The sequence below is a fragment of the Dufourea novaeangliae genome, unplaced genomic scaffold (genome assembly GCF_001272555.1).
Source record: "Dufourea novaeangliae isolate 0120121106 unplaced genomic scaffold, ASM127255v1 scaffold40, whole genome shotgun sequence".
Taxonomy (NCBI): Eukaryota; Metazoa; Arthropoda; class Insecta; order Hymenoptera; family Halictidae; genus Dufourea; species Dufourea novaeangliae.
Genome location: NW_015373924.1, coordinates 495,801 through 567,889, shown reverse-complemented (window position 1 = coordinate 567,889; position 72,089 = coordinate 495,801). Strand labels below are relative to the sequence as shown.

General features: G+C 36.9%; 2 protein-coding genes across 2 annotated transcripts; both read right to left on the bottom strand.

The window, feature by feature from the left end:
- Nucleotides 1–27,970: 27,970 nt before the first annotated feature.
- On the bottom strand, nucleotides 27,971–29,037 carry LOC107195037. Its single transcript, XM_015584798.1, has 2 exons — nucleotides 28,965–29,037; nucleotides 27,971–28,797 (listed from the first exon to the last, which is right to left on the bottom strand). Exons 1-2 carry the CDS (start codon nucleotides 29,035–29,037, stop codon nucleotides 27,971–27,973), a joined length of 900 nt encoding a protein of 299 aa, XP_015440284.1.
- Nucleotides 29,038–29,130: 93 nt separating this feature from the next.
- On the bottom strand, nucleotides 29,131–30,778 carry LOC107195036. Its single transcript, XM_015584796.1, has 2 exons — nucleotides 30,371–30,778; nucleotides 29,131–29,637 (listed from the first exon to the last, which is right to left on the bottom strand). Exons 1-2 carry the CDS (start codon nucleotides 30,776–30,778, stop codon nucleotides 29,131–29,133), a joined length of 915 nt encoding a protein of 304 aa, XP_015440282.1.
- Between the last annotated feature and the right edge of the window lie 41,311 nt (nucleotides 30,779–72,089).

Sequence of the window (72,089 nt, the reverse complement as noted above, 5' to 3'; positions counted from 1 at the left end):
AATAAATCTATGACTTCATGTATTTATATACAGTGTGTTTCCGAAATGGCGGTACAATCCAAAAGGATATGATTCTAAATAAGTAAAAAATGTACAACACATTTTCTCGTACGAAACTTCGTTTTCGAGAAAATCAGATTTGAAAATCTGGTGCATACGCGCGCGTAATAACGCGTTTGTTCATTACACTCTGTTTTTACTTATTGTCACTATGAGGATGTACGTGCGTGGTAGATGAATGCTGAGAATTAATTATGTTGAGAACGGAGCATCGTTCGAAAAAATGTTATTCTACACTTTTGATTTATTTTTGCTTGTAGAATCACATCCGTTCAGGTTCTCGCATCATTTCGGAAACACTCTGTACAGTAACTGGGAATAGCTATAGCTCTATCCCAAGTAAAGTTAGAAAAAAATCGTAAAGGAAAATTTTATACTGTTCAACAAGCTCTATCCTTCCACATTATTATTTCTTTTATAAGTAAATACCTGCAAACTGCAATTGCACATTTTTTTAAATCGAATACTACGATTTTTTTGTAGAAATTTCTCGTATCATTCTGCATATAACAGGTGTAAAGCAACGTGAATCAAATGTATACATATGTTTTTTATTCAAACAGCAATTCGTTGTTTCTACTCCCTTCCTTTGATAAGCGGAGAACGAAACGTCAGAAGTTATAAAGTCGTAATAGTCATTTGTTATACGGAATTAACTTAACATGTTTTTATTGTGAGGAAGCACACAACTTTTTATTGATAAACTGTCTCTGATTGGAAAACCTATTTGGTCAAATACCTTGGAAACTTCCAAAAGTAAAAAGTTCAAACTGCATTGTTGTTCATTTTTATGAACGAATTCCACTACATGAACAATTTTTTCACAAATTTATTTTTAGAACAATTTATTGAAATATACATTAAATATATATAGTAAGCCTATAATTCTGTAATAAAAGTTTTCGGTCTATTTTTAATAGGTTCCTGAGGTATTGGGTCGAATAGGATTTTCAACATTCTGAGTTTTGTGGCCTGCTTTCACTTCTTTTACTTGGCCGTTTAAGAATATTAGATAAACTGCAAGTCAGATACTTGTCACTGTTTGCCTTTATTTGGCAAATATCTTTACAATCCATCGTTGTTATTTCGGATCCATATCCGAAAAAAATATCGATTCAGTAATAAATATTTTCCTGAATTCAATTTTTTTAATATCCTTATTTCTTATGTAACTTACGTATGCATATCTACAATTTTCTTACAATAGATATAGGTATATTGCTACAGCAACTACTATACTTTTAAAACATATTTCACAACTATTACGGGTGTTAAACTCCTTTGAAATCTTCAAACACTCTATTTCTGAATTTTTTTACATATTCTGATAACTACATCTTTTCTGCGTATTTTAAGCATAACCAGACTCCGAAATTCCAAAAACTGACGAAATTCCAGCAAAAAACGTGAAAGCATGTAGAAAGAAGCGAACGCTTATTATGTACGTGTATTTACTTTAAACGCGATTACCCACAATCTATGCTTTTTGAGACTGTGACCATAAAATTTCTAAAACCGCCCCAACGATTTGGATGAAAATTTAATGACAGATGCACAAAACTATTCCCTACGTGTGTCGAGAGCAAATTTTCAAGATAAATTCTATAAAAAAAAAAAGCAGTTTTCGTGCATAAAAACGGTAAAACCATATTTTCCAACATAAAAATTATATTATTTTCTTTTTCGACATTCTGCTTCCGACACACAATAGTGACTATCTCACAAATTACGAAAACCCTTTCGCGTTGTATTTCGGAGAATTCACCTATCCAGAATGATGTTTATCATCGGACGGTGCACATACGCATTTACGTTTTTATTCCAAACTTTTATGCACCTACAAATATTTAATTTTCTTTTTCTATTTTACAGCTCATTGAAGAATGATTGAAAATATAAAAAGAATTCACTCTACCGTTATTTATCATTTCACAATTTGCGTTTGAATATTAATCAATTTAATGAAAAAAGCCCTGTTTTGAGATTATCCAAGGTGTCCTACTCCTTTAATGGAAGTAAAGTGAGGTATAGGTAGTAATTAGTTACAATACATTATAATTAGTATAGTAATATCGTGGTAGCATACACCGTATAATTCATTATCCTAAATGAATCCTCTACTTATATTTGATAATACGTGCTATCGATTATTTTTTATAAACCAAACTTATGTAAGAGGAAGTTTATTTGTTCGAAGGTAGCGGAAAGTTGTTCACAAAAGTAGAATTATAATTAGAAGTCAATATAAGATATCTTATTTGATTATTCTAACACTATATACTTTTATTGCCGTCTAGTTGATAGAATAATATTTAAAACCAATGATCCATGATATCTGAACGGATCAGTTATGCAATATATGATTCATTAAGTTATGGAATTCGCCAGATCCGACGGTATAATGTCTGGAAGTACACAGTGCAACCTTCTTTTTCCTACAGGGAAAGAAATCATCTTTCCGGACGAGGTTCGGTGGATTAATTAAGTCCCTTCTAACGGTATAGACTTCAATGTCGACTTTCTCATCTTCAACCTTCATTCTTCCTCTGAATTCATCTCTCGATTTGGCTCCATTTTGCCTCTTCCTCCCTTTTCTCCGCGATCACCCGCTGACGATTTCCTTTTTCTCGGCCCCTCCATTCCCGAGGATTCTCCATTTAGCCTTTCCACGACTGAAGCCTTTCAATTTCGCGCCACCGCTTTTCGAGCAGTTAATATTTAACTCTGGCCCCGAACGGAACGATCAAGTTTTTCAGACCGGCTGCCCAGAGCGAATCCAGGCGGGGAGCTCGACGAGCTAATCTGCATGCTGCGCACCACTTCCTAACCTCGTTCTTAACGAGCCGACGACTACCCTGACTCGCCACCTGTCTTGCCCTACCCCTTTTTCAGCCCGGTAGTAGTACGCCCGGCGTACTTTACATTCTGGGGAGATTTCGCGAGCTGCAAATATTTCGACGGCTCTAGTGATGTTAGAGAGTACCGAGAATCGATTTTGAATTCCAATAATTATCCGAAATCAGAAGAAAATAACACTAGATTGTAAGTAGATTTTTTCACAGGTAAACTGACAGTATTTTAATATCAAGGGTCCATCATTATAATTGCTATAAAAAAACGCACAGTTAATACGAAAACATTTGGTTCGATAAACATGTAAATGCGTGAAACAGCCATTCAGCGGTACTTAATAAATAATACTCATTCTCTCGTAATTCATAATTTCCCAGTTGTTGTGATTTTAATTTATTTTAACTATTAAATTTTTGTTTTAATTCCCTTAACAAATAGCAACTACAGCAATCGTATTGTATAGTGTAATTAGGAACTGCCAAGAGATTTTATTATTCATAAATGGGTATATAGGTACCTACTCTCGTATTCAAGAAATTCAATAATAATTTCAAACTACGTCACGACATTGGAGGGTTTTTAATCTTTGCCTGATAATAACTGATAATAACTGACAACATGCGATCGACAATAAAAAAAGGCCGGCCCAAGTATGAAACTACATATATAAAGTTGACGCCTCGCATGAATTGCACGATAGATTATGAGAAATCCGTACACTACTTTTATGAAACATTAGTTGGGTTAACCTTCTGACGCGCGCTTTTTTTTTAAATCCTCAAAACAGTCCCTTTTTGTAGTTGTCGAAACCATTACAATTTGGCGACATTCCCCATAAACAAAAACCATACCTACTTTGTCCGCTATTGAATAACGCATTTCGAAAATTTGAGATACACTTCGCTCGGCAGAGATTCTCATAACCGACTAATCATAGTATGAAGCGTACAGCGTGATTGAATGTTTATTTCCATTCAACGACCCATAACAAGAGATTACGAGACAGAGATGAAGTAATAATATCAACAACCAGAGATGGCAAGGAAGTGTTCGACCATTTCCTCAAAGTAAATTATTTTCCATTACAATTGGCTTAACCCAGACCACGAATGACCTTTCCAATAGGTAATTGTATTCGTCTTGAAATACTCTATCAGAATGTAAGTAAAAAAACATACCGTTCCATTGAAAAAAACAGAGATGACCTTGATATATCCTTGACACCTCCATGTATCAAAAAACTAGTAACATCGGATGATCAGCCCCTCGATACCAAATAATTTTTGCCTGATGCATTTTTTCCTATCACCAATACCAGCCAAGTTATTCAGGTGGCCGGTTTTAAGTGCCTCACCCTGTATACGTAAAGTGTAAGCACAATAACTACAATGGTTCTACGGACAACAAAAAATAAAAAATGTTACCTTATTCTGTATCAGTACCATATAGGATGAATCTGATCGTTGAAATATTAATAGTCGTAAAAAAGCAAACTTTTGAGAGGCCGTTTTCCCAATGCTTATATTTATCGATGGTTGTATCTGAATAATCAGACTATTTTAGGCTTACGAAAAGTTACAAAAATGATATATAATTAAGTGAAAGTATGTAAGTAGTAAAATAATAACTTTTCTTTTACACAATTATGACTTTCTTGAGATTATTTTTCATTGCCTGCGTTTATTGATGCATATACATTATGGTAACAAAGTTCTGCTCTGTTCGTGTTAACTCGAGCGTGCGCGTTAAGGGTTTAAGGACTATTAACCCGCCGGCGGGAGCGTACGTGTACTGAGTACACGGAGGTCAGTTTTTCGCGAAAAAAAAACATTTTACCGTGATAGAATCTATCTAGCACTCACATGTATTCCTCTGGTGGACATTTTTACATCATATGACACTTTGTTTAGATTGAAATACAGTATGGAAGTGTCTCTACATTGAACGATAGTGAAACCATGCTGCCCATTCTGCAGTGTGGCGGAGCGATGCGGTTGCCGGTTGTCCCTAACATCGGTTTATGACGGTCACGGAGCATTTACTGCTTCCCAATTTTTTCCCAGAAAAAGTTTTAACTTATTTATCAAGTATACAGGCAGTGACCGAAGCAATGAGTACAGTTATTACTGTGTATTTCGGTTTCGGGTTATCGTTCCGTCCGTTCTCCTAAATAGCGAATTATCGCACCATATAAACCTTAATGTTTCTGAACTTATATGGAAAAATAAAATTTACATATTTCGTTGTTTTGTAAAAAATTGTCTTGCATTTGATGTAGCCACGCATCGTTCCTCCCACTTCCTCTCTCTCTCTCTCTCTCTCTCTTTCTTTCTGGAGATAATATACTAACGGTACATATGAAGAGAAGATTAGGAAGGTTGCATAAAAAATCATTTTTGTAGAAAATACGAAAAATAAATTTGGGATTTTGACTAAATCATTTTGGAGTTGTCATTTAACATAGAATCGAATTTCTAGTGTACGATATTGGAGTCGAAGTCCATTATTGAGTCCTACGCAAAATCGGATACTTTTTGGAGCACCATTTCGGATTTTGTTCAAATTTGGATATGTTGTAGTCTTTAGCGATATATAAACGTATCTCGAAGGATTTTAAAAAATTTAAAAAACTGTTAATTTTACAACTGTTTGAAATTTAGGGTCAACCTTTTTTCAATAAAACATAACTATTGAACTAACAAACTGATCAAAATAAACTTTGCGGATACTTACAGTGGAGACATCAGGGTACCAAACAAAAATTATTTGAGTTAAAAGAAGATATGTTTTAACGATTTATTTTGCAATTGTTTTAAATAAATGCCCTGCTTTTATACCGGGGAACTAATTAAAAAATTAAAAAAAAATAAAAATATAGCCCTATTTGTCCTTTTTACGGACATATCGTCAAAAATATGGAGACTTTAAAATTGGCAGTATGAAAATTAATTGAAGTGAACAGTTGCAAAATAAATGGTTAACCAAGTTTTTTAACTGAAATAATTTTTATCTAGAACTCATGTCTCCACTGTAAGTACTCGCAAAACTCATTTTGATCAGTTTGTTAGTTTAATAGTTATGATTTATTGAAAAAAGGTTTACCTTATATTTCAAACAGCTGTAAAAGCAACAATTTATGAAATTTTCAAACATTCTTCGATATACGTTTATATATCGCTAAAGACTACAAAATATCCAAATTCGAACAAAATCCGAAATGGTGCTCCAAAAAGTGTCCGATTTTGCGTGGAATGACCCTATTACACGAAGAATAAAAAGAATTGAATTATTTAATAATCTAAGAGAAATGTTTATTTCAAAATATTCGAATAATACCCAACTCTTATTATTCAAAAACCAAATGTTAGACATTTTAAAGTTTTGTATGCAAGAAGTACTCTAAAGCAAACATAATGTGTATTTATAAATAATAAAACAACTGCTTCAATTTTGTTCAATCACATATGTATTATTTTTCTGTTGTAAGTGCCTGTGTTATATTTTCATATGAGTATAATTATTTCCCATTGATTGTAAAATAAAAAATATGCTGGCCTGTTTCATAATAATAATAACAGTAATAATAAAGTAGTAGTTTGCGTTATAAACTGAAACGTGTTCTCACTATACCCATCTGCGCTTGCTAAAAAATTAATTGAATTAGTTTAATAGATAAGAAATTTACATATTTAAAGTATATTTATGCTGTATAGCATGTATTTTATATATCTGAATAAATACTTTGTATTAATTTCGCCGTCAAATCAAAATATCAACATATTTATACTTTGTGTACTGAGTACACGTCCCGCTCGTGTAAGAAAAATGGGCGGGCTCTCCGGTTAATATTAGCTCGCGGGTTAATATTATTTCGGTGTACGATCTCCTTGCATGAGATGTCCTAGGGTGGACTAGAGTTCGACGGGTCTGGAGCCGATGAAAATAATCAGATACGTTTAAGGAAATGGTGAATCCGCTCATCGGCATCGACGCCTCGGGAGACTATTCAGCTGTAACGATCTTCCTAGAAGCCCGTTTCCTTTCCGTGCTCACGCGTAAAAACCATTCCTTTCCTTTCTCGTCTCGTTCATGCGCACGCCCCTTCTTTTTACTCCTTCAGTCTTTTTGCGCCGCTCTCTTCAATTCTCAGCGTCTCATGGGGAGTACTTTACGAGGGCTCAACGAAGAAGCTCAGAAAGCTCACGGCCCTTGAGCTTTAACAATCGTACTTTCATTAGCGCGCCGATGGCTGCTAGAGAATGCTGGCAAACTCTTCAAGAGGTGTCGAAACGAAAACGTTTCCTTTCATTTGAGACCCAGAAATTAGATACAACGCAGCTCGTTTCTCTGCCTGCCGATAATGGACTCGTAAACAACGACAGTGCAGAAATAAGATTGCACCTGACTTCGATGACACGGAAACTGGAAAACTTGAATAACGAGAATATTCCGTGTTCCGTCAGTTTTTATGTATTTCCAATCAAATACACCCTTCACTTTTAAGCACTCGTAATGTCACGTAAACATAACAATTAAAACAAAAAATAGAACATGTACGGTAAACAAATTTTTCAACTGTAAGGATGAAGTACTAACTTTGTAAATTGAGAATGATAAATCTTATTTGGCGATGGTACGCGATTTCGTAATAGACATTATCTACATAAACTACCATAGAATAGAACAAATATGCGAATACTGTGCGCAGTAATAATTTAAGAGAAATCGACGTAATTTCTTATAAAATATAGTGGCTGTCATGACCGAAGTGTTAAAATTCCTACATCCGGGCCAGTAGAACCAACCAGCCATAGCATGACGCCGGAAACTTCATACGTTTTCCATGGTCCGCTGATTCCCGGATTCACCGCGCATTATCACGCTGATGGCAGCTACTTTCACTCCATCTTTGTGTACCACGCTACCCCCGAATCTTTGTCTGTCTATTTCAAAATGAGACGCAGAAAGAAATTCTGAATGTTATTTAGTAGATTTTTCATTCGCATGTTGACAATTCCACTCAACATTATAAAATTGTAACAATATTTTATACACGTAATACAAATATCTATTGAGCCCATAATATTTTTCTGCTAATATGTGGTAGTTTCGTAAATCAAATGATTGATACATAAAATAAATCATACGTTATTAACAATGTTCAACACGTAAAATATCTCATAACCGCCAATAGGTGTTTTTGATAGATCATTATGAGCTGAATACGAATCTGCAAACCCTTTTTTCCCAGCACGTCCAGTTTTTGAAAAGATAAATTTAAAAACAACTGCAAATTTTCAATCTTGGAGGTGTGTTGTTCTTTTACAGTAATAGTTATTCACTTACATTTAACACGAAATATTCTCTGGACTCTCGCGAACAATATGATGAAAATTGTTCTTACATTATAGACATCTAAATATGTGTAAATAATTATCAAAGTGAAAAGAGAGCCCAAGAAGCACCAACTTTTACTGATATTTATCAGAAAAAAAGATAAGGTATCATTAAATTACGGGCAATGCACTTCAGAATATTTTTTAAAATATTCAGAAGTGCATTGCTCAAAATGCATATGTTTTTATATGACTATTTTCCTATGAGGTTAACACTGGAACTACGAGCTTTAAATGTATGCTAAATTAAATTGTGTGATTTATTAATAGGTGTAATATATAATACGATATAGCTTAGTAGGTATAGGATAATATAAAGTATATAAGGAATTAAAGGTTAACGTAAACTCCGATGAAAATATCTTTAGGATTGTGATAATCGTAAAATACAAAATCTAAAATCTATCATTTCTATAGGCTGACTTGTACCATTTATGCTGCCAATAAATCAAATAATAAATGGACCGGGTCCAAAACTTAAGAATGCTATACAGTGATATGCGAAAGTCTCAGACCGTGTACCAGAAGAACATATTTTATAACATATCATTACTTTATGAATTATTAAAAATATGTAAGCACTAGCTTATCTGTATAATTACTTGTTGGGAAGTATTTTATCTAATAATGACTAGTAACCGTGTACAAATTTTTAATGTCTTGTTCGTCCTTTAATTTAACATTATAAATTCTGCTGGTATGTCCAATAATTCTGTTCATACTAGTTCAATGATCTCATTTCTATTATGAACTTTGTCTAATTTCTTTGCTTCTTCTGATGAATATAAAACATTCAATATTGTGAATACTTCAAGCCGTGATTTTGGGCTCGTCAAGTTCTTTCTTTAACAACAAATGAATACGTTTTATAGTGAGACACAATATTGTTGCGTGGACGCGGCATGACTTCCGAATAAATAAAGGCAATATTGATAAAAAGGAAGAATTATTTATTTGGAGAGGAGGAGTACTTATCTTAACACGTCTTTTCTATTCTATAGTCGCATCACGACTCTACTCTGTCTCTGTTTTGGCGTTGTTACCAAAACGACGTCGCTAACCTGAAGTCTCTCGCTTTAACATTATACAATACGTGCTACCTATCGGGTAACACGTAACAATATGTAAATTAAGCTTCTCGTAAATGAACTTTTTTTCTCAAAGAGGAAATTTGTATTTCAAGAAGCCATGAAAATAAAACATGATCAGTTGAAAAGATACAGTAGAAAGTCTCTGGAACTTTTACTTCAGGAATTATCGCCAAACCTGTTGAAGATGTAACACTTCAATGCATTTAAAACATGTTTGCTTTATGATATGGAGTTATAATAAGATTCTTTTTTTCTTGAGTTGTAGTTTCATACTATTCCCGCTAGGGTGAAGCACATAACATGACACAATACGTTCAATTAGCCCCATATTTAGACCCTAGCTTGTATTCGGACCATCTCCTATACCATCGACGAATTATGTATACGAGATCATACAACATTGTCGAAGCTCAATATGTATTTTTATGACTATTCTCCATTACTGAAATTTATCGATATATTTATCGTTCCTGGGGTTGCCGAGTGAAAAAAAAAATGACTGTACAAACATAAAACAAGGTCGTAACAATAACGCGAACGCGTCTTTTCATTATCGACAGAATATCCGAAACTTCTTAATGTATCCCGGAGAGTTTCTGGAAAATTCAAATGAAAAAAAGTTTCATCGTACATACGAAGCGTAACCGTGCTACATAGACGAAGCGTTCCATCATCGATCTTAATTCGCTGCGAGAGAAGAGGACGGAAAGTTAGGAGAAGTGTTCGTCCGATGTAGTAATAATAAAAATGTTATCTCATAAAAAAAGAGAGAGGGCTTCGTCCAAGAACAATTTCTACAACTTCCCTCGTGCCAACTGGTGGTATGTGGGACTTCCTGAATGTCTGTATTCCGCGACAAAGTTCTCGTTGAAGTTCGAAACTGGCCGTGGTGTCGTTTTCCCAGCAGAAGAGTGCTACACTGAATAAAACTTGGTAGAAATCAAGGCGGGGACCAACCGGCCGCATCGGCGTCGCTGCGCCGGCACATCTCATTCGTAAAATCGCTTGTTGCGCCTGGCGTGACGCGAATAATTTTCCTGCCTCCCCTTCCATGTAGACTCACCCTAATCCTTCAGCTCTCTCCCTCTCCCTCTCCCTCTCCCTCTCCCTCTCCATTTCGCCCTCGCTTTCCCTCTCCCTCTCGCTCTCGTTCTCGCTCTCCCTCTCGCTCTCTCTCTCTCTCCGTGCCGTGTCCCTTCCCCCCATTCTCGCGGCGGTTCACTCGCACTCGGACCCTGTCGGTTCCTTCATCCCTTCTCTACCCAGAATCGATATTCGTAATTCATCATTTGTATGCAACACGATAGAGGGCAACCAACACGGAGGATCCTGTCGATGCATTTCGCTCGGAGAAATGATCCAACGATGTCCTCTGTGTCTCTCTATCTGCGGGGAGAAGAAAGAATGGAAAGGGGCGGACTAAAGGTCACACTTCATTGTGATATTATAATGCGGCCTGTACTGGATCGCCTATTCCACTTTTCGATAGAAGTTGATGAAGAAAAATTAATTTTATTAGCCATTCGTGGGTAGGAGGAGTGGGTGCCGCGCCTAACGCCAGCAGGATGAAAACGGTAGATACGGTTGCACTCCGACGGAGGAAGTATTATTTTTCCATAGGAAAATATAATTTCTGCCGAGCACGGGCTTCCATCCGTATTCAATACCCACTGCAGAAATGGCTTTTCGCTTTGTGCCGTGTCACTCGTGAAGCATGTATCGGGTATAAAACTTTGAAATAATAAAACCTCAAATATATAAGAGTTTATTAATATTTCTACGAGAAGTAAAATTATTCCATCCCCATTGCAAGAAGCAATTTGGAAAACCTGCTATGTATTTACAGACAAATTTAGTTATGCTTTTAACAAATATATAACAAAACCTCAAAGAATTTATTGTTTAAATTATGCCCTGACAAGTTTGAATGCATAGAATACTAATCTTACCGGTTTTTTGAAACGGCTCCAAATATCATCGGAGATGTTTAAAAACTGAAATTCTGAACTCCATTGCGTTAAGCAAAATTGTCTGCATCATTGAGCAGGTCGTCTGTAACGTGCAACATGTAACGTGTAAATCGAAATATCATAGTGGACACACGAGTATGTTTCTCGTCTCAGCGTCTCAAAGCTGAACGCTCTCGTTGCTCAATTTGTATGTTAATTCGCGAGTGTTTGCCGGGCAGCGGTCCGCTTAATAATGTCATGTTTATTCAGTGATGATCTCGCTGGGGGCGCTGAGACATGTGACACACTCGCAATCGGTGTCACAGGTTACTCACACCCCTCGCGTCGGCGGATGAAAAAAACGAGGGAGGTCACAATTATGTTTCTTTTGCGTTGGCGCGACGTTGTTGGACACTTCGTGCAAAAATTGTCTCGGCGCCGCGCCCCGCGTCACATTTACATAAACATGACGTTGTCCTGTCAGGGAATCGAATAAAATATCATGGTCTAATGGAAAAAGTAACGAAAATTGTGAAGGAAACTGAGGGAATGTAAAACCGATGACATAATTCAAGGAAAAGCCTACAAACGGTACAGTTTATTGAAAACTTCTATAAATGTTGGAACTACACATGTTCTGTAAAATAAAAGCTTCAATAAATACCAATGAGTAGGTACATAAAATATGCAAAAGCTCGAATTTTTCTATAAAAATAATCAATAATTAGAATTTATTCTTATATGTATCAAGAATTCATATCTTAAGAATATCTATGCTTCATTTGACTAAATATCGATTTCGAGAAGTCGTACAAAGCAACAAGTTTAATTCTTAATTATACCTGTTTATTATAGAAATTTGTAAATTAATTTCACACCGATAGGTTACATATGTATGTATATTATAAACTAGCGATAGGCAAGTATATCTCTTTAATTCGATTTTAATTCTGTCTCAATTTAGTTCAACGAATAATAATGCAACAGTTTTTGTACAGTGCACGACGGTTAATTACCCAATTTAAGGAGATACAAATTAATGGGCGCAACCTGTTCAGAAAACACTAAAATAAAGAGTGCTTTACTTTCATTTTCAAGACAGTAGTCCTATTTCCGCAGTGAAATCGATGGGCTGAACGCGTTCAACCAATTCTAAAGCATTCCGCTCCCTTTTTCTTATGCCTGAACGTAAACCCTCTTGATCTAGAGCTGAGCCAATGAACTCTATCTAGCGCATCAACCTCACCAATCTACTTCCCCCGCGGCTATCGAAGCAGCATCCTTTCCCTTGCAACTGTGCATGCCTACCGAGGTTTGTGTATACGAGAGTGTGGTAGGTACTCGAGCGGGTAGAATTACCCGATGGGAGCATCGGGCTTCTGGTTCCGTGGGCTTCATCCATTTGTCGTTCGGCACCCTCGAATCTCCTGGCCAAATCGTTCCCTCATCCCTTCTCCTCTTCTCCACCAATTTTCTCCCCCAATCAAATTCTTTTTAACTTTATATCTCTGATATTGCTCGTGTTACTTCATTATTTTTATACGTAAGGGAAGTAGCCGATTTCTAACGATAAATGTTCATTCGAATAGAAATATTGTCTGTTGCACTTTATACAGGCTGTTCAACGACAATAAGTATTAAAAACTTCAAGGGTTTATTCTAGAAATCAAACCGAGACGAAAATAAGGAACAACGAAATAGTGTTGGAGGCTTCGTTTTCAAGTTATTAACCATTTGACCGGTCTCTTATGTCTGCTATATGCAGTAGTAACTTTATTAGAAAATGTACCATTGTCTGGACAGACAATTCACCAATCGATGGATCGGTCGGGGTGGAGAATTTCTGCAGCCAGCACTTTTACCAAATCTAACGCCGGTAGAGTACTTTCTATAGGGTACGTTAAAATTTATGTAGGGTGTATCGTAAACCAACAACACTAGCGAATATGAATAAACGAATTCGTGAAGCATGCAGTATGCTTGCTACGAAAACAATTCGGAGTGCAGTTTCCTCATTGACTAATAGATTACATCATTGTATTAATGTGATTGAACACCATTTGGAACGCCTACGTTAGTGAATCTAAGAAGTCTTACGGAATTCGTTGCTGGTATTAAATCTCCAACTTGATATGACGCACAGACCATTTTCAAGAATTAAAATGAAATTAGTCGTTAATTATTAGGTTTACGGCTAATAAAAGTCAGTACTTTTTTACTCAAAATTTAACGCTCTTCGATATTTTGGCATAAAAAATAGAGCATTCCATTTAAAAAGACGAAGTTGTGCTCCGAATCTCCGAAACCCTTCCGCTTACAAAAAAATATATGCATTACATAATGTATCCCTCCCAATCATACACCTTTTCTACAAAAAGTTTTCTCATACAATGCATACTTTAGAAGTTATTCAAGGTGAACAAGTTGCATGGACCACTCTGTATAGTTATTACACATATGTGGTATCTGTATGCTTTGTGAAATTGTAAAAAGGGCAAGAGAGGCGCGAATCCGCGATTATATGACTTTCTGTGAACTAATCGGACATGTGTTTATAAACTTTTACAAGTCTACCTACCCTTCCATCATCGTAAGATTATTGGTCCGTAGTTACAGATATAAAATGTTGGCTAGAAAAAAAATTGTTGTAATTTAAAATTAGACTTCATTGAGTACATAGAATTTTACTGACAAGATTAATTGTATGACACGAATCACCAGTAGTTTCTAAATAAAATTGGATTGCATAATATTAGGATTTGTCTGTGTATTCAAGTTTGTAGTTAATTTTTTGGAAATATGTAGAGTTGCACATGATAATAACTCATCGTACTGTCAGCTACGTTTTTCTTAGAATTTTATAAATTACCAAGAATGGCGGTGTGGAAATTATTTGGCTTGAGCTATAAAATGAGAAGGAATGAGCACTTCTTCACGCACAATGTTATTTTTATCTTGCTTTCAGAAAATTAGTACTTATTATATATTTCTCTGATTTTAATTGGTAAATTAGTGCAAATTGTTACTCTTCTGACGAAAGTTCTGTATTTTCCATATATAAATTAATAGTAACATTCAGTACGGATTGGGATTTCAATGTGTTAAAGCACACAAAAATGGTAACTAACGATAAATTCACCGAAAAAAAAATTTGATAAAGGCGATAGATACAGAAAACAATGCGAACGACTACCTTCAAAATTACTGATTTCAGTTTGTGACCTCAGGTATTCTCTGCGCGAAATTAGTTACTACAACTATAATACAATTTTAATAATGTACCACATTCTATAACTGTCTATATTAACATTTTAGACATTTTGCAGAACGGCATCACTAAAATTTTTTCCTTGTTAACTTTTCCTGTTCGAATATGTGGCAATTCTTCGGGACATTTGTTAGATATATAACTAATTGCGAGTCGATGCATTGAATTTTAGTTAATTGTCGCGTATATCGATGGCTCGTGTTATGAAGCTTTTCATTAGACTAACCTGACCAGGATCTTCATAGGAGAAAGAGGTGCAAGCACTCGTCCTTTTTCATCCCATTCTTTCGTCTGTGCTCTCATCATCGTCACCTGAAAAGAAACGAGCTCCTGCTCTGCGACTCAAGGCGAGAAATTCTTGATTAGTTCACTAGACTCAACTCTTCGTATCTTCCTTCACCCTTTCTTTCCTTCCCCGTCCGATGTACCTTTCTTCTTGCAAGAGATACGATCTTCTCGCGAATTTCTAAAGTATCATATTTCCTTTCGTTCCGTACCCGTGAGACTTGATCCTTTGATTTACTGGAAGCCTTTCAGTATCTAACTTTGGTGTTAGTTACTACCTGCGGTGCACGAAATGAACTCCGCGACTTAATTACTTCTCCCGAGACATCAGAGGAGACAATACATTTGTCTGGAATACGAACAAGTTTCACATTTTTCTTCATTTTTATTCTTCTCATAATAATAAGGTTTGAAATCAATTTTAAATTTATATACCACAAAGACGCGAAACATATTTTTGAAGGAGGAGAAGTGAGTGAAGTATATTAAAAAAAATTAGTACTACATAACACCAAATATACTATTTCTTTTCTTGTTATATAAATACCTATATGATAATGAAACATTGCGTAATTTGATTCAGTAAAATTTTATTCACTATTGTCGGTAGTATAGTTAAATGGCTATATTTAGTTATTTTTATTATTTACAATTTGGTTGTCTGATGGCAGTTGTTTGTTACATGAATTTTAGAAAATTCGGTAACGCCAGTCATTCGTAACCGTTAGAACGCCACTGACAAAGATGGTTGTCAGTCACGGATGTTCACCATGGCAGTCAACATATTAATAGTTTTTTTATAATGCAAATGTTGTGAGCCAGGGTCGCCAGCAGCGCGAGAGGCCGGCGGAGTAGGTTTTCCAAGGAATATGGTTTATCAGTTTGTTAGTGAGGTGCGCGGAAGAATCTGACACGAAGTCAGAGATCCGCTTGGATGATTGAAAACGAGGACGAACCTGATACGAAATCAAGGAGTCACTAAGATGGTGAAATTCGTGAACGAACCCAATTATAATTATTAATAAAGTCTATATATTGAGAAGAAAACTACATTTTGAACATTCATTAAAACAATTCTCCACCCAGAATATCCACGTTTGTTTTCATATCATTCGACATTTCGAAATTTCTCTTTACAAAAATATTCTTCGTTATAACTATGTAATTATGCAGAATAAAAAAAATATTTCATGTAAATGTTATTACGTTCAATAGGAGCTTTCGAAATAAAAAAAACTAATACGCTGGATCGTGCAAGTATTTTAAATAAGGTTGCAAGACCGATTGAAAAAGTTGAATTTAAATACTTCATCTTAAAATTTCTCTTTTGATCAAAGAATGAAATAAGTTTGACGTCGATTTGATTCGAGTATACAGAAGTGAACTGCTACAGGTTGATTCCAATCCACCATTTCGTAGATCCACCCTCTCTGGCAGCGACGCCACCAACCACGAACCGTTATTCCTATCCGATGAAGATTTCAGTAGGAAGTTGTAGGATATTCACGGTGACGGGCGGCAAGAGACGGCGGTGTCGGTGAAAGTCAAACTGGTTACGTCTGCGAACCATTGTAGGCTACGCCTAGCTACCGACAGCCGAATACCCACACTCGACACTCGCAAACGCTAACATATTATGTGAATCCTGTAGGAGGATTGGATGATGAGATGTAAGGAACCGAAGGGACCAACAGCCATATCCAAGATTAGAACCCGTACCACCCACATATTTCTACATAAAGGGACGGTGGGCATTATCACAATTTAATATTGTCAATGTGGTCTTGAAGTTGCTTTCAACATTTCAACATAACTGATTTTCCAGATTCTAACTTCGCAAATCATCGTTAATTTGATTGCGTTATTAAGGTTGTTACATCATTTGCTAATCGGTACTTTTAACATTTTGCTGGCCAGATACCAATTCATTGACTTTTGGTTTTCCTTTAACCCTTAAGTATGTAGTCGCTTACAAAAAATCACACAGATGGTCGCATGGGGTCTCAAAGTATGTCAATTTAGTATTAAGTTTTTGTTCACTTTCTTTTAAATATAATGAAATAGAACTGTGGCCATTAATTGAGTATTATTACTAAAAATTGTAAGAAAATAAGTTGACATAAAATTTAAACATAAAAAATAATGAAGCAAAACAAAAAATCGCTAAAGTAATCACATTTTGGCATGTGACAAGATCAATTCGACGTGCGTTACGAAAAGTAGCACGTTTCATTTGTCTTACGAAGACTAGAACTTCGGAGTTTCTAACCACGAACAGCAGCACGTTTCGATTGTGGTCTCGAAGAGTAGCACGTTTCAATTCTAGCTACGAAAACCATCACATTAAATAGATTACCTAGCATTCTACTGCAAAAATAAAAAGGTAAACGTTTCTTTTTAATGAAATAAACGTTTTTCATCCATTGAATCTGGGCGACGTATATGCATGTTCCGTATATTTTGTTCAAAATTCTCCGGATTCAAAGGGTTAATAAAAGAAATAAAACAACCAAACATAAACAAACAATTTAATTTATTTAAGTAACAATATTATTATAAAATTGAATAAAGTCTGTTGGGATAAGACCTTCAATTATCATAGCTAATAAATCTTGCTTTTTCGTTAAAGACAATTCCATTTTTGTATTATAGGCATTTTGTAACTGTTTTTAATTAATTAATTAAGTGTGATCCTGCCACGGCGATTACAGGTTGTGATTAAAGCCAAAGGCTACCCTACAAAATATTAATATTTATTCCTCTATGTATTATAATTCTTAAATATCAAGCGTGTGCTCAATTTTGTGTCACTAATATAAGTGCACTTTTACATTTTTATATTAAATACAAACACATGGTTTATTTTAATTAAATTTGTTTGATGCATTATGCGTCAAAATGTACGAATAAAATATATATTATATCTTTACTCTTAAGTATGTATGTTTTTATTTATTCTCCTGCCAATTTTCATTACTAACATATAGGTGTACGCTCAATTTTGTGAGTAACTGTACGTGAACTATTTGTAAATTGAAATATACTGGTCTTCGTAAGACAAATGAAACATGCTACTTTTCGTAACGCACGTCGAATTGTTAAACGACAGTAACGACACATGCGCGCATGGTACAATCAGAAACTAACAATGGTACAGGCGCGTTCCGTTTAATAAATGCACACTTCCTCTCGCATCGAAACTGTAATGACCCCATGCAACTAACTAATTGTTACATAAATAGTGAAAGAGAAAATATTTCAGATAATATACCTATGTTTTCTGGATTGTCTTATTGCTACACTTCTGTAATTTAATACTCGAATGGAAATGTCTCTTATAACCAAGTCTCTAGTTGAAAATTGTTCATAGTAAACTTTATTGACTAAACTTCGATAAGTAAATGATAAGTGAGTATGTGCAAAACGTTGTTCCATTTTCAGACACCCTTCAAGTGTTATTATGTGAAGGAAAAAGCGACGAATTTTGGACGAAATAAATTAGTCCGTTCATTTTACACTGACAATTAATTATTCTTAATAACAAACAAGTTGTATGCATGTACCGTGTACGATAGAATGCACAGTAGTTATTTACTACGACCAACGTTACATCAAAAAGTAATCAAACGCATGCGAAATCAATTTATTTTCATAGTTACTTTTTCTTGAAAAGAAAGTCTCACATAAAAGCTTATTTTAATTATTTTTATATATTATATGTCCTCATAAAATCACCTGGCCACATTTACACTACAAACTTGGATCCACCGTGTATTTTCTACCTGTGAGAGTATTTTTTATTGAGTTACTTAAAACAGAGAAAAGCAAGCAAAATAGCGTGCCCATCAAAGCGGATTAAACACTAGCTTACGTACAAGCATCAGAAACTAAACGCAAGGCTAATACAAATTAGTAACAGAAGAAATTGAAAAAAATGACTTACATCGTTTATTCTTCCGAACAAGAATTACTTGAATTCTAATAGTAAAGCAATACGATGACATTGATATCGAAGTAACGAAAACACGATTTCCGTTAACAATAATTATTGTTTTTTACGTGTCTTAAACGGGGGTAAGAAGCGACAGTCGATCGACAGTGGGGGACGCAGGCGCTGAGCTATATGGATATGCAATCAAGTCCAAAGTAAGCGAGTTAATTTAGGTGGAGTATGCACTCTCGCCGCGAAACTTGTTCCGCACTCGACGTCGGAGAGATACTCCGTCGTTGGAGAAGTTGCACCATCGAGATGTTACCACGCTCATGAGGGTAAGCGTGAGAGAAATCGGGAGAGAGAACGTCGATGAGGTACTCTCTTCATCTCTTTCTCTTATCCTCTGTCATCTTTCCCTTATGTCAGGGGTACCGTCGCTACTGGTTCCCCTCACAAGGCGACATGGAGTAACAAGATGCCTCGAAATTACGCTCCACCGTACCCTCATTCCTCTCCTTCTTCCCAAGTCTCACCCCTTCTTAGTTTCCTCCTTCCTTGAACTATCGTAGTAACTAGCAGTGCCTGTAATAGCGTCGCGCTTACTCCGTAAAGTGACGTCTTTCGAAACCCAATTCAGGGACCGAGTTGCGTCTAATGGGGCTCCGATATTACTAGAGTAGTGCGCTGCACTGATTTCTAGGATACTACTTGGACGAGAAGCTCTACGTTTCGAGTCAGTCATGTATATTGTACCGGATTGCATTAAGAAATTCTATGTTCTCCTCTATATTTAGTTTGGAAATTTTATCTGTATGGAATAATTCGGAATATTTCATCTATATACATATAATAAATTATTAATGAGGTTTGTGAGTGCTTACACTGGAGACACAAAAGTACCTAATAAAAATTATTTCAGGTAAAAAAATTACTTCTTAACTATTTGTTTTGTAATTGTTTCAAAGAAATGCAATGTTATAATAGCGGGGCAGTATTTAAAGATTTGAAAAAAATGAGGATATATCCTATTTGTCCTCTTTATGGGCAAATTTTCAATAATTTGGAGACTTTAAAATTGGCTATATGAAAATTAATTGAAATTAACACTACGTCGAACACACATCGCCTTGCGACCGGCCGAGCCGACTGGCTAGTCTATGGCCTGTTTTTCGAAAGAAGAGCCCTCGGTGGTCGCCCTGCCTCGGTGCGTGGCGTGGTGAGGATCCAACGCGAGCTGCGTATTTCGTGCGACGTTGTCACGGTCTCAATGCCACTGTGTGTCTCTTTCCATCCTCCGGCACATCGGCACGAGAGCCTTTCGTTCAGACGCTCGGTAAACCAACTTCCTTCTTTACCCTTCGATTTCCACGTGTAGCGTTTAATAAGCTACGTATTAATTAAATCCCCTTTTAATATGTTGCTCAATATTTGGGTACAATACATTCTTCCAAAAGAAATAAACTTTTTCTTATTCATGTATTTTAACTCTTGACGTAAGCACTCACAAAGCTTATTTTGATCAGTCAGTTAGTTCAACAGTTATGATTTATTGAAAATACATTGACACTATGGGGTGTCCCAAAATAGCTTCGACTCCCGGAAATAGGGAATTCCTCGGATGATTTGAAACAACTTCTTCCTTAACAAAAATGTTATCTACGACTTTTCTAACGAGATATTAACAAAAAACCACAACCAATCAGAGCGCGAGTCTGCCGGCCGAGCTTCCGCGACATCGTTGGCTACGCGCTGCGATTGGTAGCTAACGGTACCGCGGGAACTGGGCCGGTAGGCTCGCGGATTGGTCACGGTTTTTCGTTAGTAGCTCGTTAACGAAGCCTCGGATAACATTTTTGCTGAGGAAAAAAGTTATTTCTAATCATTCCAGGAACTCCTCATTTCCGGGAGTCCAAGCTATTTTAGGACACCCTGTATACTTCAAACAGCTGTAAAATCTACAATTTTTCAAATTTTCAACAATTCTTCGAGATACGTTTATATACCATTAGAGATTACAACATATCCAAGTGTCATAAAATCCGAAATGTTGTTTCAAAAAGTATCCGATTTCGCGTGAAATGACCCTATGGCTAGTGCTACTTGCATGGGACACCCTGTATATACAATTGTATCTATATACCACACTCTTTGCTAATACAACATAATCTTATTATAAAAGAAATAAAAATTGAAGTATTCTATTAACTGAATTAATAATTATTATTTGTCTCCTTTTTTTGTATTTGGGAGATGCATTTAATTACGAAATACAATAAAAATTATACACTTGTATTAAAATGTTAATTCATTTTATAACACCATTCAATATTACAGCAAGACACGACAAACTTCTATGTAAGAACAGTTTAATAATTTTATTTAAAAAATGCGTATCTCTTTTAAGAATGTAAATGACTAATACCATTTTTCAATTTGTATATTTAATCTCTATTGAATTTTATATTACCTTATCTTCAAGCATTTAAGTAAATTATGATAAAGCGGGCAAACATATTTTGTGAAATAGCAGTATTAAATACACGTAAGAAACATTAACATGTGAATTGATTCTACAATATTTATACAGATGCGCTTTGTATTTTGTTAGTGGTGACGTATCGTAGACTATATTGTATTGGACAATGCAGTCAAGAAAGGAGGAACAGAGTACTCCGTGTGCTTAGCTCTCGTTCTCAAGTAGTCTGCCACTACGTTTAGAACTCTATTTCAGCCCCAATCTATCCAGAAACGCATTTCTCTTCATAATACCAACCTATACACCATCACCGCCCAACTCGTGGTACAAACATCCAACCGCTCGGTACTAAACAATAAACTATTTCGTCCGTATACTTAGTTAACTATAGTTTTGTTTACCCGGGATGTTCAATCCCTACGTATCTGTCGAGACGGTTTGCATTGAACTTCTGGACGTTCTAGAGAGAATTAAAAATATTTATGGAAAAATAACTTAAAGAATTATTTGAATTCTTACATTTAAATATTTTGAGACTTATTGTATTTTTACAATGGAATAAATATATTTTCTGAATTATAATAGTATTTTACATTGAGCCTAAACGTAACGTAAGCTACTTACTTGTATGTAAGTGCACACATACATTACTAAATTCTAATAAAATTATATAATACATATTTTGTAATATTCAAAAGCGTGATCTTCACTTCTAAGTACAAAATGAACCTATTTTAAAGCAACAAAAATGTATTCCTACCTTCAGTGTTTTATACATCCTTTAAACCTATTAAACATTAGGTGTTCATATTTTTTTTATGAATAGTATATGTCCTATATTGAGAATGCACCCGGATTAAAAAGTTATTGTTCATAATTTGATTAAAAAAATAAGACTCAGTGAAGTAAAGAAAATCGTCAAAATTTTTTACCTTTGACAAGTATTATATTAAAAGTTTTGAAGAGTTATGCGTTCTATCAAAGTGTAATATTTTTAGGCGTTATTTCTCTATAAAATCGTGCAAGATTCACGTCCCCCCTCGTTCCACCCCATAACTTACACAGATTAAGGTTAAAAGAAGACTTCTAAGACGATGATGATTTATTATCGATAATAAATTTTAGATAAATAAATTAATACACTGTAAAGCTCTAGTAAGAAGTTTATTATTCCCACAATAATAAAGCGTTTATAGTATTTTACTAAATTACATGTAGTTAATACAATATATCAATTTACTACAGTTTCATGTATTTATCGAGTACATTAATTGAATATTCTAATTTTTTTGTTTCAGGTAAGTCAACTGGCTTGTAACCCGCAGAAGATCATATCGTGACGAATGAAGGTTGAGTAATCTATTAAAGATGTACTTCATCATAAAGTCATGTCTTAATTGTGTTGGAATTACAGTGACAGATAGAAGTATTATAAAGTAGGAATTTGGAAATAAGAAGAGGTATCCTTTTTGTACTATATATTTTAATCGTAATAAGTGGACTAGGGATATTTAAGCAAATTAGCTATTTCGGACACGAATTATTTATTAAAAGGAAAATAATATCGAAAGTTATTTCCTTTATTAGATATTTTATCATGTAAGTACATTATAACGTGCAACTATTATTAGGTTTTAGTAGACTTTGGACTTTGCTGAATTGTACAAGTTCATAATTTTGATATAAATATATGTATAAGTATTCATAGTGCAGTAGTAACGAATAAAGAAAACAAAAGCTATAATACTAACACTGTCGATATCTATGTATAATACATGTACCAATATTCTTGTCCTTCACCGTATATACGATACGAAAGAAGGAGTCTTGTATTTTAAAGGAAATATTAAATTATATATCTGAACGTTAAAAGTATTTATTGTTTACTTTTACAATTAGAATATGTTTAAGATAATGAATATAGAGAAGTTATCTAAATCGGAGGTATCAATGGTGAATGTAATTATAGACACTTCAGTAAATTTTTGTGTCTCATACAGTAAATATAATTCGTTCAATATCGATAAAAAAAGGAGACAAACAGTTTTAAAGTAGCCTTTAAGCTAAACATTTCATCAATTATAATATTATACAGACTTACACCTTTAATATACAAATCTGTTCTTAAAATATTTTCAAGATGTAAGCTATTTATTAATAGCTGCTCACTTTATTATACAGGGTAAGCCAGATGAAATATTACAAGTTGTTTCCGTTGATACCACTGCAGATATCGCCTTAAATTTTGATGATGAAAAATGATTTAAGATATCTTGTCGTGTATGACATTACAGAAAAACTTTTAAAATAAATAAATTGGCTATGACGGTCCTGTTTCATGGTCAGCTCATTCACCATGTCTAAGGTCGTATAATTTATTTTTATGGCATTACATAAAGCATAAAATAATGACTATTGCTCTTGCAACAAAAGAAGATATGAAAATAAGTATACGTACGTATATTCTGCCTATGCACCGATTACTCCAATAATGTTACCAAATAAACGAATCAATAGTCGCGAAAGAAATAATAAATGTTTGAAGGTTCATGAACATCATCCTGAACATTTAATAAAATGGTGCATCAAACTAGAATACGTTCATTTTGATAACTTTCGACGTCTCTCCGAAGTTTCTCTTTACAAAAGGCATAACTCTTTAACTATGCAGAGAGGCCCCATTTGACCCCTAGGAGCACCCTCATCCCTGCCAAGAAAAATTATTTACACGCTAAATGATTAAACCTCCTGCCCCAGTTAATGTAAAAAAAACCTCAAGTGGTTTCGAAGAAAACAGTCGGAATACTTTACCTAGCTCTCCATGTATAATGGTTAAAAAATGTGTTTCGACACTTGGGCCTTTTGTAAGAATTATATTGAACAGAATGGATAGAATGGTAGACACTGTTTAACTATTTCGCGACGGCGATGCTAGCCGTCAATATTACTCCGCTGAATGGGACAATTTTAGATCGTTTCGCGGACGTCGAGTATATCTGAAGCTAGGCGTGAAAGGGTTAAGGACTTACAAGTATAATTAAAATAAAGTACCTATATTTTTCTTAGCAATTTTTACAAAATAATCTAGGTATCTATAAGATTATCTATAAGATTGATCTTAATCATTAAATCTCCGTTGTCACACTTCCTTTCTTAAACTGAGGATTAGACATATGCACCATATAGAATGCTAGTAGCATAAGAATTTGCCACCTACTTGGTAGAAATGTTGAGATTTAACATTGAATAGTATCACATAATTATTCGATGATCTCTGTTCTAGAAGCTACATCGAATTACCATATTTTCGTGTCACGTGCTGAATATTGGTCAGCAGCAGAGACAGTGCATTTGATCGTTGTGCGAGTTCATTAATTATAGAGTCGTGCAAGAATTTCGTGCACGTTTCCTGTAGGTACATGTTCTGTGACCCGGCGATCGCTTCATCCATTATCCTCAGGACAAATTTGTTTTCCGATACAAACGTAGATAGGGGCCGCGAGCGTACGAATTGTACGAACGCTTCGAACCCGGCGCGATCGTAAAGCAATCGCGAAATGACTTGCGAATTAATGAACGTGCCGGCGGTAACGGCAACTTGTTTCAGATAATAGCTGCGCACACGTAACGTTCCAGTTGGTGGATTATTGTTAAAATATGCTCGAAAGTCACGTAGCGTTTGAATGGCACGTTTCATGTATTTCACGGGACGCACTGATGCAAATGGTTAATCCGAAATATTTCGGTTTATAGTAGGTACCGAGTGAATAATAGCTGTGCCTGTTAATCTCTAGACAGATGCGCAAGTTATTAGATACAGTCGAGTCTCATTCTTTTGCATTTCTGCTGGCGTTATATTGAGATTTTTAAATATTTTAGTTAAAACGGACGTTAATGTGTGATCATTCGAAACTTGAATGTTTTTAGAAATTAAAGTTTCGGACTAGCAATAAAGGCGTATGGTGGTAATTTTTTTTTTTTTGACAACTGTCTCTCTTATCAGTAAACTGCAGATTTTATGCATTTATAGCACATTTGATTGTATAAAATACTGCCAATTAATTACTCTTTTCTTTAATAGTGGTTAAACAATCAAGTTCTTCTAGACAGAAATACATATTTAACAGCTACCTTACTGTTAGATGTATTTATTTGTAAAATATTCTGTTTCGGTAATATACTTTCATTGGTTTGATTAACCGTTTGATATAGTCCGGCAAAATCCTGGCCAAAGTGGTGCACGGAAAGCTGTGTTTTCAGTTCAGGATCCCTACTGCCGAGACTGTTTAGATTTTAGCCCTTATCCATATCACCATTATCTCCACCATAAACACACCTAATGTCTAATATAAGACTCGAAATTGACACCACGAGTCAACTCGTGACATTTATGTTTGGCTCAAAATTCTAATCACGAGTGAGGCTCGTCAAAGTATGGCAAGGGGTTAATTTAAAGAACATCGGGATATTCGCTCGCGTATTGGAAATCTAATCTTAAAGAAAGAACGAAATAGCGATGCACAGAATTGATTATATGCAGTATTGAAAGAGGGTCAATGCATGCTACACACTGAAAATGTGGATACCTAAATACAAAAAAAGTGTTATTTATGAAAAAGATTATATTCCCATGCATTCAGACTCTAATAATATCAACATCTTTTAAATGCATAAAAGACAGAATATGGAATCGATATTGTATCCCGAATCTGAAACATATCAGAATATTTCCTGATGAGCACGTATATGATGACGAATGCTTATCTATCATTAAATATTTATTACCTAAAAGTATAAATCCAAACATGTTTCCGATCTCAACGTTCTATACAGAAATAAATTGATCCGTCAGTTTATTCGAGAAAAACATTTCCGTAGAACTCCGTATCGATCGTTTCAAGCAGTCATAATTCGTGCTATACTTCCCATTTCCATCTCCATTAGTAACTGCTTCGTGTCTCACATTCAAACGCGATGGTGATTTCCGCAAACTCGCGACGGCAACGGGGGGGAAATTATAAACGTACATAACTTTTGTCGGAAATCGTATTGAGCGCATCAGGGAACCGTTCCTCGGAACAGCCATTGTCGTCGAATTCAATGCACGAGTACAAGGATTGTGCGTCGCGAACGGAATCCACGTAAACGGTGCACGCACGCTGAAAACTCATTACCGGGACTTCGGAATATGGGGTACGATTATTAAGTGAGAACTGCCATAGACGATTACGTGGTTCCCGCGATAATGGCCAGTTGAATGGGCTTCATTAAGACTCTCTACGAGTCTCAGTCTTTCGCATTCTCCGCGTGAGCTAGCTCGCTCGCTCGTTCGCGTACACGCATTTTTGCTAGCCAGAATGGCGTGTTGCGCTGGTCTTAGAATTTCGTGTACAGGTTCACGTACGTACGAGCACCAGGGGGAGGGGGGAGGCAAGTTCCGAGCAGCAGGTTGCTTGAACTCCAGGGCGCAGGCGTCTATGAATGTTTAAGTGTTCTATCCTCTTCTGGGATCAGACGTAAGCTGCACCAGCTGCAGAGTTCGTCGGTAACGAGATTACAACGTCAGCATGAATGTGCAACTAACCTTTCGTTGTATCAAAACCGATAGCGTACGTGCATGAATTAATGGAGCGGGTCAGCGCATCGGCACAACCGATTAAGGAAATTGCTACCAGCCTGCGGGAAAAATCTTCGTTGGCTGCCGTCGGTGAAACTATTCAAACGCAATCGTTACGAATACAAAGCGAAAGGTTCTCTTACGCATGCAAACTTGAGTAAATTTTATTATTTCCAGTGATTTTTGTATCTGCCTGTAGGGTGTTGGAAAAAGAATTTTTAAAATCATATTAGTATGGTGGAAAATATACGGCTTATTATCATTCGTGTTCGTAGTTTCTTTACTGCTTTCTAGTTTACAATAGATAGATCCAATAATAATTCCAATATTTATTATGCTACAGCAAAAATTCAGACATTCTATGTAAGTTTATTTTTTTTTCAACCTCCCGGCCAAGAAAATGGGACTCGGTTTATAAATATTTTCCCTATTTCTTTCAGTTTCATTACCGCACTTACTCGACTCTTTTGCCTATTTTAATGTTCTAATTACTCCTATATTATTACCTCCTCCTACTCGTTGAAGTCTGTTTTATTAATAGCTTACTGGTACCTTATCATTTCTAAGCTATATCTTAATCTTTGGCTCTATTTTGCACATTTAACCCACAATCCTTTCCCTTTATCTTGTACTTTCCCTCTTTTTCTTTATTAACCTTCTTAACCATTCTACCGCTCTTTCACTTCCTTCCTCGCTTACCACTTCTGTCAACTTTATTCCCCTCTCCAACTCCCTACATTCCCTTACAAGATGTTCTAAGTTTCCGAATCTGTCCCCACATAACTCACATTTTCTTTGCTTATTTTCCTCCCAGTATTAGTTCCACCCTTTCAACGAACCGCACCTTGTTTGAGCCATTATCTGTTAGCTTCCCTACTTTCCCTCTCTTCTTAAATATTGAGGTTGATTTACCGTTCTTATATGTTTAAATCTTTTCTTGTATCTGGTGTCTCTTATCCTGTTATATTGTTCTTGCAGTTGAATATCCCTGTCTCTTTCTTTCAGCTTCTCTGTAATATCTACCCCCTCTACTTGCCTCTGTTAGGCGCCTATTCTACTGAACCTATTCCTTTTCAAATAATTTTCTCTTTCTATTGCACTCCTTGTAGTCAAGGAAATATAAACGAATACTTTTATTCCTCCTGTCCTGTTTTTTTTTAGGCGTTTCTCCATGTCTGCTATCAGTATTGTGAAAACTGTCCAGAACTTCTCTGTCTCTCCCTTATTCACTTTTACTACACTGCTTGTTTCTTGATAAATTTCTCTTACTGCTTCTATTAGCCCTTTCTCTATACCTCTGTTGAACATTTGTTCCCATAGTTGTTCTCTTTTGACGGAGTCGAATGCCGCTTTCAGGTCTACGAAAAAAGCATATACCTTCCCTCTCTTTTTCGTCGTTTCCCTCTGTATTATGTGGTGTAAGATATATGCACTGTCCATCGTTCCTCTTCCTTTTCGAAATCCCGCTTGCGTCTCCGGTAGTATTTTATTTTTCTCGATTTCCTCCTTCAACTTCTCATTCAAAACTGCAGCATATATTTTATATGCTGTGCATAAAAGGCTTATACCTCTATAATTCGCTGCGTCTTCTTGATCTCCTTTCTTGTGCAATGTCGTTATGCACCTTTTCTTCCAGTCTTCTAGAAAGCTTTTCCCTGCCCATACCTCTTTTAAAATCTTTCTCAGTTCCTTCCTTGTATTTCCCTCACTATATATCCATGCTTCATTTTTGATTCCGTCCTCTCCCATCGCCTTTTTCCTCTTCAACTTCTTTATCTGCGCTTCAATTCCTTCGTCCGTGATTTCCGTCTCATCTTCCTTTTCTATAACTCTTTCTCTCCCCCTTCCTTTCCGTCTCTCGTTCGTGTCTACCAATAATTTTTTAAAGTGTTCTCTCCACGTCCTTTTGTCAATTCTGTCGTCTATTCTGGTCTTCCTCTTTCTTTGCTTATTGATGTATGCCGATAGTTGTCTTTCCTTTTTTGCCTTCTTTTTGTCTCTAACATTTCTTCTCTCCTTCCCTCCTCTATCTTACCTTCACACATTTTCTGGAATTCCCTTTTCTCATCTAAATAATCTTGCCTTTCCTTTTTGCCCGCTTTCCACATTTGGTATACTTTTTTTACTCTTCTTTTCCTTATGCTACATTCTCTATCCCACCAACTTTCTCTTCTTATTTTCCACCTCCTGCTGATTTTCTTTTACCCTACTTTATCGTTTCCTACTTCTTTTAACCTCTCCCATGCTCTATTTCTCTCCTTCTCCTCGTCGTACGTTATTTCTCTTGTAGCTTCCTTGTATCTCTTTATTGTCTTCGTTCCAACAAATTTTCTCTTTCTCGATCTCTCTGCTTTTTCTGGGTGACTACCCCTACTCGCTTTTACTACCAACTTCAGCGGCTGATGGTCCGATCCTATTCTCTCATCCACTTGTAACTTTTCCACTTCGTCCAATCCGACCTTGTTGACTATTATATAGTCGATAACTGATGCGCCTCTTTTTTCCACTTGCGTGTATTCTCCTTCTTCGTCTCCTTTTATATTTCCATTGGGTATGTATAGACCTTCTTTTTCCGTCCATTTTATTATTCTTTCTCCTTCTTTGTTCCTTACTTCATCTTTTGACTTTCTACTTGCTCTTGCCTCCTCATTCTGTCCTCTATGTATACTTCCTTCGTTTCCTATTCTGGTGTTATAATCTCCCTCCCACTATCATTACTTCGTCTTTTATCTGCTCTTGTTCCCTCGACAGTACTTGTATGCATTGTTCAGTTCTCCGTTATTGTAGATTACCCATATGTTCCTTCCCTACTTTTACTTTTATTCCTATCAGTCCCTCTATGCTACTCTTTTCTTGCATTATAATTCATCCTTTTCTTACCCCTATTAACACTCCTCCATTTTCTTCTCGCTCCTTGGTACATCTAGTCAAATCCTTGAGGGAGTTTTGCTTCCATAGACTCACAGCCTTTCTGCTCTACCCAGGTTTGTGTTAGACCTACGTAGTCAAAATGTTCTATGTATTTCCAAAAATCTCTGCCCTTCCCTTTTAGTCCTGCAACATTCCAAAATAGCAACCTTCATCTCTCTTTCCTCCCTCCCCTTCTCGCCAGTCTGACTCCCCCTACTTCTTTAATCCCAATCTTTTCTTTTCTTATTTTTTGCATTCTTTGCATTTTGCCCTTTCCTTCCGGCGAGGCTACTACTGGAAGATTTGTTCTCCTGTATTTCTCCTCTTTCCTCATTTCATTCGTACCATTTACCTTGTATATGTATAATATATCTTTCTATACCTTATGTTAACCTTCAATCATTATCCTTACCATTCGTTCTTTCTTTACTTGTTATTTCTCTTAACCTTCTTTGAACTAACCTTTCGTCATCTGTCAAACCATGGTCAATAAATGTCATTCAATTTCATGTTGCTTTTTTAACTCATTACCTCCTGTTTTATCTCCAAACTTTCTAAGTGAACTATCACTATACTTACATCTTGTTCTCTTCCCTTTGTTTCAATCCTTTCCACTCCTTTCTTTACGCTAAATTTTTTTTCTAAAAATTCTTTAACTTTCTCTTTCGCCTCAGTCATCTTTGTTTTTAACCCTTTGATTACAATATTATTTTTCCTCTCCACCCTCTCTTGTTTTTCTAATTTCTTATTAATGACCCTGATCTCTGCTTGAATGTTTTGCTCTCCTCTAATAACTCCTCCCCCTTGTGACACTCTTTGTGTATTCCTTTCCTTCTTTAATTCTTCCAGTGCTCTTCCTACCTCCTTCATTACCTCTAATATCACTGCTTTCCACTCTCCTTCCTTTCTTGTCTGTCCCTCTCTTTCTTTTTCTTCCATTCCCTTTATCACTTTCTGTATTCCGTTGTATAATTCCTCTTCTCTTTTCTTCTATCTACACTCCCTGTTCCATCGTACAGGTACAGTGCTTCATAGCAGCGGTTATTAATTTATAACAAAACTCCAATTTAGCTATTCAATTTCCCGTAATAATGTACGCGTTTATTTCTTGTCCGTTTCACTTCAATAGTGTACCTTTTTAATCTTTTCGACACTTTTATACAATAGACGAGGGTTCCAACATTTTGTCGACAGCCGGTTCCGGTCGCGTAGTACCACCGAGGCGAATAACAAAATCGCCATAAACTTGTACCGTGGGGTGACTCCCGCAACCTCGGCGCGATCAAGCCAAACTTAGCCACGTGGTTTTAATTATTTCCAGGCGTACGTTTTCTCCTGAAGGAACCTTTTCCTCCACCACGAACCTCGGGAAATCCGAGGTATATCCCTACTCCTTTAGAGTTCAACCAATAGGAATTCGTCATTTAGAAAACGTTGTTGACAAAGCATATCGCCAACGAGGGTAAAGTGCGACGTCAGAGGCGCGCCCGAACTATTGTAAATATCAGACTCAAATTAGAACTCACCCGGTGAACATCACACATACGCACACATACACACAATATTGTAAATACAGTCATTAAGAACCAATCAAAGTGTGCTTTATTTTTAGTTTCATTTCTAAGGATTCATTTCTAACACTCCCTTAATTCTAGTTTCTTTGTCACCTCTTTAACATCTGCTTCTACTGTTTTTTCTAATTCTTCCCTTCCCTTATTAATTTCTTTTAATATAGTCTTAATTCTATTTTACCATGTCTTCACATGTTTTCGTTTGATGTGCCATGATTTTGACAATATTACTCCCCTCTAAATCATAATACCTAACCTTCCTTCTTAATTAACTTAAATTAGTAAGTAGAGAAAGAAAATCATTTTAGAGGAGAGAAATGTATAAACAGTCAAATTACGTCAAGAAATAAGAAATTAAAAAATAATAGAGAATCGAGTTACATAACGTGAAAATGTTAATGTACATTTAATTTAAACTCTTTGAAAACCAAACAAAAGGATATCTTCATTCCAGTATTCAGCAATGTCGACAATAAACCACCATGGCGATAACAATAAAAAAAAACTCATTCTTTATCGCGTGCCGAAGAAAGCGGTGAACATATCACTACCGAAAAACACTTGCGTTAATATTTGAAAAAGACGTACTTCCGCGCAATGTGTTTATCCCTTAACTTTAGTACATTACTTCTTTTCCGCGTAACAATCGTGAAATAAAAGTAGCGTGGACCACCGGAGGGGTGCGTTGAATTCCGTGGTAGTAGTTAACAATTGAAATAAACATTTTCGAATTATGGCCGCAGAGCCGTAATTACAAGAGGACAAGAAATAAAGGCCGTTTTCCTCGTCGTATCGTATCTAGAGGACATCCATATTTCAATATACGAGGGGAAGTTTTAAAAAGCAATTCACTTTCAGCACCCTGCGTGAATATGGAAAAGGCAAGCGTCTTTCAACCGGCGGGGTTGAAATGCATTCTCGGAAGTACGCAGTTGCGGAATTATACGTATGTATGTATACGGGGAAGGATCAAAACGTAGGAGAATAGGCAGGTACCGAGCAGTTGCATACACAGCCGACTCCGCTCCACGGAGGCACTTTAGCGCCGCATCACTTATGCATCGCGTGGCCCTCAACTTACAAAGCGATCCCCCGAGATTTGCAGCAACCACCGCTTTTAGCTTTACCGTCGGAAGAAGAAACTGTTTGGAATTATATCATCCGTATCTGGAGGTTACCACGCAGTGCACCTGTTGAACCGTATCCTAATGACATGATTATGAAACTAACGCTGCAAAACGAGCTCTATTCCAGCTTTAAAACCTTAAGCTTTTGGGGTTAGACCACCTTGGAGTGCCTAAAAAAATACTGCTCTCCTGGGAATTTATTTCTAAGTGACAAAAACGTACCATTCGATCAGAATTTATCAGTAAAGACTATTTAAAAATGAAATGACTATTTAAGAATATTTTAAAAATGAAGAAACGATAGCACATGTTTATACCCTATTCGATATTTATGTATAAAAATATCAATGATACATCGGTTGAATTAATTTAAATGTTAGTGGCAAAAGTATATGATCATAGTAACACTCCAACGGTCATAACATACTAGGCTCAACAGTTCCGAATTAATGAACATTAAATGGTTTTATGGTGTTGGCGTTCAGCAAAAAATTTTACAGGAAATTCACAGCCGTCAATGTAGCAGTTTGGTATCAAATCTTCCGATATGAAATATGTGGAAATATATTTTATATGACTCTTTTAGTGAAATGCAAATCCTCCAAAATGATATATTAATTGTATCGATGAAACGTACAGGGATATCACTTTTCAATTATTCAGATTCTGATTTGCCTTATCAATGCAGCATCGAAAAAGTGATACCCGATATGCAACCACGTGGACTGATTAACGAAATCCACTCAACAAAATTTGCGTGAGTTTTCGAAAATATTCCTATCTATTCCCGTGGAGGATATAATCATGCGAAACAAATAATTTTCGTTTTCTCATACATCATTATCCCAAATACTAATACGATTAAAAACGTTACATATTAAAATTTGTTAGAGAAGAAAATAACCGTAATGGACGTTCTTTATTTTTTGTTTATTTATGGTCAGAACCTGAGGATGTTTGTTATATTCTCCTCCGTCGAGGAAATTCCAATTTACGAATTGTATACAATGCAACAGTGGGTTCCTCGCTTGTCCTGGCTAAGTGGACAGTTCAAAGTTTCCCGCCGGAATTCTTGGGCATACATTGCTAAACACGCGCGATCTTGAAACGAGGAGGCTAGACATGTTTTCGTAGATGACGAAACTGCTCCGACTATTTGAGCGGAAGTAATTTCCAAATTGAGTCCAAACTCGAGTCCGACGTCGGCAAGCAAGCGGACAAGCAAGCCCCAACCAACAGGCTCGTGAAGCAAGATGGCTAGCAGGCTTGGCATACGAGCAAACTCTAACTCAATTCACGGCGGTTTAGAAAGTTTCACCAGGGGCCACCAACGGTGTCGTAGAAACTCCCGCCATCGAGCTAGCTGAGAATAGTGACGCCGCCAACCGCAATCATGAAAGCGTATTGACTTGTACCTCCATACATTCAACAATGATAACAAATACAGTAGATTTGAAAACGGTTAAAAATGAAAGAACTAATTTTCCTTGACAGTCACGGTGATATTTAAGGGCCGATTACTTCGAAAGTATCATTATTAAAATACTAATATTAGAGAAACATTTTTGCATATGTACCCTCACGAGCAAACTCGGCTACCACTAGGGGAAAAAGTGATGTAAGGGAAAGACCTCTTACCATTTGGTCCTGGAGTTACTGAAATTTATGCGAAATTAATATTCGGTTTAATATTTATTTCAGTATTTGAAATAAATTTATCAAGCGGTAGGAGGCCCTTACCCCTACGTTACTTTTTCCCTTAGTGTACGTAATAATTTGTATTACATTGGAGAGAAATAATTGCCGTTGGGCATATTAGGGTTACTATTGTCTCTGCTATAATCACAAATCTTGTAGATTTCTTCGACTGTGGCTATAACATGATAAAGATTAGACTTCATAGTATCAAAATGAATTTTAGTAGGGAATAAAGTTTATAAAGTTGTTGTATTAACGATGTGAATAGTGATCGGTCGTTTGTTTCTCACCATACTAAAATAGTCGTTCAGTTTGTTCGACCAGATACTTTTCACCAGAAACAGTAGTAGAATACGTACATATATCCTTCCCATAAACAGAGAACGCTTTGATGAACACTCATAAATCTCATTTTTCATTGATAATATTAAAATTACATCGCTGATAAAATTCGAACGCCGTAAAATGAAAGGTAAGGGATGAAAAAGCGAATATAGGTACTTCTTTCAAAACGCATTGTTACCATTCTTTATCATCAATGGCCAGAGGGTGTTCCTTGTGTTTGAAATATTCAGTGGATGTATCGATTCCTGAATAGGTATTTACAATAGGGTCTTAAGGAATTTAATAATGCACCATCGGCAACTTCCCGCGTAGCCCTTCTTTGTGAGTACCAACTCCAATGTAATCGTTGTACTGTGATCCTTTAATAATTCAATGTAACATAAATTGTACGGTCTCGTAAAACGCCTGAACAACAATTTTTCATTCTTTCAGCAGAACAAAACAATATCTTAATTACATTTAGGTACCGAAAATTCTAAGATCCGGATTAAACTGTAAAACTCTTAAAACGCTTCCGTTACACCCGACTTCGAACTTTCACCCTCATAAAATCACCGGGAAAAACAGAGCCATAAAACTTTCATCGCCACCATACGCATCACTCACAGGTCATCCTTTTCCGCAAACCTTCTCACTCTCACCTTTCCTTCCACCCCCTTCTTATTTTTCACTTTCCAGTCACCCCTACTCTCCAGCCACTTATTTACTCCCTCCAACATTTCCTAATATGGAAAACAATTAACACCAAAACCAATTACACACCAGCCACACCTAAATTTTCTGCCATTTTCTTACACTTCTGTTCGACAAGACACACACCCTCTTGAGCACTACAATCGCACCTTGAGAGGAAAAACGAACAGAATCTCACCCACACTCGTAAGTACACACACTATCACTTGTAGTACACAGTATTGAACTTTATACATACATTAGTTTAGTAACGGAGTGAAAGATTACCTAACGTCCTCACACCTCCTATTAGAAGAGCCCTCACGTCATTAATTTGCCGTGAGCGCAACGGTCATTGCGATCTCGAGTCATGCAAACATTTAAGTCGCGAGTTAGTGCCGTAAATAAATAATTCTTTTCAATCATTCTATCTGCATACATTTTCTGCGCAGCACTATCTATCACTAAATACATCAAGTGTATACAATATTCGTGCAAAAATAAAGTATTTAACGACCATAAAATGTATACCCAACGAAATATTCGAATTCATATCAAAACACGTCACGTGAAATTATGCAGAAGACTATAAAATTTGAAGAGGAGCTTCTATCAATTTATATTTATTCCATAGAAATTTTGCTACAGCACACAATACACAACACTCGGGACGTTATTTTCCAAACTTTTCGACACCTTCGATTTGTTATACCAATAGACAAAAAGATGAAATCTTCTTCAACAGCAAACTACTATCGTGCGACGAAATACTCGTTTACTTGACAAAAGAAAGGGAAACGAATCGAGTTTGTCGAAACATATTATCTCGACAGTCGGGATTAAACGAGCCATCTACCGTTCTCGGCTCTAGCTTTCATTGGTCTCCTTCTCGTACTTCTGTTCGCGTTTTGTTGGGTCACCGCCGTGCCTCAACGATATCGAAAACTGCATTTTTCAACAAAGAGTTTTCTTCCAGTTCGGTAACTATATTTGGACTAACAAGGAGTGTATTTTAGGTGTCCGCCTCCGATTGCTTTGGTTTTCGGATATGTTTTAGAGGACCGAAAAATAAGAGATACGTATTTTTTTATAGCGGCCCGTTTTCATATTTAGGGGATGAAACTACCCCTCAAAGTTTCGACCCGGAATTACTATCTCGAAAACTAGAGGAGATACATAAAAACTTTCAATTGGTGGCTTTCATGGTTTTTTATGTACAATAAACTAGTGTTAACAAATTGTCAAAAATACAATTTGTTTATAACAAAAAAATTTGTTATAACTTTATTTTACAACTTATTGAAATTTGCGTAATGACGTAAAATGACGAGCACTTAATTCCAAATCCATTGATATGTTTATTTTTGAAATTGCCTCCTTAATCTTATTCCAGTATTCTTGGTATAAAAGTGGATACGCAGAAACCAAGTTAGGAGATTTTGTGAATCCTGTAGAATTTGCTTTCGAAGAGAATATAGAAATGAAATCTGCACTCTGTGATGAAACACCGATAGTTAGATGTTCTTGGTGTAAAAAAGCATTTTGTTTAAAACATTTTTTTATGAATATCACTTTTGTGACAAATATGAACCGTAAAGTCTTCGATAATATATGTATTCTCCGAAAACCGAGGCAATCGGAAGCTTGAAGAGCGGGCGTGCGCACAGGATATAAATAATAAAAAACTGCGAGACTAAGGAGGCAATTTCAAAAATAAATATACCAATGGATTTGGAATTAAGTGCTCGTCATTTTATGTCATTACGCAAATTTCAATAAGTTGTAAAATAAAGTTATAACAAATTTTTTTGTTATAAACAAATTGTATTTTTGACAATTTGTTAACACCAGTTTATTGTACATAAAAAACCATGAAAGCCACCAATTGAAAGTTTTCATGTATCTCCTCTGGTTTTCGAGATAGTACTTCCGGGTCGAAACTTTGAGGGGTGGTTTCATCCCCTGAATATGAAAACGGGCCGCTATAAAAAAATACGTATCTCTTACTTTTCGGTCCTCTAAAACATATCCGAAAACCAAAGCAATCGGAGGCGGACACCTAAAATACACTCCTTGTAAGTAATCAAGACAAGATTGGACGTAATATTGAAATGAATATGTAAAAAAGATGTTGTTTATCGTAAACGCATCGTTTGCCATGCCATCTGCTTCTCTTTCAACCCTGTGGCAACTTAATTAACATAACCCAGACCGGACGACTAAGTGTACTCGAACCCCTGAAGAGTCCTGAATGAGGAGCCGTTAGGTCCCTACCCGTGGAGAAGTAATACCGATGTAGCTAGTTTATTCTGAACGTTCAGAGAGAACACAGCGCGATCGCAACAATAACTGTGAAAATTCAAATCGGAAATGGAAACCAGAGGAAGAGAAAATTTGTATCTTCTTCATGACGAAAGTCAAATCATTAGTGCTAAGTTGCCATCTATTGGACACGTCTTACGCGTGTTATTTTAGGATCTGCGAAAAATAAAATTAAATCATCGCTCAAGTGCTCACCTGGTTATGAAAGAAGTTGAGGTTCTATGGGACAAAGCTCGTATTCCAACACGGAAATTATATAGGAGCATTGAAAACGTGGAAGCATTGTACCAGGAGTGGATGACATTGCAGAAGACATGCAAACGCCGAACAACATTCTAGGAAAAACGAGAACACGATTTTCTTAAAGAATTAGACGATTTTTTCGACATTGCTCATGATGATGCTTTGGACACGATGAGTTCCATTAAAGAAGATTAAGAAACTATTAAAGAAGATAAGGCGTATCTTATAAATCAAAGGAAAAAGGACGACCCGAATCTATTGTAGGAGGCGACCGCATCTTATTAGAGAAGGAAAGACGACAAACATTGAATAAAAAAAAAGAACCGTTGAGACGAGAGAAATATTAAGCAAGTTTACAAGGTATGTATTTTTAGATAATTCTCTTTACTCTCATCTTTTTATATGTATCATTTAATTAAAAAGAAACAACGAAGTTACCATTGTTATCGTCTGAAGATGAAGAAGAATTAATCGAAAATCCGTTGGAATCTTATATGACTTCAGACTGGTCAAGTGATCCTAATTATAATGTTGACTTAAATATAGTACGTAATTTAGCTGTAGTTAATGAGTCGGCAGAACGAGGAGTCAAACTCAGGCAAGAGTTTAATGATGCACTATCACGTAATGAAGAGGAGAAACAATTTATAATGCAAATTGTATCAGACTATAGAAAGCGCTATCCGGATACAAAAAAAACTACTCTAATGAAAAATTTGTAATTTGTTTTTAGAATTGTTGTTTTGCGTCTATTAAGAAGTGTTCAAACTCAATAACCGTATTTCTTTTATTTGCCTCCTTATGGTATAATATTCACCACTTCAAGTTAAACATATGGATATTATTATTAAATATTTTATGGTAATTTTATAATAATTTTATGGGGCGGCGTAAGAAAAATCTCTTATAGTTAAGGTTCACCCTAATACGTACGCGTTCATTAATCGCGACGCAAAAATTATTTACTTACGCACATTACATATACAACAGCGTACACAATATGAATAACATTAAACTGCATCAAATAATATCCAAATATAATTGTACCTACGAATAGAGCACTGAAAATTGATATGTATGTATACAAAGTTGGGCACAATTTTATTCGTGAAAAACAGCAGTATATGGGATCGTCATCCGGACGTTTGAACAGTTAATGAAATGAAATAATTATTTGCCAAGTGTCTACTGATTCGAGAAGAAAGTATTATGTTACTGAAAAAATTGAAATTTTCACGGTGATGTTATTAAAATTGGCGAAGTACATTTTTATCTATTAATCGTTATTCGAAATTTTTGTATTTAAATAGCGAATTTGCCCATCTCTGTATGTATATGTGTTCTGTATAAAAATATATCCGTTACAAACGGTAAGAGAATGGACGACAAAAATCTGTCGGAACGGATTCAAAGCGAAAATGCAACCGCATGGACAACAGGACAGTGATACGCCATTTCGTTACCTCTGGGAACCGTAATGGCAGATCGAGGATATTTAGGATGTTCTTACAGCTGGTGCATTATTAATGTCGGCCTGACTCGTCCCCAGCGTTCAACGTGGACCTATAGGTTGGGAGCGAAGTGGTCGACCGCAGGCGGCCCTTACAAGGATCCGTGTTATTTATGCATGTGCACCGGAAGCCTTTGCCAGGATAAGAGGCAGTCCGGGACTCGGAGTCTCTCCGTCTATGATGCTCGAAAGCATGGACCTCGACTCTGTTCCATCTTTCGCGGTGTTCCGGAGAATTACTCTGCGCCAACGACCGTACAAAGATTCTATCTGGAATATCGAGGGTGTCCTTCTGCTGCCTTCACCGCATTTTATTGGAAGAAAAACACTTCGTCTGTCATTCCTCTCTAACAGGGGCTATTTTCAAGCAACTAGATCGCAATATGCAGGATTTGGTCGGGAAGGGTGTTAGAAATGGATAAATGGTAATTCCACATTTATAGAAAACATGTTCGTATGCTATTTTGTTTCGGAGGCAATTAAATTTCAATATTCGTTGCGCACGCATAGTTTGAGGTACGGCATAGACGAGGTATAAGAATAGACCTAACATGCAATGTAATTTTCTGTCTCATGCTTCAGTGGCGTCAGGTGTATCAGTATTCCAATTCCTTGTTTGCAAAGCCGGGGCAATAATGTATGTATGTATCGCTATATGCAGTCACGAATGTATGTGTGTGCTGTGCGTTATCACGGTGTTGAACATAGCTCCTGAAATCGGAAACTTTTGGGGGACACCAAGGTGGGATACCAAGTCCCATAAGATGTTAGTTCTATTCTTATATCTCGTCTGTGGATGCGACTAATGTGTCCGATTATCTGTAGCAGTTTCTACTTACATTCTATAATTGATAGGCTGATAATGGTAACAGCACATTCTACAGTAATGTCTCGATGAGTGCGACGTACTTTCGTGGCAAGGCGGAAAGATTTTCAGCCCCTGATAAATTTGTCATTTACTCGAAACCGAGCCTCTGCTTAGATTTTGTTTTCTCTGTTTCGATTGGCTCCACCGGGGCACACCCTAGTGGTGGGTTTAATGGCGTTGCGCGTGTCACATTCATCGAGATATGTAGTAGTCAGATGCGAAACTCACAGCATGGTGTAACCTATGCTTTGTATCAAAAACTACTCATGCCTTCATTTCTTCTGAAAAGAAAATTAATAAGAAATAATGCCAAAGTATTATTTACTCCTAGGAAAAAAAAAATAAATTGACAAGGGTCGTTTTTGTTAAGAGCCCTTCAATTACAGTGAGCGTAGGTATCATTTGTTTTCTACCGGGATTACATTTGCTAATCTTTAATTTATGTTACGTTACTGTGGTGGACTAATAATGTCACGAATCTGATAATGTTTACGACCGTCCATAGAACTGGAAGTATGTGATCAGTAACGAATAGACATAAGAAAAAATCATATTCGTGTAAAATTAAGCTTTGTACGTAAAAATTATATTCTGTATTTTCTATTTGTTTTTGTACGTAGAATTACTTTTTATCCAATTGAACCACTTGTATCACTCCATCCTCGATACTTCTTCATTCAAAGCATAACGATGTACCTTACAAATTTCGTTTTGATTCGTTACTTGATTTACAAAAGGACTAATGTTATCAATAAAGAAGAAACTAAAATTTTCATTTCTACGTTACCTTTTAGGTTTTTTAGATTTCAAATGTCAGGACTTACGATGTTTTCACGGCATAAACTTAAAACTTACATTAGAATATTTCGATTTATTCAGGGCTATGGAGTACATGGTGTATGTATTTTACTAAATACATCATTCGTGAGTTAGTCAACGCAGAAACAGGCAGTCTTATGGGATCACTAGAGCCTAAGGAACAAGAATGTATCACGATGTGGTAGTCGCAGGTTTTTAAGAGCTCGGCTTGGACCGTAGCCAAGATACCCGAAGTAATACCGCGAGGATACCCTTATCCTCTCGGATTTTCTCTCTATTTGAGAACAAACGGAACGAAACGATGCAAGTGCTCTCACTGACACGGCTCGCCGGTGCAACCACCAGTTGCTAACGCTGAACGAGGCTGAACAGACGCGGGAGCGTGATAAAGAGGTTTGGATAGGTCTACATACACACAGATAGGCCTACGTAAGTACATAGTTAGTTTCATATCGCCTGTTGCATTCGTAAAGTGTTTCTTTGACTAGACCGCCTTATCTCTTATAAGAAGCTCTTGGCAGTGTCCCATGCAGCATCTTCCTTCTTGTTTGGAGAGTGCTAAACGAATCAATTATTACTTTGTTTGAGTTATTTTGTTGTACCGCGTTTATCTTTTCGTTGTGCGTTATACTCTAATATGCAATGTTCCGGCTTATACACGGTGTCACATTGACCGGAAACAGTGGAATGTCTCCTACGGAATTGCAAATGTGTAGTATAATTATTTTTTTGTAGGCAGAGTAGAGGGGGAAGATTTTAAGATCAAGTTAATTTTTTTAAATGGAATGCTATATATTTTTATTCATAACATGGTAGCGTTTGTTAAGTCAAGTTCCACGAGCGGGGCTGATGGTGAATATAATTCTCGAAAACAGCAATGCGTTGAAAGCACGCTCCATGCTAAGTTCTGCCGTCATAGCCTCGACCCCAACGCCTGCACAAGAGTTGGATGCCTCGAAGAAGTCTTGGGAGAACGACTTTGTGTGCGTGAAAGTAGTCGTAAGAGTCCTATCGTAAGAGTCAATATCGTAAGAGTCCACTGTAATAGTTTTGATACTCGCATACAAATATTTTGTGCCACCTTAAAGGGTCATGCTCAGTCAGGAGGCCTAAAAAAGAGTGTTCTTTGGAAATTTTTTTCTCGAAAACTATAAGACTTTTTCCAAAAAATGTGTTTGTGTTTCAAAGATTGCAGTTTTTAGATTATAAGGTAATTTTTTTATTTAAAAATGTTTATTAGTAAATAAATGGTGAGCAATCTCCCGGATGTCTCTTCACAAAAAGTGATCTGTCATGATCACTGTAACTTCGTAACGGTTCATTTGAAATAAAAAATTCAGTAAGATTTATGTAATGGAAGAACCAATCTTGTCCTTGAACGTGGGGTTTTTCGAAACATTGATTAGGGACAAAATAGAGGACGTTTTCCAGAAAAAGTGCGAAGTCAGTCTTCACATTAATTGCGAACAAAATGAATTTGTTCCAGTGTGAACGTAGGGCGAGCATTTCAGTTGAACACGAGCGAGCCTTTGCGAGCTCTTGCGAGCATGAGCGAATGGTGCTCGCTTGGTGAGTACCCGGCTTTATATACCACCAGACTGTCAATTTAAAATTAATTTGCCATATGAATACATCCATGTAAAAATACTCTAATCAAGTAATATAAAATAGATGATACAAAATTTTGTCAGAATTTTGTAACTGATTCGGAACTGATAAATATCTTCTATTTTTTAAAAAATTTCATTTCACGTTAGTTTTCAAAAATAGAATATAGAATGTGAATTATAATATTATAATTATAATTAATTTACAACTGAGCACAAGATTTGTGAGCTACAGTTTAAGACTGACACATTTTCAGGGAACTTTAACCAATCGATACATGAAATGTTTTTCCACTTTTCTTTATTTCGAGATATTTAATATTTTGCATTTTACCCTATTAAAAAATATTGTTAAACGTTAATAAGCTTAGTTAATGTTTCTAAGAATCCTAACTAGTGCATTCCTTTTCATTCTGATCCAGCAAATCTTCGACCAATGTACAATTTCTCAGTCCGCATTTTGTTGTAGCAATAACTGATTAATTGAAATTCTGAGAAAGATTTTTTTATAGCCCACGCGAATACAGATACCTTAATTAAGAGTTGGTTGATGATCGACATCGGAAGATGTTCCGGGTTTCGGTTTGCTTCTGAATTCAAAGCACGGGGGCGAAGCGCCAACAAGTGGTCCATATACCAATTCCCCATCCATGCCTATACAGTCTATGTTCTGTTTCTACGTGCAGTAATTACCAATCAATAATACAACGTTCTACGGTACCTTATGCCATGGTACAACGATAACAGTGAAACGAAAATGTAATTGAATGTTCATAGCGGTTCTACTCAGAATTCCATTCTCTCATGAAGTTTTATTATCATAACAGTTAACTGATTTTATCTCGATATGAAATTTGTATTGCTTTTAGTATCGCAGATAAAATCGTTGCTACATTTATATGGCTTCAGTTAAAAAATGATCAACAGGTTAAAGATGTTGGAAGTGTGTAAGATGATTTGAAATCGGTGGGTATACTTTTGTAATACTCAACGAAGTGAGTAAAATTACGACATTAAAGACACATAAATGAACCAATTTTTAAGATTTAAAGAAAGCCTGTCGCAAAATAACAATACACTTTTCAAGATGGTTGTATATATACTGTAAGCAGTACCTACGTTTCACTACAGAAAAGAAAGTTGATACGAGAAATAATAAGCCTTTTGAGGGTAGCCAAAAATATCGTGTGCGATTTTGATAAAAGATATCGTGACGAAAATAGGAATGATTCTATACCTCAAAAAGGCTGTCCGAAAACTTTCAGCGTTTGCGACAGACGTTTTATTGTTAGAAAAATTAAAAAAGTCCTAAACTAAGTGTTCGAAAATAAGGTACTGAACTAAATGAAGAACTGGGGATTCAAAATTATAGAAATCAAACTAAATGTATGAGTGAAAAAGTATAGAAGTCAAAATCATACTGGTGTCCAAATATTTTTGTAACCAACTGTGTTCCGATACAGATAACTGCTCGTAGTCATACGTTAGTTATTAAGGACAATAACTAAATTTTAATACACCATTATTTTCACTAAAAATATTGATAAATTCAAAAGCTTTACACATATTAGTTTGATCGTGTTAACATATCCAAAGTTATAACCATCGAGCCTTGGGACTTTAAGTTTCTAAAGTATTACGATTATTATTCTAACAATAAGAATGAGTGCTGTTGTTTATAAAACCGTATATAGGGACATTCTGATCTCGAACTACAGCAAATCACTAATATTCTTCCAGTCACAAATCATGATTCGTGTATATGGATTTTAATTTGAATGATTAATCTATTAGCTTTAGACCATAACTTCCAATCCACATCAGTTTTCAAGATAGTGCTCTTCAATAAGAATATCGAAGTAAACTAATTCTCTTTCACACATAATGTTTCGTTAAAAAAGATTCTAAAGTAACTTAATTTGTATCATATAATCAGGTCACATCAATGAATCGAACTTATCTGTTGCACATTATAATTGTTCGTCCGTGGTAGGTAGGTACTTAACCCTCGAGTTCCTATGGCCAAGTCACCGGTGACCCATCTGTAACCGGAAGCCACAGAATCATTTACACAGCAAGAAAACAAATATTTTAAGATATTGTGTCATGGTTGGCCCAGCCACGCGCTGTTATGGTCCGTATTCCGAGGGTTAAACATTATTTTATTATAAAATTACATGTACCCAGACACTTTTAAAATTCGAATCCTCGCTGCAGCAAGTTCAAGCGAAATTCAGACGTCTTTAAAAGCTCGGTCGATGCAAAGCATTTTAATAACAGCTACCGAAATTTCTTAATGGCATGCACGTATGTGAAGGAAATAAGACGGCACATAATGTGGGAATGTCTTAGAGATCCGTATATATCTGCGTAATACTGTACGCCAAAGGTCGGGTCGTTTCAAAGTGGCTTGAGATTAGATAGGATATGGGTAGGTCTCTCTTCTCATTAAACTGAGTGTTGCGTGCTGGAAGGAGGCTCGAGAAGCATTCACTACCTTGAAGTACAGCCGACACGCTAGCATTCACCCCTAGAGCCACAGGTTGCTATGTAAGGTTAACAGATTACGAGCCGTTTTACGTAAACCGAGACAAATCTTTCGAGTAAGCATTAGTACCATGTAATTAAAATGAATTGCTGCTACACTTATTTACATACTACAATACGCTTTTTATCTAAATCGACATATTATACAGATTGCATGTATAGTATTGTAGCTGTAAACAATTTGAAAAATCGTAGCGGCAAGGGAACAGCATTTAATCCGCATTAAAGGGCGTTTTATCTCTTCTGTCGTCAGATGTCCCCGTAGACTTTCCCTTAAGGTGTAAAGTTTAACATGTTTTAGATCTACTTCAGTTCGAATTTTTACGGAAATAAGTTTTTGGTGTTGCTATAAAATGCTTCAGAGTTTAAGGTATACGTAGAATTTGAAATGACGAAATACGATATGGACTCTCTTTAGGGAAATCACCTGGTACACTACTTTTTTATTCCCTTTCATGTTCGAAGTACATTCTAAGGGATCTTGTGAAAACTGTGGAACTGTGCATCATTTGAAATAATTAAACCCATATTCACTGTAATACGCACATGTGTATATGTATTTCGATAAAGATGCCTTGTCAGTGCGCCGACCTCCGAAAAAGGCAGTGGATTGTGAACTAATGTAGAATACACAACAGCACGGCGAGGTGAATTGCTGAATTGAATTTCTGCTGAGGGACAAAGACGTCACTCAGGCCCATCTTCAAAAAGAGTAAAGGGTTTTAGGTGACATATAGGTATAAAGTGTACTCACTGAACATTTTGTAAGTGCTGGTAAGTAGAGGCAGCACAGAGGGTACGCGGTCCTCTGTGTATATCACTGCGCGTCTGTGTGTATAGAGGATCTCCACGTGACAGAAACAGGTTGTAGCCTTATTTTCTAACGAAGCGACTAACGTCAAAGAGAATCACGACCACGCAAATGTGAAATAGGCGAAATACAGCACGTGCGCGCGCGCGTGTGTATGTGTGTGCGTGTGTGCGTACGCATGTATACGCTTCGATTTGGTAACGTAAAGGGAATAGCTCATTCTAAAGAGATCTATCATTTACGAAAGTCGAGGGGAGTGAAATTCTTTTCTGTTATCGATTTATAAAATTATTAACGTTTTATGTTTAGCTCGAGTATACGTTTTTACTATATCTTCAAAAATCAGCAATCAAGACAAGAGCTAGTTTTTAAAATAATTTGGATAATATTATTTAACCTTTTACACATCGAGGGCACTTCTGCCATGGCAACACTATTGTGCAAATGGTACACACTGGAAAAGAATTGTAGTGCAAAGGGTTAATATTCCCAATCTTATTTGGACAATAATGTTAATTTATATCCATATTTCTTAAATATCTTATGTATTTCATTGTAGTATACGGTAAAATTTCTATTGACGTAACTATTCTATGTTCGTTATATTAACAGAAATACTAAATAAGTCTCTCAGTTAACTTGTTCATCTAGAATGGCATCAAGGGGCACATCTTATAAAGTACGTGTGTTTTTTATGGGTGGAGACATTTCGGAGATTTCTAGGTCACCTTGATTTTTTTTAACGGGATGACCTATTTTTTGGACCATAGGTCGATAGAGTACCAAATTCTGAGTAAAAATGTGATGACGTTCACACGTCCTAAACTTAATAGTTATCAAGATATGTACAAAATAATCACTGCATCGAAATCGCTGTATTGAAGTTGAGGAGCATCAGTTCGAGCACCTATAGCTTCCAGATAGTAAGTACGTATTAACAATTATTTTGTAAATATCTCGTTAACTATGTATTAGGTTTAGGACGTATAAAGGTCAACACATTTTTATTCAGAATTTGGTACTCCATCGACCTATGGTTCAAAGATAGGTCATTCCATTAAAAAAGATCAAGGTGACCATGAAATCTCTGAAATGTCTCCACCCACGAAAAAAGCACGTACCTTATAAGATGTGCCCCCTGGTGCTATTTAAGTTCCACGCCTCAAAATTTTCATACAGTATATCGTTAAGTCATTATTCGTGGTGATCAAGTTAGCTGAGACACCCTGTATAATCCAGCAAAATATTTCAAGCATTGTTCGTCTGTGTGCATTTTTTAAATTAACGTGATATAGAAAGACCGCGAGCATGATATAATTAAAGTTTTTCGACCCGCTACGTATACATATATGAAAAATGGAGAATACGGAGAGAAAAATTTTCATTGTCAATTTAAACACGAGTATTACTTAATTTACTCTTCAATTACTATCCTGCTGTACATGTATTCCATTTGACGAACTTATATTTGAAACTAAGGTTTCTTGATTTTTTTATAATGAAATTATATTATATAATTAATTTTATTCAAATATATAACAAAATGTAAAACCGACCGTATTATTCTTTTAATTGAAACGTTTCAAAATTAAACAGAGGAGCATGACTGGTGTGCATATACTTTGCCATACAATGTTAGGAAAATGTCGAGTGGAATGTTCCAGTGGGTATGAAGGTAGTGTATGAAACCCATCCTTCCGTTTCTCTCTAGTGGTGTTTGTTCCTTTTGTTACCTACGGTCGTCGGTTTGAAATTTTATTCCGTACCCTTTTCTCTGCGTTCTTTCCTCTCTGCGCTTCGTAAAAGCGCCATCATTACAGTTCAATCATGCTTTTCTTTTATATAGCGCCGCTATTTGAAAACCGTTCTACATTTTATATATCCGCAGGTGGATATATGAATTTAACAACGGCACAGTAAAATTGCTCCTGTGTCTCCGGAAAGTCTATTTTATGGGATGCTAACCTGTTTCATATCGTAGTAATACTCAGTCCTCGGGGTAATAAAATATCCGTCTCTCTCGTTCACTCCACACCATCCCCCCTGCCGACCGCAACGTTCGAGCTTCTTTTCGCGTCAATTATTATTGTCCAGACGAGCTACTGAATAATAACACCCGGCTGAAGAAATACAGCGACAGGATCTCGGTTATAGATTTTTCTTAAGGAATCTTATTCGCCTTGGAATTGATTTTCCATACTTCAGTACATCAAGAGGGCACGTGTGATGAATGGTTGATACGTTCCACTTAATAAATAAGAGTTTTACTTGTATGGCAGCATCTATTCTTCAATAATCAAGTAATCAGTATCAATACATATTGTTAGGAATTGTAGTATTATAAGAACCTTTCTAATCGTTATGTTTTAAAATTTAATGAAAAAACCCGTATGCCCTAAACAATTTCACAAACTATTTTGTCAAAAAAAAAGGTCATGTCATTTTATTCACATATGTATATGTATTTCCAACATAGAATCAAATGTTTTCATTTTCTATCATTTTGCTAAAATTAAAACATGAGAACTACGAAGTTTTTATTAAACAAAAATGTATTTAACAGTTTCTTTATTATGACCGAAATAAATGCTTCTATAGAAGCAACCTGAACATAAGTGAAGCCTTCCATAATTTGCCGTACGTAAACAGTTGAAAACAATTCTTAAAATCACATTGTCGCAATATCGTATCCCTTTAGAGCAGTCGGTATACTATTGTCACTCATTTTATAGTCACATACATGCACAATTATACTGTTATATTAATAATAATATGTCCGTTTTTCCTTGTAATATTAAGTGTGTCATTGTAAATTTGTTTATACATATATTAGATACCTGTGAGTGGATATTGACACCTGAAAAGCAACTGATTCTACATGAAAAAGTATGTGAAAAATATTGAATAGGATGTATTGATTTTGGGTTTTCTTTTGAAGTATATCGATATTGAATCGGCTTGAATACCAGTGACAATTCCCTTAAGTTTTTATACAATCCTAGTTATTTCTAAGTGATAATAGAATAATACAATTTACATAATCAGTTATCGCTACATAGTATTTTCGATGAGACAGCAAATCCAAGTAGCTTTTCCCGTCATAGTTCGAATCTAACTTGATCGCGTATAAAATATCGAATAAACATAGGTCGCGGTATATGACGGTATAGTTGGAGAAAAAGAGATCACCATCTTGAACCGTACAGGAAAGCATATAAGAGAGATGGAAGGAAGACAAGAGCTAGTCAAACAGGTTGGCAAACCTTGGGTACCGTACATTCGGTTTCCTCCGTAGCAATAAGAAGTATTGCTACTCCTGTTCTAACTGATCTCGAGCTTATTGCTTCCTCGGAAATTGGATCAGGATTCTAAGAGCAGAGACGCTTAGAAAGGAGACATGAGCGTATGATAAATGTCTTTTATATCTCATAGTTTCCCGTCTATAGGGGAGGAGATGATATTAAAGTGGATTTACTTAATACATACGAACGTTGCCTTCACTTTTGTTCATAGAATACTGGACGTTTACATTATGTAAATAGGTATTGAAGAAACGATTAAATACATGTACGTTCCACCACAAATACTTCGTGGTGTCTTGCTGGCAAGGACAGACGGTGTTTTGTTTCAAATATTAATTACTGCACAAAACTAATATCAATTTTTTAGTTTTACTCCAATAAAGACGATAAACAGCATTACAGAAAAATCACAACTTTTCTAAAATAAATAACGCTCAATGTTCTAGATAATCCTTATTATACACTCTGTTCATATTATACTAGGTCAATTACTTGTATAGATAAATTAATTACAGTTATTAATTACTTCCATAAGTAATTAATTCGTGCATATTGTGAGTGCGTATTTCACCTTGGTGCAAAGAAAAATTTAAACCTATTGATTAAATCAACTTAACTAAATCTCTTTTTTCCCAACTACAATGGATTCAAAAGTCTGCAAAGGACGTGGTACAAGAATGTCGAAACCTATTTTATGTACATCATGTAGTATAGCTGCGCATCCAAAATGATTATCTCGTGCTCAACATCCTTATGTAAACAAACAATTTATTAGCTGTTCCAATATCTCTCAATCTCCAACGGCTCCTTCAACTATCTCTGCAATGAACACGTTATTTTGTAACCCTCAACGAATGCTACGAGAAGAGATGAACCATTTCATGTATGAATTTAGAGGGATTTACAAAGCAGACATGGAGAAGATCAGATCCGATATCTCTGAACTTTTGGACACAATTACTGCATTAGAGACGAAATCGTCTAACGCACAATCTGCAAACAGTTGCATCGTAGAAGACATCATCACGGAACTCATCTGTAGGAAATCTACCTTACCGACGCGTATCGAGATACTACATACGTACACCCGCGAGCAAACTTGGCTTCCACTAGGGGAAAAAGCAATGTAGGGCTTAGGGTGTGGTAGGAAGACTTTTCCCTACGTTACTTCTTCCCCTAATGGAAGCCGAGTTTGCTCGCCAGTGTACACAGGTGACGTCGCGCGCGATAGAAGTGTGGGGAGTGGCACCACTGATTCCCCTACCGAGCGGAGTGGGGGTTCACGTAAGCGAGCGTGAAGCAACGAAAAAAGCCGCGCATCAGAGAGCCGTAGAGACTACCTGGGCATCGCTCACGAACAACTGTAATAGTTCGCGTCTTGTTATTGTTGAACATTAAATATTATTTGTTTAACACGAGTTTACTTATTACCGATCACGGAGAAGGAGAAACGTAGCAGTTGGGAGCTACATGGAGTCAAGATTATACACAATCCAACAGAAGACGATCGGCGATGCGGAATAGCGTGGACAACAGCACATGTAACAGTATGATTATATTCAATCCTAATTAATTAGGATTGAATATAATATAAATGCGAGTGGCTCAATTACTATTAACCATGTCCGAAATCAGATCCACAACATTATCGAGAGGGAACGCTGTTCCCACAACTTAATTTTATTCTAACCTGGAAGAAACTGATATTCCATCTTCCTCATCGGCTAATTCCCTGACGGATCAAGACCTTGTTCGAGATATTTTCCACCAAATATCCTCCTCAAAAGTAAAGTATCTGAAGGTTTGTCGAATCGGAAGGAAGCAAGAGGCCGCTCAAAGTCACCTTTTCTTCCACGGAAGAAGCCATCTCTGTTCTTCGTAACAAGAAGAGCTACAGCGGTCCAGTTTCAATTATGCCTGATTAAATTGCTAAGTAACCTGAACACCTAAAGAATTTAAAATCTCAACTAGAGACTCTCATCGACTCTGGAGTGACACATAAGACTGTTAAATACTTTAATGGTGTACCAATAATCGTGGATATCAACCTGACTGCTAGAAATAAAAAAACTAATTAAGTACCCTTTAGTATATTTTCAAAATATGAGGGCTTAGATCAAAATTTAACAAATTAAGGAGTGCAATTTTTACCTCTAGTACACACTACGATGTCATTGTCCTAGTAAAAACATGGCTATGCAGCAGTATCACGAATGCTGAGCTCGGGCGTGATGATTTCAATGTACACAAACTCGACAGAAATGTTCATAATAGTGTGTATTTGAGAGGAGGAGGTGTTCTAATAAATTATTATTTTCTTAAATTATAGTATATAGATACACTGCCGTTAAGCATACATTACATTTGATATGCGAGTATTCTGCCAGGCTACGTGTAAATATTAAACGTACTTTGCTAATTTGTATTAAAACATTGGACGGGTACCTACTGTGAAAAATTGTTCACATCTGGAAATAAAATATTTCTGAAACATAATGTTTTTTGTTTTATTTAATACAGAACAGATGAAACTGATAACGATTAAGTGTATTTCGTTTTAGATGCACAATACAATCAAAACGACCTCTCGAGTGTATAACACATCGCAGTGAATTAATTATGTTGAGTGTTTGCAGCAAGCTGATACAATTATATAAATTTCAAGCGTGCAATTACAGTAATCGATTACCCAACGTACCATACAACAATGGTTCCCAGAAACGTATATGTATATAAGTCTACGCTACCTAATATTCGGAGAAATTCAACCGCCACAAACTAGACGCATTTTTTGTATTACATATTCATTAATCCTTTATCAAAGCATATTAACGGTGTAAAGCGGTATTAGATTTATTATCTTAATTATTTCGTTCCCCCGAATATTATAATTTACCACTACCATTAAATATGATGTGCTGTAACGGAATATTACACAAAGCTTAGGGTAAATCCGGGTGAGATACTCCACCGGTACAGATGCCCCAGTTGCTACGTTTCAAAAAGTGTACAATTGACTTTGTTGTGCTCTATGTTTTCCTGGAAATATTCACTGAAGAAAGTCTGTAGAGGATATATTTCAATTCTCCATAAAACAGTAGTACCTATACAGAATGTTATTTAAAATATACTTGTAAATTAATTTTCGTTTAATATCTTGATTGACAAAATAGTAGAGGTATTGAAGGACAATCTAGTGAAAGTATTTGACCATGTTCCCCCCGAAGACATCTCCTCCCGAAGGAAGAAGTGATGTCATCAATTGGGATAGCTGTACCCACTTTTAAAATGTGGGGAAGCGCCGAAGTGGAACATCTACGCTGTATGGTAACAGATGTAATAGTTGTAAACGAAAAAAAATTAAGCTAAACAAAATAAGAAAATATTAACTACTTTCACTAATTAATATGATATTCACGTTACTTTTAGTCTCGGGAAAGATGGCCAGATGTCATGACTTCAGTTCTCAATCCGATTTTGTAAAAATATTGTGTTAAACGAAATATTAGTCACTTTCTTCAATCAGCATACAATTTTGAACATATTACTTTTATTCTGATGCAATAAATAATATCAGCAACATTTTTAATATTCATTCTATTTAAGGTGGGGTAACTGTCCTAGATTTAACTCACGAAATTGTGCTACGATTTTTGTGCAAATAGACCACAAAATTGGTACGGAATTGTATTCCGAAAATGGAAATATAATTTTTATTAATATAAAAACGTTAACAATTCAGGTGAACCGACAAAAGAAATTTATTTTGCCGAATATTTCTTTCACGTCCCTGGAAGTTCCGCAAAAGTTCGAAATGAAAATCTGAAAATGTGTTAAATCTACAAGTGCATCAGCGAATGTTGATACGTGTGCCCCTAATAGAAAGCGCCAAATTCCGTGCAAGTCTAGTAGCGACAAAGTGTCAAAGTAGTCACCAAACAGAACGGTTGGGTACGTATCCCTTTAAACTCCAGGTACACCCTTGATTGTGGTATTCACACACGATTACCACAGTCGAAACTTGAATTAACCTCTTTGACGATGGCCCATGAACGGTACAGCAAGGTCGACCAAAACCGTCGAAGATATTCGCAAAGTTCGCCTCGATAATGGAATGCCTACCGCGACCGGCTAGCCGACTAGTTCGGTTGGTCACGGTGTTTGGCTGAGCCAGAAGCAAGGTGGCCATAAGAGAGGACCCGCGATACATGCCATTAAAACTTAAAATTAATTTCAGTCCTACGCTCGCTCCGGAGGAGGTACAGGGAATGGCGGTGACGCGCGGCATCAACGAACTTCAACTTTGTACCCAATCCAACTACACAAATTCTCTCTAAAACCCTGCGTCGACAGCAACGTACAGCTAGTATCGTCGTCCCTATAGTCGTTGCCGTCGGTGTCCCCGACAAGATGGCGTTCTCGAGACTGTCAAGTGCCTATACATACATAAGAGGGATGTAACAATGCAATTACGCATCGCATAAGCCGTCGACGAAATTACGCTTTAATTCGCGGAGCCGTGCGACTAACTACGACACGCCATTTTTATCCGTCGAAATTCTTTTCCTCTTCCTCTCCCTCTCCCTCGCCCCTCACTCCTTCCGATGCACCTTCTCCCCTCTCTCCGTCTCTTCTACACTCCATCTCTCCATCGGTCCCTCTCACTCTCCCTCGCGCTCCACACTTCCCCTCCCACCCATCCAACTTCCCTCTCTCCATCCCTTGTTTGTTCCTTTCTTCCTTCCTATCTACCTACAGAGTCCTCTCGATTATCGTCCCTAAGTCGGGTCCGCGAGTGGACGATAATCGTGGACTACGGGAAACGCTTCTGACGCCCGTGAATACGTTCTTTGCTCGAAGCTCGAGCCTCGGCAACTCGCCTTTGTAATGTTCCGAACATAGAAAAGCACAAGCCAGTGAAAAACAGAGAGAAAGTTTCTTTTCCCACTCGACTCGGCTGCGTGGCCCGCCTGCAACAGTCCGATCGTGTGTGTACCGTTTCGGCCAATAATAAAACTACGTGTGACTGAAGGTGATCCAGGTACATTTTATTCGTCGACAGCTCTCTGGGCAGTCGCTGACGATTGAACGCTTCGACTAATCGTCGTACATTCCCCCGCTCCGTCCGTCGAGTCCATTGAGCGCATACATTGTCGCTCGGCGCGCGAGACAACGTTAATGCAACGATGAAATTTATTTATTTTTGATTCGTTGTTAATGAAACTTTTACTAGTATATTGGTGAGATTTTTCTGATTAAAATGATACCAAATATGACATCATTTGGATCATATTTACTCATATAGAAACTGTTAATAGTTCATATTATTTCATTATCGATTCTGATAAATCATAAGTAAATATGACCCAAATTGCGTCGTGTTTCGTATCATTTTAATCAGAAAAATCTCACCAATATGTTTATAAAAGTTTCATTAATAAAGAACCACAAATAAAAAAGTTTTATCGTTGCATTAATATTGTCTCACCGACACCTGGGAATGTAACCTTTTTGTGGGCTCCCAGCGTTCAGTCGTCTCCTCGTGAACGGGAAGCCGTCTCGGCGCACTGCGGCAACAAAGTATGTGGTTGCCGAGTTCCAGGGCCCCCCCAGTGGTGGGGATGACGCCTGGACAATAATCGCATATCAACAAGGAGTCAATAATCGCGAGGACTCTGTACCTACTTTCTTCTTCCCTTCTCTCCTTCCTCCCTTCCTCCCTTCCTCTTTCCTTCCTTCCTTCCTTCCTTCCTCCTTCCTTCCTTTCTTCTTTCTTTCCTACCTACTTCCACACCTTCTGTTTTCCGATTCTCCTTCCTTCTTTTCTTCTTTCCTTTCTTCCAATACTCACGCCGAATCCCTTTCTTTTCGTTTCCTCCCACTTCCACTCCCTTCCCACTCCCTGGCCATACTACTTTTTCTCTCGGGGTATTGCGTTCTTCACGTTTTTTTTCGAATCAGTGGAGTATACAATCGTATCCGGGCCACTGTAATGCCGTAACAAAGCTAATTCGTCGTTATTACAGCGCCGTAGCGTTCCACGATTTCGCTGCGGGCGCCCAACATCAGTGAAAAGGACTTGTGAGAACGAGTTCATTGTGCGCGTCGGTATCGCTCGCCGAATGAAAATGCGAAGGTCATGGGCGGGAGAATGTTTCGTGGGGCGTGTGGGGTGAACGAGAATCCGGCTTTGAAATTGCGAGGGGCTTAACTCGGAAACAAGTGCCGTGATTTGTTTCACGAGTTTATTTTATGAAATTGTCGGTTTTTTGTCCTGTAGCGAAATATATTGATACTTAAAGATCCACGAGAGAACTAAGTACGTGCTCACATAGAAAATATTATGCAGTGCATGATCGCACGCTATCGGATTGATATATTATATGCCTTTCCCAATACGCATACTCCGATTTTAATATATAGAAATCATACTCCATTTTGATGTATAGAATAGAGCCCATTATATTCAGCACCTATTTAATGTGCCGTGAATACGAGCGCCGTGTATAGGTAGTCGGCGCCGATAATTTTTTAGAATCTGTGTTCTGTAATGAATCTATTGATTACATCGATCGGCACCATATTGATTACGCATTAAAAATAGTATTTTGATATTAGTTTCTTTTATAATTATAATAAAGTAAAAAAGTACTGTAATAAGAGGTCTCTTTCAATGCTATTCGAAAAATTTAAAAGAAGACGGTTATCGGTATGCTTTTTAAGGTTAGATTTTTTCTTAAAAATTAGACTTTCTTTTTTCTAAAATCGTAGGCCCTTTTCAAGATGTCGATCTACAATTTAAACAAGGAAATTTAAAGATGATTCGTAGAGACGAACGCCGGATAAAGTCGACGGTATTTGCCGAAGGCTGTCCACGCACGCTGTGTATATTTTTGGGGTGGAGTCCCGTTCAATAGAACACTCCGGCAGAGCGGACCGCCGCCGTAGCGGAAGGGTTAAAATAATATTGTTAATTCCGACACATCGAAAAAGTGTTAGTTACTACCATCTACGTACGTCGGTGGATATTGTACCGAATGATAAATGAATACGATGAACCAAACGTATTCTCGTGCATGCTTTCCGCAACAAGCCCGTTTCCTCAATCTACGCGTACACAATTTCGTTGGCAATTGAGCTCTCTCACGGGGTAACGTTCATGGCCACGCAGCGTAATGGCCGACAGCATGAACGCAACAATCGTTAAGGGTACATTCTCATGTAAAATTTTCAAAAAAACAATTTTTTTGTTTACATATATTTTGACTGTATAGTATTGTGAGAGTATATTGTAAAAATTTGAAAAGGAAATTCTTAAAGGTAAAGATTCTACAGCTATAAGTTGTAGAGACGGTATTTCAGTATCAAGCAAAAAACGAAGAATACACATACAGACCTGGTCTAGAAGAAGATGTTCAACAAATGATAAAGCTAATATTTGAAAGCTTGCCTGAAGAGGAATTATTGAAACGATGTTTAGGGTGAAATATTTAAATCAATAACGAAAATTTATAAATATATAAATAGGCGTAAATAATCTGTATATATATGATCCTCCAAAGAGATATTTATAGAGAATTACGATATATATTGATTAATAAATAGCTCGAAAAAAGATTCTAATCTTTCAATTAACTAGTTACTAATCTAGTTATCTATATGTATATCAGTAATGTATCAAATATAAATATTTATAAATATATAAATAAGCGTAAATAATCTGTATATATATCATCGTCTACGATGTAGTTTTTGGCAGTTCGCGCCTAAACATATTTTCAATGGTAGAAATGTGATAGAAATTGCCCCTGAGCGTCAATTTGTATTTTTAACGACTGATGCTCCACGTTAATGAAAATTTTGTTTGCAATGGGAGTCAATGCTGATCCTTGTACACTTCCTTACGCTGAGAAGTGCGACGAAGAGTGTATCAAGCAAGCTAGGTGCGTGAGCCCTGCAGCGTCGAAACTTCGCACTCAGAAAAAAAAAGAAAAAATCGGCCTCCAGTAACAAATTAATGTTATTACCATAATTTGAACTTCGTATGCATAAGAATCTAAAAAAAAAATTTAATCCGTTTTTCTCGAAACACATTTTTTTCGAATGGTGTACACGATTTAGGAAAAACTATTTGACGAATTTCAAACATTTTTGGTACATTCGATTCGTAATTACCTACGGTGCATAGGTTTGGTCTACGCAATTCTTGTTTATTCAGATTTTTTGACGAAGAAAAACACCATAGTTTTGTAAATTTTTTTCAAACATGCACCAATTATCGAATTTTCAATATTTTGTTTTTACCATAGGTCATACCAGAGCTATTCGCATATATTTAAAGAAAAATTTTGCATTTTTAATTTCAGATGACCGTATCTCCAGATTTTACGTACACAATTTCGACCTCTGTTTTTCAAAACGTCACCTGCCTTGCGATTTATTTAAGGCCACGTGGACAAAAGCACCACAAACAATTGTTTTTATTATTTTAAGATGTGTACTAATAAATGCCAGCAAGAATCTTTACTCTAAGTGTTATAGTTTTCTCTTTTTTAATCCAGAAGAATGCGGTTTTTTCACGCGTTTACACGAGAATGTACCCTTAAAACAACGCCCGCATAAACCAGGACCAACCAAATGAATGATAGGCTAAGCGTACGGCACGTCGACAGTAATTAACGTCTATGACAAATATCAAGATAATCCACGATAATTCACGAAAATATTGTACGATCATCTGTCACAATCGTTTTGAACATCTCTATTCTTTTTTTGGACACAAACAAATGTCTAAAGAAAAATTGGTGTAGTTTGGAAAGACACATGCTGTGCATTAAACACTAAATGTGTGAATGCTTAAAATATTCCAGAACTATGGTAAAACATAGTAAAATCCTTTAAGTCTCTTGAAATACGATATTAAGAATTCTGTAGGGAACCTACTTATTTTTAAACTACCAACAAAGATCCTTCGAGTATGGATCGTGTGCGATAAAATGAAGACCGATCACCTCGCTATTTTTAAATTAATCGCTTTATAAAGCCATTTTTGGTTATTTAATTTCATATCAAGCAAATATTTACAAATATGTACATCTATAGTAACAAACAATAACTACCTACCGATTGTTTTAACGCATAGATGAAACGAAAGACTCCAATCTTGTATATTGTATCGTTTACTTTATTGTCTCACAATGGTAGCATTTATCACGTAATTCCGCAATATCCTTTATGAAACGTAATTATTTCTAAGAGTCGTGCTATAATATTCCGGATGAATGTTAACGCGGACATAGTTTGGGACGAGTTACTTTAATGGAAGTGGTTTTCTACGACGTACCAGATGACTTCGCCGAGCTCGTATACGTATGATTCAGTTAAGCTCGTAGTCATAAAATTCTACGCTTATGACGGTGTCTACTAGCCTACGTAATTCCGTGTTTTTTTATACGTCTAAACCAGACCATAAAGCAAAAAACATAGCATACACTAAGATTATTATGGGCACGCTAATGAAGGTGACTTCAGTCGCGCAGGTTTAACGAAACGTTTTAACGTATCCCCCCGAGCTTGCATGATAATACACGCGATAAAAGAAACACACAAAATGGTGTGTACCGAAAGAAATTGATCGTTGCGAACACACTTTCCTATGAGAACATGCATAAAATCCGTTAACTTTGTTACATTGAATAATGTCGTCGTTCGATTCGCCTTTAATTTTGCTATTTTTCCCCCTCTTTTCTACTTCGTTATTCTAACTCCATGGAGTTAACGCGACGGAAAAAATCCGTTTCAATCGTTAAGTTAAGGTCCTCGTAATTATCGGCGGCTAGCATTAACGAAGTCTCTGAAACCGGTACAATTAAGACATAACCAGCAGCCCGTTTCTTCTCCGACTTTCCGCGCTTACTCAACCGTATTTCCGAAACGACATTACATGCTTCAATTACTTTCCCAGTATGCTACGTGGGTAATTGATTAAAATCACTTTATTTTAAAATTCCTATAACCATGCCTACTTTGCGTTCGATTACGAATTACTCGTTCATACTAAAATTATACACATGCTCAAACTTACCTGGCACGTATAATCTTATGTTAACCATAATCCACGATATTGGAGAAACCAGTATTCCATTATACTTGCAAAACAGTTACACTTTTTCATTTTGTGTTGGATACGCAACTTATATCAGGTTATTGTACGAAACACCTTGCTCATCTTCATGCGTAGGTATTCTGGTAATATAGAACCGTATCAAAAATCGGTACGTACTTTGCTGTATGTTAATATTAATTTAAATTTGTCAATGCAAACACTAGACAAATTTTTTTTTGTATGTATTTGTAAAACCAACACAAAGTTTGAATAATTCAAATTTAATGACGATGCTACAGTAATTTTTAATATTATTAGGTATATGCAAAATTAATGAACGTATTTTCTGTTTGATATCTTTATTAACACTTTGAAAACCGACATCGTACGTAACGTATTATATATAATTGCAGATTTACGAATGTATAATTGCTACACCTTCAAATAAAATATGTAGAAATATTTCTTCTTCAGTAAGGTGTGAATATTGAACGACCGTTGCAGTATTTCTGTCAAGAATTGAATTTTTGACCGATAAAATAAAACCACAGTACCAACTAAAATGTGGTGGCTATTGCAATGGGTGATCCAACTACATACACTGTCCAAAAAATTAAAACTTTTTTTCTAATCTGTAATATCCATGGGGAAAATCTTGTAGAGTTTATCGTCCCATAGTTGTCGTTAATATTGCAGATCAGCATTAGTGTCGAACTGTGTTGTGTGTATTTAAGCCACGGTAGGAAAAATATGTTTTCTGTGTTTGTGTAGAAAAAAAAATCACAATATGTATCAAGGTTTTTACATTGGGTAATTTTTAATTAACAATGGTCCATTAAAAATACACAAAAAAATTATCTTCAGGTTATGTTATTATAAAAAATATAGTTGGAAACATCAATTCATGCAAATATTTCTAATAATTTTATCCCCACAATATTTGTACATACCTACACCTAATATGATTCTGTCAGTTCGTTGATATTTCAATTTTCATAAGTTTAATGGTCAAGAGGTATGTACGCGCTTCGAAGGACGGTGATCAACTAATGTGAGTACATGGTGCAATACATATGTAATGACATTTGGTTAAAGCAATATGTACATGTATATGTGATATTGATGATGAAATACATTTGGGCATTCAGGCAACCTTACGGCAAAGTAATCTTCAAATTCCTCATTTTTTATTACTTTTTATTCATATTATGCATTTCGATATGTACCGCATAAAAAAGTCGCACAAAAAAAATCGCACATAAGAGGACTGTACAAAAACCGGGTTTCAGTGTATACTGTTAGATTCAGGAAACTCTCCTTTACCTTTCAAGATTTAATTGATCTGTCTAGCGTTTTTAATTTTAACATAATACGTCATTTTTGCTCAAAATCGGATGTTTTTACAAAAGCTCATATTTTTCAAAAACTGAGGGAGATGCAGAGATTCTGCTTCCAGATTCGTGATCTGGACGAGAAACTCTATAAGGGTGATATTAAATTTGTTGGACAATGTCATTAGTAACTGCGTATAAAAGTAATCATAGAATTCATTACTTCCATCATAAACCAGAGAAATAATCTACCGGCATCGATGAACCTGTTCTCAATAAAGACCGTTGGTTAGCGTAGGAACAATTCGCGTGTACGATCTACGCGTTAACCCTCCGAGCACGGAAACATGGTCACCGGTCCCTATGTCATTTCTGACCCCACACCGATATTCTACTACTACACAGCGACGGCGAGGCTCGAGGCCCTCATCGACATTGTACTAACACAGTGCCAGTATGGCTCGAGCTCGAGACCCTCACCGATGTTACTACGCAGTGGCGGTGGCTCGAGCTCGAGCTCGAGCCACCGTCGCCATGTATACAATGTAATGTTTAGCTGGATCCACATTACATTTGGATTTTCGTGGTTCTTATTACACTAACTAGAATAAAAATCTCGTGAATTATAAATCAAATTATATTTATTAGTCAATAATTCTGCGGCGTCTTGGCTCGGTCGTTCGCATGTAAACAAACATCGGTCGCTATGCGATTTACACGATAGCTCCGTCACTGCGTACGTGTCGCTCTCGAGACAGCGTGTCCCCACTCCTGACTCTGTCACTGTGTGCATGTCGATCTTGCGAACGCGTGACCCAGGGACCGTGCTCGGAGGGTTAAACAACGCAAGTGCTCTATCACGCGATCCATTACGTCGACCTACACGTTTAAACGCTGTCAGCCAGTACGCCCGAACTTTCCGTTAAGTCCACGATTTTACGCCTTTCCGCTGGCAATCAAATAAATTTCTTCGAACGTCTATCACATAAAACAAGATACAAGTGTCCTTTACGGGTAGACTCGCAAAATCCTCCCGAACACACATACTCTTATTGAATCCCCGAGTGGCAGCCCTCTTTCCTCATCCCGTCGAAAACTTAATAGGCTCGAACTCGGTAGGTCTTAATCTCTTTTCTATTACTCGCTCTTTTTCCCTGTCACCTATTAAGGCGTAAGAGAAGAAGGAACGTACGGGAGGAAAGTGGAGGAATGCTGTATGACGTGAATGGGCGCTCAAGGAGGGTGATATCGAATCGATAGTACTAATGTATCCGTAGAATCAGTCACTTCTCGCCAGTATAGGTGGAGCCCTGTGTGTTAGAGAAAGACGATGGGTAACAGCAGCATTGAGAGCTGGCAAGGGGAAGGTGGGATAAGGTATTAAGGAATCGAATTGGGAGCACGGAGCTGCTACACGATGCCGGGGGTGGTTGCTAGTATCGCCTTTGGTCCGCTCGGCTATCACTCATGGTACGCCTCGATGAACGAGACCACTCATTCTCTTCTTCCAACGTACCGAAGGGTAAGTGTAACCGTTTGGCAGGTTAGAATCGGCCAGTAACATTGCCGACATATAGGACGGACAACGGCGCGGCGCTGCCGAGCCCAACCTGCCGAATGGTTCCTACGAGCCGGCCATCCATCACGTCGTCATTACGGTGGCTGGCTACATTTGGTAGCCTGTTTCAGAGTTCACGTCTCGACAGCTCGAAGAAAGCCTGATTTCTTATTTTTCTCCCCATTCCGGTATTTTTCTTTCGAACAGCGAAAATTCCTACCGATTCGGTTTCCCATTCCTCACGGCTGAACGGAGCGATTATCGTCCTGGAAGGGAACAGGGCATGCGGAGGATAAATTAGAGGCATTGCAACATGATATAAGCAAGATAGATGAATGGTAGTAAACGAAAATGTTTTGGTTTGTAAGGTTTTGTACGAATTGTGGAACGAAGTCATAAAGTCATTACTTTACTTTGCTTATTCTTTATTTACAGAATGTAAAATCATCTATGTGTCTATTGTGTATTACATTTTCTTTAACGGCTGACAAAATTTCTTGCAAACTTTTTATAGCATGAAATTCATTATTACCAGAATTATGAAACCATATTTCAAATTCAAGGAAATTCTGAAAAACGAAATATTTGTGTACATACTTTTGCTGTCGTTTTAACGTTGCTTTATTCATCGTACCTTAAATATACCATAAATAAATACAGCATCACTTATTACAAGAACTTAAATTTAATTTATTTAATACGAAAACCGCAATGAGTAAAATGACATTTCATCAATTAAATATTCATTACTATGTAAAAGAAGATTGATTATTTGGAAAACAACAAATTGTTAGAATTCTATTGCGACTTGACATACGCCTTGTATACCCGTCTACAAGGTCTGTCCCAAAAATTACTGAACCTTTTAAAAATAACAAAACACAGGCAACTTTGATAGGCAGAAGCTATCATGTAATAACAGTCCGGGAACTTTTTGAATACACTGTGTATGTATATACCGACTGCAGCTTCGACCGTCTAAATTGTTTTATTACGGTCGGACCCTGCGAGCCTGAATTTCTACACAGCTACAAACTATATGTGCACCGGTTCTTATACATAGAAGCCTTTTACCAAATTTTGAGAAAGGCTGATTCTATGAATCCAGGTACAATGCACAAGAACAAACAAAGAAACTTCCTTGGTCATTTACCGTCTCGCTTGGATATGACCCACCACCAACAATGAACCAAGCTATTAACCTTAAGGTAAACATCGCCAGTTTTTAGCCAGTACGAAAGATTCTTTCTTCTTCGTAGTTTCCCTCACCGTCACATCCAAGTAGAATATTTAATTGAAATTTAACAGTCGAAAGTCAACCATCGATCGGTCAACTTCTCTGTTTAATAAGTCGTTATTAGTGTTTCGCCAAGTACCTATTTGTCTTCTTCGTCTTAAATAATCACATAAAGTTAATTCTGCGTGTGAAGTCGGAAAGTGCCAAAGCACTCACGCTACGGAGTTTGCGACGCAACAAAGTGTGTTCGACCACCCTGTCGAGAATCATAGCGTTGAGGAACGTGTCGCGTACATGACGTAGGTTCTCCAAGTTTCCGCGCAAAATAAACGAACCTCCGGCTCGCTCTAGCAGAATGTGCCAATCTCGGTACTCCCATGGGCGTCGACGTCGCAGCGCCTTTCATTGGAACCGCTGTAAGAGAGAAGTATTATTATCCGGGGAAATCTGCCGGTATCCCCTCGAGATGCTAGATCGGTCACGTTCGAATAGTGCTGCCCGTGGTAGCGCGGGGAAAGTTTCTCAGTCTCGTGACTTCTCTTCGAGTTCCATGGACGCGCTCCCACGCGTCCGAAGGAAAGCAAACTTCGTGGCCGACCTTATATATATCGCGGAAAAAAGGTGGTATTCTTGCGCCGGAAATCGGTATTCCGCCGACGAAGGGAAGTCGGACAAAGTGAACGACCGGACCGGAATATCTTTCCGCTTCCAACAAAACTTTGTATTGTGCCTGGCCCGCCGATGGAGGAGCGCGACAGGGTACTCGGGAAACCCTATAAACGTTTCCTCATGGGAAACATAAAGGTATCAAATTCTTGTAATGAATAAAATTATCTGTCTCGCGGAGAGATGCCCAAAAAGAAAGGAAACATCCGTCCTGCGGTGAACTTTAGTTTTCGATTTTTTTATTTTTGTTTGGCGAACCACCCAAAATTGTGACACTTAATGAGAAACTGACACCTACAAAATTTCAGAGTGGTTGGACCAAAGAAACGCGTGCCGCATTCGAGTTAATGTTTTGAAATTTTACTAATTTCACGTTAATTTCAGACCGAAGTGTGTTTCACTATTATAAAAACGTTAGTGAATATTTTTTAATAAACGAACAATTTTTTAAATGATTATGTAATGGTAATATCCATCTATGACTTCCGAAAATACATTGTAAACCTTTGAATTTTACTACTAAAATTAGCGTATAACACATGTTTAAGTCATTACATACGTGGCTAGGGAAATCAGAAGTTACAATACTTTTTATGTACAAAGATTTGATTATTTGTTATTTCGTAATCATTATGTAAGTAGCAGTTAACACAAATTATAATTATTTTTATAGTTATGAGCAAATTATTTTTAAAACTTTACTTATACATATACATATGTATCAGGACCCCAGAACCAAAGTGTCTTAAGTCACACTTTTGAATCTTTAGAGGAGAGCAAATCAAAGGTGCGAAAACCTTGTAATTTTGGAACCGTTCGGTAAAAATTGAGCAAGAAACAATCGCTACCTTCGCACTATTGAATGGACTTAAGACAAGTCCCTATGTAGAAATGGTGAACTTTGCATTAATTCCCCTATGTGATGGACTTTATTCATTAATTTTTTAAAAAGTGGACTTAATACACTCTGACTCTGGGGTCCAGATATACAATAGAGAGCAAATGGAAAACGAACTTAATACAAAATAAAATAATACGTATTTGTTAGTAAGGGTCTTGTGTTAAATTAGATTCGGTTGCACTCGGGAAATATTGTCATTAATATTTGCAAAACATTTTCTTCATCTTTGGCTAACAAATTTTAAGGGCCAAACCCCTCCACAAAAATGAGTGATTTTATTTTCAGAATGTTATGATGTTAGTATACCAGCGTTTAACATATCACACCTATTTTAACCCTCAAACTTTAAAGATTACTGGAGACAGTTTCTTTTCATGTAGGTACATATTTTTTTTATAACAAACAGCCAAGTCTCTCGTATCTGTTTGTCTGCGTGAGGCTATACTTGAGCAAGCGAGGCAGGGTGAGCCAGTAGTTACTGCGAGGCAACTATGACATCTTCATCTAGTGCTACTGCTGCTGTTGCGTTTTCCTTGACGGTGATTTACAGAACTTTGAAAAATAAAAAACACAGAGACGAAGACGACGATGGTACAGATGGTACGGATGGTACAGACAATTATATAAAAAGCGACTGCAACGTGGAAATAAATTAATGTAAAATATGACGTTTGAATCAATTGAATATTCCGTACAAAATTTTACCCGAATGGCACTGCCTGATTTCGAATGAAAATGTGGCTATTACATTAACCCTCCGAGTACTCGACTCGCGGGGCGTCCGAAGCCGGATCATTTCTGACTCACATCGATAAGTTACTAACACAAAGTCACAGTGGCTCGAGTTCAAGGCCCTTACCGATGCTGTAGAAGTTTTGGCGACTAGAAGAAAGGATAGCAAGTGAAAAAGGAAATAGAATTAGCTGAAGATATAAGTCAATACTTATGCGGCGTCTTAGCCCGGCCTTTTTCATACAATATCACACGTGATCAGCTCCCCAATTACACGGACAGATCCATCACTGTGTGCATATCGCTCTCGCGACCGTATGACGTGTGACTCCGAGACCGTTCACAGAGGGTTAAGATTTTCATCTACTGGAGACTCTCTTACGAGTTTCCAGCATCTAAGATGGTACCGTGCAGGCGACACCGGCTGTTGACAAAACGTTAAAACCTTTGTTTACTGTACACAACAGTGCCGAGAAGATTAAAAAGTTCGAATATTCAAAAATAAAATGAAATCAACGCGTGCATTGCTATAAGAAATAGACTAGAAAACGTAGTTCTGCCAGAAAATAGTAGTTGTCTCTATTAACTACATGTAGAGAATGCACGAGTAGGAAAACTTATTTGTAAAGATCGTAGTTGTTGAACGGTATAGAAGGTATATGCATACAGGGTGAGTCTCGTAACATGACGATTTCAAATAACTCCTAAGTTATTTGTTGTATGAAAACATTTTTCAAACAAATGTTGCTTGGTTTCCAGGGGGGCATACAATGCTCTAACCGGTTTTTTGTTACTTTATTTTTTTATCGAGAGATGAGGGTCATCTTCAATTTTTTAAATAGAAAGCCTAATATTTTTTCTTGAAAAATCGTGTTGAACAGTGTTATCTTTCAAAACCCGTAGGTCATTGTTGCAACATAAGTGTTCACTAAATACGCTTGAATCCCACCGTGAACATTAGTACTCTACAAACCTGCAAACAGAACTTGGAGAATAATAGTCTGAAAGTAATATTTTAGAGAGTGCTCCCTGCGTACATAATCAAAGATAAGCTTTATCACGTCGCATTTCAGACCGACTGATGAAATTAAGTGCAGTATCAGCTGCACCGGCACAAAATTCGGATACGTGACTTACAATAATTAATACACACAATCGTCGTTATATTGTCACGGCGCGTCCTTTCAACGGAATTTGCGCGGCTGCGTCTCCGCTATCGTCTGTCAATTGGAGCCCTGTTTGTTTCAAAGGGAGCACGTGTTCGATGCTTAACAAAGTTCAGATTTCATGTCGCCCGTATGAATTCTAAACTAGTTTCGCCCTAACACCTCAGCCGCGAATTCGCCATTTATAGAGGCGGAAAATCGAAACCAGGAAGAATTGGAAAAATAGGAGAAGAATACCAACGGAAAAACAAATTTTATTACCGATCAAATCGCATGTGTGTTGCTTTCCGCTCTTTTTTTTTCATACCGACAAGTCGTGCAATTTATTGGTTTCGACGAGAAATCGAGGAAAACAAGAAACTCCTACATTGTTCCGCGAATAAGGCTGTTTGATTACTGCAGTACCTATACAGAAATACGTGACAGGAAAAAATTACCGGTGAAATGTAATTGGATCACAATTCAACGAAGATAAAATATTGTTTTACGATTTTTGTGTAATTCCCTTTAACGAAAGAGATATTATATTATTTGCATTTTACGTCTGTGTATTAGGTGTACCAAAAAATGGTGCCCTATTTCGTTGTGAATTTCTGTATTCCTATTAAAATAATTCAGAACATTCTGCTACATATATGTTATTAATAGTACTCGTTACTTGTTTCCATCATTCATAGGCATTTTGACTAGCCAGAAAATCCAAAAGCTATTCTGAATTTAAAGTGTACTGCCAGTATATTAAATCTATAGTGAATTACTTATTGGCACACATAATATGCTGTCTCTATATTTATAGGAAAATTTTGTTGAGAATTATCTCTGTGTAGTTGAAAAATAATGTTATCTCAGAACGATTGTAGTCTCTGAAATACTGTTTAACAAACAACTGATAAATTTATCTCTTATATGCATATAATGTGTTTTTGTTTCAAAAGTATTTAACCAATTGTTATACAGTAAATCATTTTAATATTCGTAATCATAATTTTAATTCTTCAACAAATATTCTTTCTGTTTAAAAAACGAAATGCAATTTGACGGTTCGGAGACACAGAGTCAGGGTTAAATATTAAAGAAGATGCCTGCGTAATAGCCAATTTGGAGCAATATTGACCCTCGCGGATATACATCGAGAGATAAGACAATGCAAACGAGTTACAATAGAAGTTTATTTTTCCCCGTTTGTCAGCTACGTGTTTGCGGTCAGTGACGTAAGGTCTCGCAAAGGGATAACGGTGTTTCTAGATCCAGAAAGGGGAATGTCGACGAAGTGTGGTCACCAGTCACGTTCATCCTTAATATTACACTCTTAAATCCACGGGCCGTACGTTCGAAATTAAGACGTGCTCACGTTCTAGGCTTCTGGAGAAAACACACACACGTATAGTCGAGAAATATCGAATCCCTTCTATAATCTGATTCCGTGACTTATGTAACATCAACGGCCGTATACCTTAGAATCGACGTAAGAATTCCTATAAAACGATCTGACAAGATTACGAAAAAGGATTAACAGGTTCTTTCATTATCACTGATAAATTCTGTCTTCCTTAATTACAACGTTATTCATATACTGCTTGCAATTTTCCAATTATTATTCTTTTTATCATATTATTCCAAACATTTGACAACATCGTTGAAGTGATAGATTTACATGTGCTTTGAATCCTTCTATTCACATGTTTTTTCGATGTGCTGTAATTCTTTAACTATGCGGAATATTAAAAAATGTTTCAAACAAATGTTGTAATATTTAACAACAGTTATCCAAATGAAAAACAAGTTACCGCCGGTTCCATTTAAAAAAAGAGGGGTAGTTGACACATACGCGTAACAGTCTGGAAAGGGGATAGGGCATGGGGTGGCACGTTCACTAATAAAATCGGAATTTACGATCACGCATCACGCACCGTGTTATCTAGTTTTCCGAACCACTACGGCACAAAATGATATGTCTCTGGCATTGTGCTGGCATTAAACTTAACGCGAAAGCGTGATAATTGTTACCAAATGACAACAGCGGCTACACTGAAATAAGGGTTTTGAATATCGATGAGTGCTGTCCGCCACCACCAAGTATATAAACATTCGCACCTGCTTGCGCGAGATAGCCGCCATGTAAATATATGACTTTCCATGTTTATTACATCCCGTGTTTACCAGAAAATTATCCGGTATTTAAACGTCTAATACCCCCTGTTCCCTTGTTTTGTGATATTAAATGCAACTTCACAAATGTATGCAATTTACTACATATTATATTACGAATTTCCTTCTCGAGATTTAATTATGTAGTACTGCTATTCCACACATGATATCGCCACGATCTTTAATTAACAAAAGACAAATCTGCCTGCCTCTTACGTTCTCCTCGCGTCGTCAATCGTCATATTGTTTTTTCGTGCATGATACGCCACATCGATAATGATTCCTTTTCATTATAAATAGTGTATTTTACAGTTTTTATTGAGGAAAAATGGGGAAATCTTCTCATGAGAAGAGGCGCAAATCGAGGTCTCGCTCTCAGACTCAGATGAGCGAGTTGGAAGAATTGCGCAAAGAATTTCAGAAGTTGAAGAAAGAAGTTCGAATAAGAAGAACTTCATAATTGAAATTAAAGGAAGTTAGGGCGGTAAGCTCATACGAGGTATGAGATAAACCGTGCCTCGTTATAGACGATGGGCCCACACGAGGGAAGGGGACATACCGTGCTTTGTGACGATAAGCCCACAGGAGCTGTGGGATAAATCGTGCGAATCGGTCGGTACGACAGATGCCGTTGTTACCGACGGTCGATAACAGATTTACCATTCTTGTAGGATTTTATACATCGTCGAAGATCTCATTGTTATCGGATAGAGAGGATCTCGAGGTTAGCAGTCTGCTTGATAATTCTGATCAGGAATTGTAAGCAGCAGACCAAACCAAGGACAAAGATGTTGACAAAGTAGATCCTCTGGATGAGGAAATGTTAAAACTTCTCGGAGAGAAAGGATCAACAAGTGACGGTAACGAACTGAATTTACATTCAGAAATCAGTGAGCGTTGGCAGATTTGGGGGCAGGGTGGTCTCACTAAGGATGAGAAGCAGGAGCTTCTCCGGAAATATCCTCGTAAGGGTAACTATAATTTTGAAGCGCCCGAACTTCACCCAGAAGTGAAGTCATCAATTAACGACTCGATGAAGAAGCAAGACAAATTTTTTGCTGCGGTTCAGAATACTCTGGGTTCAGCAATGTCTGCTCTGGGTACAGGCGTTTCTATTCTGGTTCGCAATAAGGATGATGAAGGGAATAGAGCAGAGGTTCTTAAGTGTTTGGTGGACGCAGGGAAGGTTATGTCCGAGACTTAATGAAATAACGCGAAATATTTGGAAGTGGTGCGAAGAGAGAGAAACTGGTTATTTGCATCCTATATTGCATCTAAAGAGAATGTCGAAGCAGATAGGGGTTCACGTGTCAAAAATATTGATACAGAATGGGAATCGTCAAATACAGCGTTTTCAGAAATAATCAAAGCTTTTGGTGCTCCGTCCATAGATTTGTTCGCGTCAAGATGTAATTCAAAATGCAACGATTACTGTTCTTGGCATCGAGACGTTGTTGCTTCAGCCACTGAGCGTATGAAGAACCGTTTCTGACGAAACTACCGGTTCCGAATTAAGGATTCCGTTGTTCCACTATAGAACCGTTACTCATAAAGTGAAATCGGTTCTAGTACCAGAACGGTATAGCCAGTCATAAAGTGGAACCGGTTCTAGTACCGGAACCGTACAGTCAGTCATAAAGTGGAACCGGTTCTAGTATAGTCGGTGAAAGTGCTTTCGTGGAACGGGACCCCCGACTGATTTTACAACTAGACAGTTTGCGGGTGACCGAAGGCCCATTGATGAAACCACAGCCAGGACCGTGCGTATCTTACAGAAGTATATCTACTTTACATCTCGGGCCCTCTTCATCTCTTGCTCAGTAATATGTAATTTACGTATTAATAAAGGGTAACATATACTTGTCAAAGATTAGGAAATATATAAACTTCTTCCGTGAATGTTACAAGTTAAACATTCGTTTACGACGAATGTGTATTTGCACGAATATAATAGCAACTCTAAAATGGCAAATTATTTTTTTCAATCTTGAAAGATAGATGACGTGTAATAAAACCAGATATAAATTTCGCTACTCAATTTACTTGTTTACTCCAATGATATATTTTTATTATTTTTTGTGTTCGTGCAAAAAAATAAAACATCGAGGAGGAGAAGCTTGTTTTTAATAATCTGTTGATACATATACGTAATGTTATATAATGTGTGCATATTCTGTGAAAAACAGAAATGATGTATTTGTATAACTTATTTTCCAAATTGTATGCTGTACCAAAATTTTGTTAAATATACCAAAAAGAAAGAAACCATTCCGTGTTGACATCCTACGGCCTTGAACGGAGTTCGAGTATCATAAAAGTCTCACATTATGGGTTTTATGGCCAAACCTAGTGCCAGCTGTAAAATCAGTCTGGGGTCCCGCTCCACGAAAGCACCTCCACCGACTATACCGGAACTGTAAAGCCACTCATGAAGTAGAACCGGTGAAGTAGACCCTTTCCCACCACGGTGTTTCAACACCGCCGTTCGTAGTGGGGTGAGGAGATGGGACGTACGTGCTATGGGGCCCTGGGGTCACCTGTACCAATCCCTCCTACCGGGAGAGGGAGGGCCGCGACAGGGGCGGCTGTTTGTCGCCGCCTCCTGGCCTCCCTCATCGCCCCCTCGCTCCATGAGCGGGATCGGCTCGCTCCCCGTCCCGCTAGTCTGCCTCCTTCCGCCTGATGACGTCCTCGCAGAAGGAGACCACGACATTCCACGACCCCTCGTCGCAAACCATGGCTTCAACCACGGTCCGCAACGAGAGGTCCCACCCGATAATGTGCCGAAGATCCCACCTTTCACCGGCGTAAGACGGGCATTCCTCCAGCACTTGCTGCGCGGAGTTCAGCTCTGCGCTGCATTGTTGGCATTCTGCCGTCGCCTTCACCCCAATTTTATGCAGATACTCACCGAAGCAATCATGCCCGGTGAAAATTTTCGTGAGGCGGTAGGTGAGCCTACCA

Bases quoted from the DNA above. Each gene is read 5' to 3' on its own strand.
- LOC107195037 (XM_015584798.1), bottom strand. From the start codon at position 29,037: ATGTGGAAAGCGGGCAAAAAGGAAAGGCAAGATTATTTAGATGAGAAA. The intron at 28,798-28,964 runs GTAAGATAGAGG...AATTATTGGTAG, and splicing joins ATTCCAGAAAATGTGTGAAG to ACACGAACGAGAGACGGAAA.
- LOC107195036 (XM_015584796.1), bottom strand. From the start codon at position 30,778: ATGGAAGAAAAAGAAAGAGAGGGACAGACAAGAAAGGAAGGAGAGTGG. The intron at 29,638-30,370 runs GTAATGAGTTAA...AAGTAATGATAG, and splicing joins GTTTGGAGATAAAACAGGAG to TGGGAGGGAGATTATAACAC.